This window comes from Balaenoptera acutorostrata, chromosome 9, assembly GCF_949987535.1.
Source record: "Balaenoptera acutorostrata chromosome 9, mBalAcu1.1, whole genome shotgun sequence".
Lineage (NCBI taxonomy): Eukaryota > Metazoa > Chordata > Mammalia > Artiodactyla > Balaenopteridae > Balaenoptera > Balaenoptera acutorostrata.
Window position 1 is genome coordinate 68,528,224 of NC_080072.1, and position 71,873 is coordinate 68,600,096.

Below are 71,873 nucleotides of genomic sequence, written 5' to 3' on the forward strand. Positions count from 1 at the left end.
GCAGGGCAGGCCAGCTCAGGCCAGACCAGCACTCCGATCCCACCTGGGCAGCGCTCTGTTGCCTCCCTGTACATGTGCAGGTGGGGGCTTTATGTAGGGCGGGTCTGCCTCAAGCAAGGGCAGGCTGATGAGGGGTCAGAAGCCTGGTGGGCCGGTCACGTCCACACCCCAGGTCAAAGCTGGCTGGGTGGGATGTGGAAAGCCAGGGCAGCACCCTTCTGCCCAATGTTTATCCCAAACCCTCTAGATGTACCTCTTTTCTCCTCGATGGATATCTGAGCAGACACAGGTCTGGGCATGATGTGGGAACAGAAGGTCAAGTGGGCAGAAGAAGCAGCGATAAGATAATGGCCGCATGGTGCTCTGATACCTCTGGGCCAGGCCGGCTGCTGGTGACTGTCATTGCAGAGCCCCACCCTGGAGATTGGTGAGGAGCTGATCGATGGGGACACCCAATCCATCTCCCCGAGTGAGTGGCGGGGACACCACACTGCCAACGAGGGCCAACCTGGGCTCCTGGTGAGTGTGGCCACAGGGGGTTCTCCAGAACCAGGGCTCAGCGGTGAATGGGGCAGGCCTCCTGCCCAGACACCACCTGGGTCACTTCTCAGGATCCGATCCTGGGCTCATGTGCAACTCAGCACACCTGGCTCACACCTGGAACACTGTGTCAACATTCCCCTCAGTCAGCTGGAGGACCAGAGCCCACCAAGGCAGAGTCCAAAGGTGAGAAGGCCTGGGTGGGTACAAGTGGTTATGTGTGTGGAGGGGTGAGTGCTGGGCCACACAGGGAGGAGACCCCGGAGGCTGGTGTGGGACCAGGAGCAAAGACTGGCCTCAGACCACCCATCTGGTAGACTGCCGTGTGAGAAGACACTCTGTTGTGAATTCCCGGGCTGGGACTTCTCTGAAAAGCTCTGGGAAGATTTCTCTCCTTGGACACCCACGGAAAGGCAGACACGTGAGTCATTTTGTCTTCTCTCACAGCTCCTGCACTTACACAAGATTTCACGCTGGCTCCATGTCTAACATCTATACATTTGGAGAATTTAGGTGCAGGTGGTATCTAAGTCCACAGGCAGACAGCTTCCAGCAGGGCTGTACCTGGAGCTCAATGGCATCAGCAGTAATCATCTTGCCCGACCTCTTGGCTCTGCTTACGGTGTCATCTTCACTCAGGTGGCTCTGCCTTTATGACAGCAAGATGGCCACCAACTGCCACAGGCTGACATCACGTCCCCTCCACTCCCAACAGAAATAGAGCTTCTCTTCTCCAGGATTCCAGCATGAGGCCCTTAGCAGCTTTATTTGAAACATCAGTAATGTATAGAAAGACAGCAATAAAAAGAGAAATAACCCAAATATCTACTAAACAGGTGAATGAATACACTAATTGTGGTATAGCCATAAACTGAAACACTGCTTAGCAATACATGAAATGACCTATTAAAATACACTACAACAGGATGAATCTCAAAGTAATCATTCTGAGTAAGAGAAAGCCAGACCAAAAAAAAAGAGTACATAGGGTGTGATTCCGTTTATATAATACTCCAGAAAGTGTGTCTAATCTATAACAACAGAATACAGATCAGTGATTGCCTGGGGATGGAGATGAAGGGGCTGGGGGTGTGTTGTGTGGGAAAAGTTGGGCAAAAAAGATTATGAAAGGGCAGGAGAAACTTTTGGGGTGGTGGATATGTTCATTATCTTAATCATGGTGATGGTTCTATGGCTGTATACATATGTAAAAACTTTTGATAGTATACACTCTAAATATGTGCAGTTTACTGTATGTCAATTATCTCTCAATAAAACTGTTTTCAAAAAATGAAAGGCAAAAACCAACCAAACAAAAAAGACAGGATCTAAAGTCTTGATGAATATGCTCATAATTACATTGTTTATATCAGACATGCCTTGTCTGATATGCCGTGTCTCTCTCTGCCGGGAGGAAGGCCAACATCCTCCTCGCTACCTTGTGTGCAGGGAAACATCCCATTAAATGAACTTGACCACCAATATCGTTTTGAAGACACAGGTATTCCTTGCCAGATGGGCAGGAACCTATGACTTACCAAGCTCTGAAGAACAGATATGTGAGATACACATGAAAACAAAGACCTTCTTTTGTGAGGTCACCAAGGATGTGCTTTGTTTACCCTGCTGTAAGTCTGAGAAGCGTGTGGCTCACAGGCATTGATCCACTTTGTGGATGGCTGAGGAATACCGGGTAAGCCGTGGCTGAGAGAAAAGTCTGAATCAAGGAAACTCTCTACCTGAGAGAGAATGAAAATTAGGTGAAGATAATTATTCTTCATTCATGTCTAATATAACGCAGATACTAACTAGTATTTTGTACCAGGTTCTAGGATAGACAATTGAAGAAAGGATGCTCTCAATCTTAAGCAGTTCAGTTTTTAATATTTTAAAATCTTATAACCTGAGTTGATGGTGATGATGAGGTTGATCATGTTTGGAGCTGTGATAAATCAATGTAAGACCAAGATGAACAACTATACTTCAATAAATTTTTTTAAATAAATAAATAAATATTCCTGTCTAGTATCCTTCCCTGAGTGAAGCACAATGGCCCGTGATTGATTAAATAGGAAAAAATTTTCAGAATAAAATGCAAACACAGTCAAAATAAAGAAAACCTTAAGAGAAAGTTGCTCAAACTTAACAGACAATATCATATTTCTTTTTTTTTTTAACATCTTTATTGGAGTATAATTGCTTTACAATGGTGTGTTAGTTTCTGCTTTATAACAAAGTGAATCAGTTATACATATACATATGTTCCCATATCTCTTCCCTCTTGCATCTCCCTCCCTCCCACCCTCCCTATCCCACCACTCTAGGTGGTCACAAAGCACAGAGCTGATCTCCCTGTGCTATGCGGCTGCTTCCCACTAGCTATCTATTTTATGTTTGGTAGTGTATATATGTCCATGCCACTCTCCCACTTTGTCACATCTTACCCTTCCCCCTCCCCATATCCTCAAGTCCATTCTCTAGTAGGCCTGTGTCTTTATTCCTGTCTTGCCACTAGGTTCTTCACGACCTTTTTTTTTTTTCCTTAGATTCCATATATATGTGTTAACATACTGTATTTGTTTTTCTCTTTCTGACTTACTTCACTCTGTATGACAGACTCTAGGTCCATCCACCTCACTACAAATAACTCAATTTCGTTTCTTTTTATGGCTGAGTAATATTCCATTGTATATATGTGCCACATCTTCTTTATCCATTCATCCGATGATGGACACTTAGGTTGCTTCCATGTCCTGGCTATTGTAAATGGAGCTGCAATGAACATTTTGGTACATGACTCTTTTTTTTTTTTTTTTTTAAACATCTTTATTAAAGTATAATTGCTTCACAATGGTGTGTTAGTTTCTGCTTTATAACAAAGTGAATCAGCTACAGATATACACACGTTCCCATATCTCCTCCCTCCCGCATCTCCCTCCCTCCCACCCTCCCCATCCCACCCCCCCAGGTGGTCACAAAGCACCGTGCTGATCTCCCTGTGCTATGTGGCTGCTTCCCACTAGCTATCTATTTTACATTTGGTAGTGTATATATGTCCATGACACTCTCTCATCCTGTCACATCTCACCCCTCCCCCTCCCCATATCCTCAAGTCCATTCTTTAGTAGGTCTGTGTCTTTATTCCCATCTTGCCACTAGGTTCTTCATGGCCTTTTTTTTTTTTTCCCTTAGATTCCATATATATGTGTTAGCATACTGTACTTGTTTTTCTCTTTCTGACTTACTTCACTCTGTATGACAGACTCTAACTCCATCCACCTCACTACAAATAACTCAATTTCATTTCTTTTTATGGCAGAGTAATATTCCATTGTATATATGTGCCACATCTTCTTTATCCATTCATCCGATGATGGACACTTAGGTTGCTTCCATGACCTGGCTATTGTAAATGGAGCTGCAATGAACATTTTGGTACATGACTCTTTTTGAATTATGGTTTTCTCAGGGTATATGCCCAGTAGTGGGATTGCTATCAAATCTTAGAGGAAAACACAGGCAGAACACTCTATGACATAAATCACAGCAAGATCCTTTTTGACCCACCTCCTAGAGAAATGGAAATAAAAACAAAAATAAACAAATGGGACCTAATGAAACTTAAAAGCTTTTGCACAGCAAAGGAAACCATAAACAAGACCAAAAGACAACCCTCAGAATGGGAGAAAATATTTGCAAATGAAGCAACTGACAAAGGATTAATCTCCAAAATTTACAAGCAGCTCATGCAGCTCAATAACAAAAAAACAAACAACCCAATCCAAAAATGGGCAGAAGACCTAAATAGACATTTCTACAAAGAAGATATACAGATTGCCAACAAACACATGAAAGAATGCTCAACATCATTAATCATTAGAGAAATGCAAATCAAAACTACAGTGAGATATCATCTCACACCGGTCAGAATGGCCATCATCAAAAAATCTGGAAACAATAAATGCTGGAGAGGGTGTGGAGAAAAGGGAACACTCTTGCACTGTTGGTGTGAATGTAAATTGATACAGCCACTATGGAGAACAGTATGGATGTTTCTTAAAAAACTAAAAATAGAACTACCATACGATCCAATATCATATTCCTTAAAGAAAATGTCTAAGATTCCTTTTAGTCAATCGTGTATATACAACTATGAGTTGATCACTAAATACACAACACAGCATAAATATTTCAATTGTGCATATATATTGAATATTAGAATGAGAGGATGTGAAATAATATGCAAGGAATGAGAAAAAGGGACAGAGTCATAGAGAAAAATTACCAACAGCTATTTTGTGTGCAGTTATAGAGGGAAAGAAAAAAAACAACAGTGTGTTACCAAAAAGAAAAACAAAGCAAACAATCAAAAAAACCTTAGAAAGAAGAATTTCATGGAGATATCAATGAAAAGTATAAAATTACAGAGAATTTTAGTTCAGATGAGGTTGACAAGATCCATCAAACAGTAGTGGGCTATCTCTGCCAGAGCAGTAAGTGGTATTACTAGGGAGCTTGACTGCATTGGGATGAAAAATGGAATGTGAAAGACTCATCTTTCTGAAGAAATATCACGTATCACAGAAGTAATGCAGGCAGATTCAGACAGGCAATCAAATATAGTGGGTAGTAATGGGTCACTTCAATTAGGACTAAAATATAGATCATTAAGTGGAGATATTGAAATTCATATTTGGGAAGATCATTTATTTTCCAAACAGCAACTTCTTGGATTACAAGTGTAAACTCAAGGTGTGACTTTGGTTTTTTGTTTTTCACCAGAGATTGGATTGTGGCAATTGGATTAAGTAGGTTTCAAAATGTTTGATGTTAACCATTGGTGTCAGTGTGTTTTCAACTCTGCAAAAATCTAATCATTGCGCCTATACATTTTCTAAGGTTTGATAACCTTATCACTTGGAGGAAATGGGCGTGGTCTTCGGAGAATATATAAAACATCCAGCAAAGAGCTCATTCTTCTCCAGAGCCCAGAGCTGTCCTGTTTGGACTCGGCTGGGCTGTGGAGAATTTTGAAAGTTACTGCCACCAGGAGGGGATCACCAATCACTGAACTGAATTTAACAGAGTTACTTACTGAACAAGAGTGGAACATTTCATTAACTGTACCCAAAGGTGAGTTCTGAACAAGGTACAATGAATTTCTACTATGTTCACTTAAAAATGAAACATTAATGGTAATCATGGACACTAAATCTACATTGTCATTTTTTCTATCAGTAATACCTATGTGTGAGTACTGCATGAAGCATTTATTCAATCTGTTATTCATAGACAAGTGACTTATTTTATCCACACTATGTCAGGTAACCTCATAAAATGGAGGCAAAAATAGAAAATTTGTTAATATTGTTGAAGAGTAAAATAGTTAATCCAAAAAAAAAAAATAGTTAATCCGTGTAAGAGGAGTTAATTGAATGCCTAGAAATAGTAAACACATTAACTTTTACTATTATCATTTTAATATTATCATTATCATTAATGTTATCAGTCTAGAAATGATTATATTCATAATGAATTCTTGGCCAGTTTCTAGCCCAGTCTACACAGGGCTTATCTATACTTTCTCCCCGTTCATCAAACTATCTCCTCATTTGAGGCAGGTTTGAGTCAATGGCTTTATGTTCTATACACTGAAAATTTTGTGGTCATTGATCAGAAGCCTATAACCCCCCTCTCAAGAATTTTTACTTATAAATAGATCTGTTCACCATCGCTTCACTGCTCATCATTTTTCAAAAGGCATCTTAAAGCTGACTTTACAGTTGTTCAGTTAAGCAATTGTTTACTTTATGTCTCTGCCTCTTCACATGACCTTTTTTGCTACATCTAAAATATCCCTCTTCTTTCCTGTATCAGGACATCAGTCAGTAGATTTAGGACCCAATCTACGCAGGATGACCTCATCTTGACGTCTTCAGCTTGATTCCATCTGCAAAGACTCTATTTCTAAAATAGGTCACATTCAGAGGTACTGGGTGTTGGGATTTGGACATAATTTGAGGGAGGTGTAAGTGGGCACATTTAATCCACTACTCCATCCAACAGAATGAAAGATTGTTGCCCTAAAATCTTGAGGTCTCAGATTTTGCTGGGGAAGTAAAAACTTCAAATTTTTTTTTTTGCTGTGTATGTAGATTATATATAGTAGGGAGAGAAATTGTTAAAGAAAGGTTTCAGATTTGCCAGGTTTTGTCCAATGAATTTCTTAGAATTTTTTTCTAGGACTAGAATCACTGGGTCAGAGGCAAACATTTTTTAAGAATTTTAATGCATATTATCAAAACATTCTCTATTAACTTCATACAAACATACCAATATGTGAGGGTATACATTTTTTTACTATCATTAATACTAGATATTATCCTTTTTAAATATTTGCCAACTTAATAGTTTAATAATGTTTAACAGTTCATAATAATAGTTTGTTAATTTATTTGCTTTCTAAAGGAACTGTATAACCTTCATTAATATATTAGAAGTTCTTTATTTTCAGTAATAGTGAATCTGCTAAAATTTAATCTGAATTTGGTATTATAAACATAAAAATGTAACATTTATTGATTCCCTTAATTAATTTTTATGGGTAATAAAATAGCATGCTAAAAGTAATTAGAACTAGAGACCTCTACAAACTATTTATGTGAGTTATGTGAAGGATATGTATGTGATAGTATATTCTAATAAAAATGGTCGTTCTTTTTCAGGAGCAGTTCATTCTCATTACCAAAAGATTATAAAATATATATAGAGAGATGAAACATTTATTTTTTAAAAATCCCAACAAGTTATTACCATGGAAATCTCCAAGAATTATAACATTCCCCCCCATCCTATATATTTCTGTACATGATTTCAGCTTTGTCTGTGTATATCCATAAGTAAAAATATATATCAAAAATTAAGCCATATTGGGCTTCCCTGGTGGCACAGTTGTTGAGAATCTGCCTGCCAATGCAGGGGACACGGGTTCGAGCCCTGGTCTGGGAAGATCCCACATGCCGCGGAGCAACTAGGCCCATGAGCCACAACTACTGAGCCTGCGCGTCTGGAGCCTATGATCCACAACAAGAGAGGCCACGATAATGAGAGACCCGCGCACCGTGATGAAGAGTGGCCCCCACTTGCCGCAACTAGAGGAAGCCCTCCCACAGAAACGAAGACCCAACACAGCCAAAATAAATAAATAATAATTTAAAAATAAAATAAAATAAAATAAAGGGCCATCTCCAACCTAGATAGAAAGACCCTTACCAGGTACACTTGACTAGCTCATACACAGTAAAACTAAAGGAAATTGACTTTAAAAAAAAAAAAAAAATTAAGCCATATTTATTTAGTGTTTTTTTAAAGGTAAATATTTCACTGATTTAGTTTGTCCAATAATATCTTATCTTTAGATATAGTCACTTAATCACTTGTTGGAAAGTATATTTATATATACATTTTGAAATAGAGGAAGCCAATTTCAAAATAATTATGAAGTCTGATATTGTCAAACGTTCTTTGGTCTAATAAGTAATCATTTCAAGCCAGGTATACTTTTGACCACATTGGGTTTAATCAAATTGCTTTTAACAAAAATATCGTGATTTTTAAAAATGTAATGCTCATGTTTAATCATCCTAACATCAGAATTAAATCAGCCATGGCTGCCAGAATTTGGAGCCTCTATGTCTCAAGTTCCCAAAATATCCACAATAATCATTCATATTTCGATTTATTTCATACAGTAGTAAAAACTGATCAGAACTGAAGGAATTTAAGTGGGCATTCTAAACACGACATGTTATTAGATCCTAGATCATAGTGAAAAAAGGGCAGAAATTATCAAGACATGGAATGATGCATATTCAAATACCTTACTGAAGTATAATCAAATATGGAGGGAACTGGAATAGAATTTGGGACCTTCTAAATCAAACATGAATGGGTGTTTATTATAAAACTCAAAGATGAGGATAAGCCAGCCCTAGGAGACTTTGGCAGTGGGTTGTTTATAGAGATTAGGAAGGGTGTTAATCCAGTCAGTGTTGATTGGGTGTATCTAAGGGAACTTCAGTAACCAATCAGGGAGGGACTTCAAGGATCCTGATAGTCAGGCATCTCAAAAGCAATGTTTCTTCTGTTCAGAGTCATTTGGAGTTGGCTGGACTGTGGAAAACTCTGAAAGCTACAGCTGCTGACCCACCCAGAAAACATAGAACCCCTGACCTGATTGGATGGAATTTCCTACCAGCATTGATGAGACCCATTCTACAATCTTCTGGTAAGTACAATGTCCTGAGTAGAGGAATTCATATTTCTTTCCCTTAAAAAAAAAAAATTTAATTTAACAGTCAGCAGACTTAAGAATTTCTCAAGCAGATGAAATACTCCTAGTTAATAAAAACTATGTAATTATGTTCAGTTTACTCTGGAGCCATAGAATTATAATATCTACAAATGTTTGAAATTTATAAATGAATATGAATGTCCCTGCTAATTTATGATTTTTATGGTGTAAAAGTAAAATGTGAGTTTCTGGATGGGAAATCCTAGACAGGTAGTTTTTCCATTTGGCATGATTCCTAAAACCTGGTTGGGAACCTGCGTTGTAGAAGGTGAAGAGCAATGTTTCTTCAGGAAAGGTTGCAGCTTCGGTCTTTAAAGTGCCCCATGACAATCCAGCAACTGGTGATGGCTGTGAAAATGTAACACTGGTGACACACAATACCAGAAAGCTGAGAACTTCTGCACTCACTCTGATATAGAAGTGGGAATTTTGATTAATTTCTGTCATTTATTTGAAAGCACAATATATTAGATGGCACTGGTTTTTATTTTAACTTGGAATTTTCATATTTCCAAATGTGAAAACACTTGTGATACGATAGTCAATCTGATATGATTGGGAATATATTGATCTGCTCGTCTAAGAAATGGATTCTCTTTACATTAATGTCACTTAAATTCAAGGGTGCCAATGTCAAAGTGAAGAGAAAATTCAATTGTTTGAATTCTCAAAACTGAAGCTTGTAGTTGAACAGAGATTAATATATTGCTAATGAATTATTTTTATTAGAGATAGATGGGAGTGAGTTTTTAATAGAATAGAGTATTGAACAATAATTCTGTTTAATGTAGGTATACTGTGTGTGTAATGTCATTTTTTTTCTCAAGTTGCTCTATCAATGGGTGGTAAGAAGACTATTTTTGTGTATGAGTGCAGGAGACAAAATGCAAAGAAGTGTTTCCCCTGCCAGCTCCTAAAGTATCTGCACATTTCTCCATAATGGCAGTTTTCTATTGATATCTTATTTGTTCGTATCCGTGAGCTTCTGATGAGAGATGTTTTCTTCTTCTTTATATCTCTAACAAAATGAAGAGTCCTTGTCTTTATTGTATATTGTAGTTAATATACATTAATATAAATAATGTCTATTGACATTACCACAAATGAAATATTTAGCCCTTCAACCCTTTGACCCTTACATACACATGTTTACACTTCTCTCCCCTTCATCTTCCTATCTTACTTCCATTATATGATTGCTAGATGGATTATATCAATTATTATCTTTTGATTAAAAAAAAGACGTAGCTCAGCCAAGAGCTTTACTGTGAGTACACCTTTTTCTTATAACATCTTCATTCTGCAGTTTACAATATTCTTTTCTCTGGCTTTCTCTAAAACTATCACACACTCAATCTCACACTCTCTGAACCAAATGCCTCTTCTCAAGATATACAAACACATTAATAATCCCTGAATGTCATCCAGAAGTTGTTTGCCCCCTTCAGGTTCAGTTTCCCACTATTGTAAGACTTTGGGAACCTCAACTCCTTGTAGGTTCCATTCACCAGAGTGATAATTCTGTTAGTATTACCTTCATTAAACTCTTGAGCCATCTGTGATAAACTGTTTCCTGCTTTCCCAACAAATGGCATCTATTTTAAAACATATAAAACTGTCATCCTACCTTTCACTTGATTTCCTTCATCTTCCATTGAGTTTTAATTTCTCCTATGTTACACCTAATAAAACATATTAATGTATCTTATAGTATATAATTTCTCTTTTGTTTTCTAAACAGTTCTTCTTAAAACCTTTTAGTATTATTTTAATAATACTAAAATATTAGTATTAAATCTAAATCTCTGTAATTTAAGTAAGTAACATAAACTCTCTTAATGTTTTTAGTTTCTTCATCTAAGTTCTGTGGTAATAAGTGTAAGATATTTGGAAAAATGCCTGGCTCCTTTGTTGCCACACAACAAAAACAACAGCACAACTGTATTTCAACCTTCATTGCTTTAAATATAGCATCTTATCTTTTAGAATAATTGGAAAGAAAGCAATTCTTCCTCTCTAGATTCAGATATCAAATACAGTAAGTCTCCTACATATGAACCTTCAAGTTTCAAACTTTCAAAGATGCGAGCGTGCTTTCTCATTTCCAGTCACGTAAGTTAGTTCACGTGGGCGAACATTGTCATGTGCGTGCATCCTTTACAAGTGGCTGTGCTTCTGTGTACTTTACTGTACAGTACTGTATAGAGTACAGTAGTACAGAACCTTTATTTCAAGCCCAGGATGTCCGGAAGCAGGCATAAAACATCGGTGATGTACCTGGTACTACTGTACTTTTCAAGGTACTGTACTGTAAGATTTTAAATGTTTTCTTTATTTTCTGTTTTTTTTAATGTATTATTTGTGTGAAAAGTATTATAAACCTATTACAGTACAGTACTATATAGACGATTGTGTTAGTTGGGTACCTAGGCTAACTTTGTTGGACTTTCGAACAAATTGGATTTACGAATGTGCTCTTGGAATGGGACTCGTTCGTACATAGGGGACTTACTGTATTCCACTTCTCATTTGTAAAGGCGATTTTATCTAATTTTCCACTTTCTTCTTAGTTAGCATATGTCTGAGTAGAATAGAGGAATATCCTAAGAGGCTGTTCAAAGGGCCATCATGAGTATTTGGGGCATGATCTAGATATTAAGTTAGAAAAGACTGCCTTTTCTATCCAACTTATTGGATAAATAGATATGAGGAAATTGTATGCTGTTATCAGCTCTTACACTTGTTTAAGTTCTAGTAAATACCAGGTGTTTTGTGGGGAGTTTTCTGAAGGAGGTAATACTGTCACTGTGGCTTAAAGACTGGTAAAGTTAACCAAATAAGTATTCTAAATATTCTATAATTCTCATTAAATCCTTGCCATTTAAAGACAGAAAAATTATGGTTCAGTAGAATGCATTTATTCTAATGGACAGAGTCCAGCAAAATCTATAAATCAGTCATTTACTTAAGGTTCAAGTGTTCATGACTAACCCATAAAGCGCTCACAGCTGGATGCAAGCCTAGACAAGCTCCTAGGCTTGTCTCATTTCTATTTCTAGCTCCTCAACTGCACATTCAGTCCATGGTCATCTGGACTCTTCTTAGAAGGCAGCTATGCTCTGGAATACTGTGGAGAGTTACTGTTTTAGAGAAGATTAGATTCACAGTAAAATTTAATAGAACGTACAGAGAGTTCCCATATACCTCCTGCCTCCTCTGAGTAAACACACACACAGTATCCCCCATTATCACATACTGCAACAGAATGGTGTATTTATTACAATTGAAGAACCTACACTGACACTTCATTATGACCCAAAGTCTATGGTTTTACATTAGTGTTCACTTTGGTGCTGTATATTCTGTAAGTTTTGACTGATGTATAGTGACATGTATCCACCTTTATAATGTGCAGAAGAGTTACACTGCCCTAAAAATCTTTTGTGATAACCTATTCATCAGTCCCCTCCACCCTAGACTGCTGGAAACCAAGGATTATTTTTCTGTCTCCATAATTCTCTTTTTCTAGAATGTCTTAGAGTTGGACTCATGAAGTTCGTATCCTTTTCAATTAGCTTCTTTCCTTTAGTGATATGCATTCAAATATACTCCGTGTCTCTTGCTGGCTTGATCACTCATTTCTTTTTAGCACTGAGTACTATTACATTGTCAGGATGTACGAGAGTTTCTTTATCCATTCACCTACCTAAGGACATCTTGGTTGCTATCAAGTTTTGACAATTATGAACAAAGCTGCTATAAATTACCCTTTGTAGGTTTTTTTAATGGATACATGTTTTCAACTGATTTGGGCAAATTCAAAGAAGCATGGTTACTGAATTATATGGTAAGAGGATATTTAGTTTTTTTGTTTTTTTGTTTTTTGTTTTTTTTTAATTTATTTTATTTATGGCTGTGTTGGGTCTTCGTTTCTGTGCGAGGGCTTTCTCTAGTTGTGGCAAGCAGGGGCCACTCTTCATCGCGGTGCGCGGGCCTCTCGCTATCGCGTCCTCTCTTGTTGCGGAACACAGGCTCCAGACGCGCAGGCTCAGCAATTGTGGCTCACGCGCCCAGCCGCTCCGCGGCACGTGGGATCTTCCCAGACCAGGGCTCGAACCCGTGTCCCCTGCACTGGCAGGCGGATTCTCAACCACTGCGCCACCAGGGAAGCCCGGATATTTAGTTTTGTAACAAACTGCCATATTGTCTTTCAGAATGCCTGTATCATTTTGTATTCCCATCAGCAATGAATCAAAGTTCCTGATTCTCCACATCCTCTCAGGGTTTGGTGATGTTCCTGTCTGCGATTTTTGACCATTCTTACACATGTGCTGTAGTATCACATTGCTATTTTAAAGCCCTTTCTTTTTCAGGCATTTCTCTTTCATTTTAATTATTTACTTCCTCATCATTTTCTCATATCCTTTGCTTTTTGAGCTAGTAGCCAGTCAATTATTTTGTTCACTTGTAGATAAAACAAGTGGTGAGATTGATTGGAAGACATGTTGGGATGGGGCCTGAGGATTTTTAACTGTGCAAAAGAAGCTGCTTAATGCTCAACATTAATCTCAACTCAGAAATTGGGCCAGTTTTCATTTACTTTCTTAAGGGGAAATTAAATGATAGAAGGGACATATCCGTAGTGGGGTGTGCTTCTCTCATGTATCTCATAGGAGAGTAACTTTCCTTTTCTTTCTCCTCAGGAACATAGAATCTCACAAACTACAGGATTCCAGAAATAACTCACCTTCTGAATCTTGAGAGTGAAGAAGTTGAAGATTTTGCTGGGATCATATAAGTGCCCCAAAGACCTAGAAATGGTGTTGCCTAAAGGTCAAGATGACTGGTCCAAAGAAGACATTGTGAAGTTATTGGAATGTATGGAGAATAACATTCCATCCAATGACAGGCACACGTTCAAAACAACCCAGTCACTGATGGACTGGGAAAAAGTAGCTTTTAAAGATTTTTCTGGGGAAATGTGCAAACTCAAATGGTTAGAGGTTTCTTATAACTTGAGAAAAGTTCGCACTTTGAAAGAATTAGTCCTGGAAGCAAAGGAAAATGTTAACAATCCTCACAAATGCAGAAAACGCAAGAAGCATCCTGATTTACCCAAGAAGCCCTTGACAGCTTACCTCCGCTTTTTCAAAGAGATGCGACCCCAGTACAGCCAAAAACACCCTAAGATGAGCAACCAGGAGCTGACCAAGGTTCTGTCTGAGGAATACAAGAAGCTTCCAGAGCAGCTGAAGCTGAAATATAGTCAAGATTTCCAGAAGGAGAAACTGGAGTTTGAGGAGAAAATGGCACTATTCAGAAAACAGCACCCTGATCTAGTCCAGAACTCCACGAAATCTGATGTCCCCAAAGGAAGCCAAATCAAAGCACGAAAGAAGTTTCAGGGATATGTGCAAAAAGTGGAGTCTCCCCCAGAAAACAATTTATCCATGAAGAGAAAATTCCATGGAGAGCCCAAGAAGCCACCTATGAATGGATATCACAAGTTCCACCAGGATTTGTGGTCGAGTAGGGAGCTTCAAGTGGTGCCCCTGAGGGAGCGCATGGTGGAGATTAGTAGATGCTGGCAGCGTGTCCCACAGAACCAGAAGGAGCGTTATAAGAAGGAGGCTGAGGAACTGCAGAAACAGTACAAGGTTGACCTTGATCTCTGGCTCAAGAGTTTGTCTCCTGAAGAATATGCTGCTTACAGAGAGGCAACCTATACTAAGCGTAAGAACATGAGCATGACAAGGGGCCCAAACCCCAAGGTTAGAAGGATGGATCTGCAGTTCCCATCATCAGGGAATCTTCAAGGAGGGCCTGGACTGGAGCAGGGGCTTCAGTCTCCAGAGGTAGAATCATCAAACACTCTTGGAGAGCATTCTCCTGCCTCAGGGAGATCAGAAGAAAACGAGAAAGATGAGGAAGAGGAGGAAGGCAGCAACTCCTCAGACCACAGCAGTGGGGATGAAGATGAAAATTGTGAGTCTGAGGACAGTGGTTCCAGCTCATCTACCTCAGGGAACTCCTCCGACTCAGATTCCAACTGAGCTTTGTTCACCATCTGAGCGATGGGACAGAGAACTTCCTAGCAAATGGACATGGCATCTGCATCAAATTAAAGCATTCTTCTCCCTGTGCCCTTTCATTGCCTTCCTTCTTTCCTTCCCTCTTCAATATAAAGTAGGAGGGACCTGTTGGATAGAAGGCATCTTGTACAGTAATTTCTTTCTCCTCCCTGTAGCCCAAGTCCACCCCCAGAGACAGTCCATGCAATGAAGACTCTTGGAATAAACAATGAGCTGGTTGGGCTGCAGTGCACACTGGGCTAGACTGAGTTTCCTGAACAGAGAAATTTTGCTCTCCTCATCTTCTGCTGCCAGAGCTGTGAGAGAGCCCCGAGGAGTCTGTGACGTCTCCCTTCTCTGTGGTCCTGTCTCTCAAGACTCTTGCACGGGAAGTGGGGAGGGGGAGATTTGACAGACTGGAGCTAGGAGAGTTGCCTTTAAGAAAATTGTCAAGCTCCTGATGTCTTTCATCCTGCTCTCTGAAGTGAGGAGTTGGCCCTTCCTTAATTTGTGAGTGGGCAGGGGGATGTGGGCAGCAGCATTTCTACATGTATATTTATCTCTTAGCTGTCACTGAGATTTTTCTTACTGGTTTCAAAAATTAGAAATTAAATTCTTAGAACCACACCATTTCCATCTGAATGAAATGCTTCTCAAAATCAGTGTCCTTTGACTCTTGGCACTAATTTTCCAGGCCATGTCTAAATGTATTCTGGTTTCTGGTCCAGCTCCTTCCAAATGCTTCAGGTTGTAAGTGAACCACGTTTTTACCATACACTTAATTTATAGGTATTATGTTATGACTTTGTACCTGTTGTGTGTATAAGTATTTTAGTCCACAGACTAGTGTTTGGGAATTCATGTACCAGTTTGACACTGCTTTTATTGTGATTTACTGATATATTTGAAAATGTGTTTAAAGACCGTGCCATCTCATTAAACTTTTCTTTTCTAAACATTCCTGGCTATTTTCATTTTTCATTCACATGGACATTAGCACCACACAAGTAGTTATGTTCTTATATATGAAAACTGTTGACTTTTGAGAGTTCATCTTACTCCTTGATGTCTTAGTGAAATATTTTATTCTTTATAAGTGTTTTTATAAGTATAAAATAACAATCTCAGAAAATAATGGCAATATTTACAATATTGCCTCTGGTTGTGAATCATGGTTTTAAATCATACATGTTCCAATTCAGATTCTACTGTTTTCTAAGCCTTGTCCCACTTACAGGGGATACAGTGATGAAAGTACCAAATGTCAATTTTCTCACAGGTAAATTCAAATCCATCTGGGGAGAGAGGTCAATTTTCTATGCCAAAAAAACCAATCTGAAGTATTAACCTTCTCAGTATATATCTTAAAAAATATCATTAACTTTATTCTACAAGACCTAATTAATAATAATAGATTAGTATAGATTAACATCCTTTTTAACTGAATGATAATTTACGTACTCTCTGCAAATGCTCCTGACAGACATCAAAACTCCAGCCACAGTCTGTGCCAACCTCCTAACAGCTTTTCAGTAAACTTCAGGTGCTCTGTCTGTCCTCAGGTTAGGGTGGTGGGACCCTTAGGTAGCAGACAATTAGCAGATGATAATATTGAAAAGTCCAGCCACAAAATAGGTCACAAGAATTTTCTGTGGCTCCTTTGGCCTCAGAAGCCAAGACCCTGAAGGTTCACTTACCACATGGTTCCATGCTTCTGCTGCAACCAGGACAGGAATCTAGAATCACATCCATAAGAGTGCTGTGTGTGTGTGCGTGTGTGTGTTTGGGGGGATCGGACACACTGGGGAGGACTGATTGGAATCACTGCCCTCTCTGCCATGCCCACCACACCCAAGGCTCTAGTTCCTTTGCTAAACCTGCTTCCAGTCTTCCCCACCACACTCAGGTTCCTATACTCCCTAATGTCTGGGTATGCCTCTTCCAGCGGGTTTGATGAACCTCCGGTCCTATAATTACATTCTCCATACCCACCCCCTGCAACCCTCATTCAAGGCATGGGTTAGGACACAGGATCAGAGAAGCCTGCGACCTCTCCAGCCAGAGCGGGACCATCTCACTCTGTAACTACACTGTACTGTGTTTCCTATCAAAATCTTATATTCATAAAAATAAGCCACCAATAACATCTCATAATCTTTCACATAGACTTTCTCAACAAAATGATATACACAGAAAGATATATTTAGTAGCATTGTTTATAATAGCTAAATAAATGAAGAGGATGGTTGAAAATTCTACAACGTAGAGAATAATTGAATAAAAATACTAAATTCAATTCAGCACATTATAGAAATGAAAATATTTTAAAATAATGATTTAGTCTGTGATATCTCCTGTGTGTGTGTTAACTGACTCGTGAATATTTTGAAACCAATGCATCTAAATGACAACAACAATCACCGCAAAACAAATCATGCACTGAAGAATATAAAATTAAAGATTAAAAGGCACTGATTTCGGTCAAGCTCACATAAGGTGATTTCAGATCCCCAAATTTCAGTATTATCATTATAAGCATTACCATATTATTAGCACTGCAGTAAGAAATGTTTACTAAAATGATGCATTTATTGAGAAACAGAGTGTATCTTCAGGTTATCCTCTGGTTAGGCAATTCTGTGTAGTAGGCCTAAAATGAGAGAATTTTAATGTTTTTTAGACTTTTTTATGCTGAATGACATATGGCCTTGTAATGGATTTCTGGTGTGTCAACCTGGCTAGGCTGAACTACAGGGATTTAAGGGAGCACACCATCCACTTTGTAGCACACTCACATCTCTTGCAGCTATTCAAGCAAATGCTAATCTAGGTACTGCTGTGAAGAGGCTTTGAGGATGTAAAGTTCCTGATATTGACTCTAAACTAGGGACATTATCCAGGTGCACCAGATTTAATCAACAGGTAGGCCTTTAAAGGAAAGTTTGAGACTCCCTGAATAAAATCCCAAACAGCAAGTGGATCTACATTACTCCCATTGCCCCTGACTGCCTGTGGAGAACAACTTTGTCCTGAACAAGTTCAGCTCCAGCCTGCTTGTGTTTTCCCTCCCCGAGTAACTCCCTTACTGTTCTCAGACTTGCTTAGCCAGTTTCCATAACCATCACATGAAGCAGTTCCTTACAAATGACAATTCTCTCTCTCTCTCTCTCCTTCTCTCTCCTCTTCTCTCTCTCTTTCCTACTGGTTCTCCTTTTCTAGTTGAACACTGACTGATACAAATCTGATAAATTTACCGTAACTATTAGGATAATTTGACCATAAATCTTATAGTCCATTGGCTGACAACTCCTCTCCTGGAAATATTAAGATAGACACTCCTAAAATTTTCTTCTTCATTTTGAATTTTCTTATAAAAACACAAACCTTTGTTATACAAAGAAAAATGAGGTTAATTTATATAGAAAATATATATATTCAATATGAAATATATATGTATTCATAGATACAAGAGAAATTTGTATGCAAATGACACTCAGGAGATTTGAAATCATGATAGATTCTCTACTTTTTCCTCCAACAATCCCACTATCTCATTCAGTTTCCTGTCTGTCACATTCCTAATCCCAAACTGGGCAAATGGTCCAGGAAGTTATAGCTCTTTAATGGAAAGATTTAAGAGATATTTTTTCTTGATTCCCAAATTTTATTTCACTTAATATCTTTCTATTTTACCACAAACACTTCAGAGTGAGAGCTTTGCAAGTTAATAGGATATATTGAGAATAAAAGCTTATTGCCTTGGAAGAGTTTAGGAAATTTTAGAACGTTTCTTAAAAACTGAGTTTCTAGTTGGAGTAAAGATTGTAATGATAAACAAAAGCCTCAATTACATAGAGTTGGGAGACCAGGACAGGTGGGGTCTCTCATGTCCTGGGAACAGAGCAGAGCCCACTAAGAAGAAGAAAGACTACTTTCCTGGCAACAATTAAGCCAATGAAAAGCCAAAGAATCTTTGTTTACTATAGCCTTCCCACTTTCTTTTGCCCTTTGTAGAAGAGTTCTTCTTAAAAGACAGTAAAGTATTACTTATTTGCTTCAGTTAAAACCACAGCCTCAGATATGGAGTTCCCAGGCAACCAGTCAGGTTCCTGATTTATTTCTCATTATTTGTGTTCTGTATAAAAGAAAGGCCGGACAGGGACAGCTCATGTGAGTATGAGGGAACATTTGACAACATTCAAAAAACTGACAGCACTACTTTCAGCATCAAGGAACACACCAGAAGCTTCTCTGTGTAAGGACAAAACATTGGAAATGTGGTCAAAAGACTGTGAGGAATCTCCTCCTTCACACGTAAGAAATATGTCTTTGAATTCAATCAGTGTGCAATCTTTCTTATCCAGAAATCCTGACACACGCCTGGAGCTCAATGCCAGGAGCCCTCTACATCCTGCACCCAGTAAACTTTCTATACAGGTGAAACTCTTGGTTCCCCCTACATGAAAATAGTTAGATCTTTCAGAATTCAAAGATGCATTTTGATGATCATGTCAACATCTCCAACTTCTCACATTGTCTAACAGCCTGTGATTGTAGTTGGTTATTTTGTTATTTTAGGAACTTTACATTGTGGAAACAAAAGAAGAGTCCAGTAAAAATCAATTTTAAATTTCAAATTGTCTTTGACATAAGAGGGTCGAGCTAGAATCTTCCTGGGGAAAAAACAAACAAACAAAAAAACAGGCTAAGACTTCCTGGGCAGTTCTGGTTGGAAAAAAATTAGACTCAAGCACTACCAGCAAACCTGCAGAAGAAACAACATCTAACCACAATGGAAAAACTTCCTGAAAACTCTGAGATCATACAGGGGAGGGAGATAATGGCTACTTCTCTCTGGTTACTTTTCATGTCACGTGAAAATTTGTGACCTGTGCATTGCTGCAAGTCCATAGCAATATAACTTACCTCCACTGCTTCTTCTTGGGTCAAGGGAGAAGGGGACCAGTTTTAGACCTAAATAATTGGTGATCACATTGCCAGGGTTATCATGTGATGCTAGTTGAGAAAATTTACACTTAAGAAGAAAATCTAAATGTACGTTATTGGAGGAAATTTCCTACTAGTAATTTTCTGCCTTTTAATCCTGGTCACATAGGAGGTCTAGTTTTCCTCTGCCTGTTTGTTGCCCTTCAGGTTTGGGTCTATATACTGCTTCACCAACGACCAACTTGCATTATTTTATTGTTCATAAAAATTGATTTGCACACTTATTTTATTTTTATTCATGTATTTTTATGATTGTATCAAGTATAGTGTTCATTGTAAAAAATTTAATTACTAAGAAGTTTTTAAGGAAAAATTTTAAAAAGTTAAGCACTCAATCATAATTACTAATTGCACTTAATCTGAAATTCGAATGTCCTGAATTAATTTGTAGTTTTCTGTGACTCATTGAGCAACCGACATTGTATCTACGAATGATTCTAGGTTTTGAGCAATATTTTTTCAAAAAATTTATTTTTTCTCATTATAGAAAAATTGTACTATAGTTTTGAATCACATTATCATTTCACTAGCTTTTATGGAGATTTGTCCGTATTACCATAGTAGAAATATGACTGTAAATGCCTAGTCACAGGCTGCTCTCCTCTCCTAAACTGAAGATCAGTGAAGAGGGAAAGATAGTCAATGCAGAACCATTATTGAAGGACCTGCAAGTGTGGTTCCACCAAAGGGCTCTACTCATCTCAGAAGTGGTTGAGCCTGGCCATCAGTCCAGTGATGGCTCCTGGACTCAGTTCTGGGTTCACAGGCTGGCATATGGACAGCAGCACTGGCTCATTCCTGCAACGAGATTCCTACAAGAGTTCCTCTTTTGGGTGCCACAGGCTCCAACACAGTGTTTGCAGTGACATACACTTTCACCTGAAAAGGTTTCATCAAAACCTTTTTTTCGTATTGTAGTGTATGTGCACAAATATCAATAGATTTGTATAATTCTTAGAAAATCTTCCTAACTTTTCTCTTTGATTGTCTGCTTCCACCCTCCTGATCCCTATGGTTCTTACCCACCTACCCACCCACCCCAATGTCCTCAGCCTGCCTTTTGTCTGTAGAAATATTTTAGTCAAAGAATAAATTTAATCAGAGAAGTGAGAAAATGCAGTAACAAAGGAAAAGCCATCAAACAGGACAAAATAATAATAGCTTAGTCATTAAACAAAATCAAGGATCTTGGGGCTTCCCTGGTGGCGCAGTGGTTGAGAGTCTACCTGCCAATGCAGGGGACACGGGTTCGAGCCCTGGTCTGGGAAGATCCCACATGCCGCGGAGCAACTAAGCCCGTGAGCCACAACTACTGAGCCTGCGCGTCTGGAGCCTGTGCTCCTCAACAAGAGAGGCCACGATGGTGAGAGGCCCACGCACCGCGATGAAGAGTGGCCCCTGCTTGCCGCAACTAGAGAAAGCCCTCGCACAGAAACGAAGACCCAACACAGCCAAAAATAAAAATTAATTAATTAAAATTATTAAAAAAAATCAAGGATCTTTAGCTCCTCTTCAAGGGCTATAGGTGATATTCTGAGCCATATCTGTTGAGCTGGTTTGTAGATACTGAAACCCCCACCAGGTGGAAGAGTTTAACTACATGATGACCAGACTGTAGCCATGACATAAGCTGCCACAATTCCAAAAACTGGCCTCAAAGAAACGGGAACAAACCGACCTTGGAACTGAAGATTAACTGTACTTAATTAAGATGACGCTGATCAGACCACTGCATGACCAATTTCAACATGACTGTCAGAGCTGACTGTGTTGTTTCTACATGGATTCCCCTCCTTCCCCCTATACACACCTGAAACTCCCCATCTGAAAGTTCTTGCCCCCAGATTGTCAGGGGAGAATGGGCCTTTGGACATGTGGGCCCTCTCCCACAGTTGCTGGCCTCCAAAATAAAGCAAACTTTCCTTTCCACCAACCTTCCCTCTGGAGTGTTGGTGTTCAAACAGTGAGTGGCCAGACCTGCCTTTCGGTTAATGCTACCTGGTAGCTGTCATCTAGCAATTTACCCAGTGAATCCTTCAAAACTTACCTCTGCAACATAAGAGGAGGGAAAATAAGCTGGACAAACTTCTGATAAAGGGACCCAGAAAATCATATTCATTACAATGAACATTGGGGTACATGTATCTTTTCCAGTTAGTCTTTTTGTTTTCTTCAAATAAATACCCAGAAGTGGAATTGCTGGATCATGTGGTTGTTATGGATCATATGGTAGTAATGTACCACTACCTTGAGACTTTGAAGATTTGATTAACTTTAAAAACATCTTAAATGCATTTTTTTCTTGAGTATTTCATTTTACAGTCTATTAAGGTAAGTGTAATGTCAAGATTTCTGTGACTTTGGGTCTCTACATTAAAATTTCTAAAATTTCTGAGGTATGCAGTCTTATTTTCTCTATCAGTTTCATTCTGTTAAGATATGTATGCATTTATATTTAGTATGTTGTAATAGAGAATTTGTTGAGCCTATGAATTTTACAGGTAGCCTATTTCGCATTCTTGTTAAATAATAATAATCTCCATTTTCCATCTGATTTTGGTTACATTTAATAAGCTTTTAAACTGTGGTAGATCATGTTTTTATTTATGACCTTATACCTCTATTGTACTTACACAAACAGGTATATTTCAAGCAGGTAGGTTTGTTCTACTTGTTTGGAATTTATCTGTACATATGGCAGACATAAAGCTTCTTCTAATAGGTGAACTAGATGGGAAGGCCTATATATTAGGCTGTGAGTTTTACAAAGAAAATTATAAGATGTGCAGAGTCTATCCAACAAGATTCTCTCATTTAGTAAGGAAGCTTTAAAAATAAAACCATGAAAAAAGGTTTTAAAAGTGAGACTTGATGAAGGAACATGATTAAACAGATGCATATCAGAGAGAAGAGAATCCCAAGTCTGCCAGTGAGAAAAACCCTGTGCTCTTGCTTTAACTCATTAAGCTGGGTAAACGTGCCAGGTGTTCTTTGACTTCCAACTACCTTAGAAATCAAGTGAATAGACAAGACATAGAATAACGATTGCACAGCATTCCAAGAGAGATTAGTTTTATTAAAAGAAAACAAAAACAAATTTATACAATTAAGATATCAAACCTTTTAAAAAATCAATCAATACATTTCATAAAGGAAGGTGAAGTTACAGAAAATAAAGTTGGCACTAAATGAACGATCTCAGTTATTGACATTCCTGACACCTGGGGTCAGATTTTTTGACCTGTCCCTGATCAGGGGTGTCCAGAGCAAAGAAAAGGTTTGAGAGGAGAGGAGAAGGAGCAGGAGAGGAAACTACAAATGAGGGAACTACTGGCCACGTTGACAAAGCTCAGGACACCACCATCGTAATCCAGGAACACCCACACGTGGCCCAGAGGCCTTCTGACATATTGAGGTGATAGTGGGGAGGAGGTAAAGAGACTGCACTGGTTGTTCCCTTTGATGCAAAGAAGTAGAAAAATTCCCTCCAAGACAAGTACCATGTCACTCTTCCTTGTCCAAGAATCATTACAAAATCCAATCGCCCAGCTGCAACAGCCCGCCACGTCCACCTCCCACTGATGCTGACCGAAGTGAATGACTCAGCTCCCCAGGCAAGAAAATATTCAGATCTCAGAACCTAGAAAATGGTACAGATGAACCGGTTTGCAGAGCAGAAATTGAGACACAGATGTAGAGAACAAACGTATGGACACCAAGGGGGGAAAGCGGCGGGGGGTGGGGGTTGTAGTGTGATGAACTGGGCGATTGGGTTTGACATGTATAGACTGATGTGTATAAAATGGATGACTAACAAGAAAATAAATAAATAAATAAATGAACATAAAAAAGAAAATTCTCTTCACAAGAAAAAGTATTTGTAACTATGCAGTGTGACGAATGTTAACTAGACTTATGGTGGTGATTATTTCATAATATATATGAATAACAAATCATTCAGCTTGTATATCTGAATCTTATATAATGTTATATGTCAATTATACTTCCCGAAAAACCAATTTTCTTTATTCATTTTATTAAAGATAATATTCACATAAATATTGTATAAGTAGTTACTACATTATATTTATATTTTAATATGAATATATCCATTGATGTATATGTTATATACATAATATATATAAAGTATTCTGATTAAAAGTATTTACAAATGTATGAGTCCAAACAATAGGTTTTATTTTGACATAAACCATTTATTACACAGTACTCATAAAATATTAAAGGTAAGAAAAAGCTTAGCACAGTTAATTTCACCAATTATTATATATACAATTATTTAAACCGCATTTGAATGCCTAGTTGCCCTTTTTTATGAGAAATGTATATAGTGTAGGTGTGTCAAGTATTCCAATTAATGTTTTATTTTCAAGCATAATCAGATAAACAATGGCTAGAAACATCATTAGCTATTACAAATTTTAAAAGTAGAGTAAGAATATACATTTTAAAAATTATGAAGTCATTGCTTGAAGAATAAAAAATCATTTCATGAACTCATTTCTTCAGTTCAAATGTATTTTGAAACAACTTGTGTGGGGTCAACCTTCTTCCATTTACCCTAAAGGAAGTCTGTATTCTTTTAGGGTCTTACCCCTCAGGTGTTGTTTTCTATATGCTGCAAACCCAATCAGCTGTTTTCACACCTTCCTGTCTGAAGGTTGTATCCAATCTCAGGAAGTAGGCGTGGCCTCAGGTGAGTCTGATCCTTTAAAAAGCACCTTTGTCCAGAGGTAACTGATTCTCCAAGGTAGACTGAGGGAATGTGCAGCTGCCAAGCTTTGGAGAGTTCTTGTTGACCCTGACCTCCACAGGCTACCAGGGCATCCAGACTTCCTGAGGTGAGACCACTCACAGTAGACTCTGGTAAGCAAGGAATTGATTGCAAATATCTTCATGCCTACTTTCCCTTATGCAAATACTTTTCATTTACCTCTTGGCCTGCTTGGGTCTTGTCGAAGCAAACAAGTAGTTTTCTTCATTTTATTTCAATGACATCAATATTTAAAGTATCTGTAACTAGAGCAATTGCAATAAATTGATATTTGTAATATTGTTATTTAATAATTTTTATTTCATTACCTTATGTGGCATTAGATGTTTTTAGGTCTTAAATTTTCCCATTTATATGTATCTATGGAACACATAAAACACCTAAAATGCTGAGTGTAATGTAGACATTACATGGTCTTTGTACAGATCAACATGAGTTAAATGTATTGAACTAATTATGATACATTTTTGTAAGGTCTCATTTGCTATCTGTTGAAAGCCTTCGGTTTGCAGTCTAGATTTGAAAAGTATTCAGACTAGATCCAGTCACCTGGTAGGGACTCCCAAGAAGTGGCATTGATCATATGAGAAATTATCAGTAACACAGGTCTATGGTCATGCTTCCATCAATTGCATCTCTGCATATTCTAGTGTAGAGAGGAAATTGCTGTGTAAATTATAATGTTTTTGGGGGGTGGTTGGTTTTAAAAATTGAGTTTTACTGATTATCATTGTAGCTTGAACATTCACCAGTTTGAAATGTGAAGGTGCTCTGATGGTCTGAAAAGACTGGGAAAAAATGTTTTCCTGAGCTAGAAATAGCATACTTTTTCCTTGAGAGGAAGAGTTTTGCTATTTAAGTTGGAAGCAAATACTCAACTCTTTATAGTTTTAGGACTCCAAAATTTCTGTCAACATTGATTAAATTGAACAAGCTTAAATTATATGTAAACAATTTTGTCTTTGGAAAAGGGTATCTGTCACTTGGGAGACAGGATGCATAGAGACCATTAGCATAGAGATGAAGTGTGTGCAGGTATGGGTACCAGTCATGGAGAGAGAGAGAGAAAGAGATTGAGATTCTCTATGTGCTTCTGCACCAATCAGCTATTAAAAAGAACCCTGGCATCATCCTGTCTCTTAGCCTTTGCTCTAATATTTAAGCTTTTCCATGTAATTTAGGTATGACTGAGACCATGGCTTATTTTAAACAATAAAGTTGCTAGGTAGTCTCTTCTCTAATTTCATCATTTGTGTTATAGCATGAACCCAATCTGTCTCTATTCACCACTTCTAGGTTTGTACTGTGGGTAAGCAAATAGGTAAATCAGATAGAGTTCAAGCAGACAAGCTTTGTCCAAAGGCTGTTTTTTGTTTTGTTTTGTTTTTCTAATCAGGGTAAAATAATGATTACTCTTGCTTTTTCTCTTTAATTTCTAGAAACATGGATTCCGAAGGATTCATGCAAGCTTTCCAGAATGAACTAACCTGCTCCATCTGTATGAACTACTTCATAGACCCCGTCACCATAGACTGTGGGCACAGCTTTTGCCGTCCCTGCCTGTACCTCTGCTGGGAGGAAGACCAGACTCCAAAGAGCTGCCCTGAGTGCAGGGGACTATCAGAGAAGCCAGATTTCAAAACCAATATTGTACTCAAGAGGCTGGCTTCCCTCGCCAGACAGGATGCAGCTAAACAAACCAACAGCTCGGAGGCGCAGATCTGCGTGACACACAAAGAAGCCAAAGGACTCTTCTGTGAGGTTGACAAGACCCTGCTCTGTGGCCCCTGCTCTGCGTCCCCAGAGCATGCAGCTCACAACCACCGTCCAGTACAATGGGCTGCTGAGGAATACCGGGTAGGTGATGTTTCTAAAGCAATTAGGAACCTATAGGCTCCTAAATCAGAGAGAAAGATGAAGATGATAATGAAGTTGATGGGGATGGAGATGGTGGAGGTGGGGATTTCTCAGCGTGGGTCCCAAGATAGAAATGTATCATTTCAATGTTGTTGCCCAATTGTCCAAACATGTGGAAATGCTGCATCCTGGGGCATGTGGCAGCACCAGGCATATTGGCTTCTGATGTGAGCTTGAGGCTTTCTCAGTCAGGTTATATAAACATGAGTCTCAATTTCTTAGGAAATTGATTCCATCATCTGTAAAGTTCCTCCACTTTTCTAGGATACATCTCTGTCATTTCTGATATTCAAAATATTAGAATCAGACTAGATTAATGTGGAAAAATCTGATCACTTCATTTTAAATCACGATTACTGGTTTTTCAATGACTCCCTTTGCTCATAATTAAGGGGATGAAATTTACGGTATCATCATCTGTGGCACTAAAGCTTATGGGTATTTTGCAGGAGAAACTTCTAAAGAGAATGGGCTCTTTATGGAAAATGACACAAGAAATGCAAAACAATCTGAATCTAGAAACTCACAAAACTCAGTCATTAGAGGTAAGGATGAAAATGTTCCTTTTCATTTGTATGAATATTGACATAATTCTAGCTTAGACTTTTAGCTCAATTTAAGTTCCCAGTTAAAGGACAGTGGTCTCTTCCCTGGAGAAGTAGTGGTTTCAAATGACGTAGCAGTGATCACAAATATACAGGCCAATACAAGGTATTTCAAATATTGCTAGTATATGGGAAAACCAGGGCATGAAAATTATTCATAGTCCAAATTTTGAAGATTTGGATAAACTTTCTCAGATACGGATGATAAGGTAACATTGCACTCAGTGTGGCTCTAAAGGAGAGGAGAGGAATAGAGTAGTACCTAGAGGAAAAACAAAGAATATTTTTTAAACTGTATACTATGGGGTTTACATAATTAAAAAAAAATATTTAGGAAAGTCAGGCAAAGGAACAAAAAACAAAGAAGATTCAGGTAAGAGACAAAATAAAAAATGGACAAAGAACCCTGAAGAAACCTCCTAGGGAGAGAGCCTGGGACCCCTCGGATGGCTTGATTTAAACAGGGAAAGAAACTAGGAATATAGAGAAAGGATGGGCCAGAAGGACCAGCAAATATTCCAGGCCTTTTGAAATGTGAGGCAGAAAGTCTGTCAAGAACTTTCCCGATGACAGTAAGGAAATAATATTTGACGTTTTCTGTTGAGAATGAGGATGAGTGATTCTTTGAATCTATTATCTCTGCAGAACTATGTGGCCGTAAGGAAGGTGATGATCAAAGTTCAGTATCAGAGGATCCACCTGTTCCTCCGGGAGGAGGAGCAACTCCATCTGGAGGCACTGGAGAAAGAAGCGAAGGAGACTCTCCAGCAACTCAGGGAGAGTGAATTCAGAATGACTCAACAGAAAGAGAGTCTGAAAGAAATGTACAGAGAGCTGACTGAGGTGTGCCACAAGCCTGACGTGGAGCTGCTCCAGGTGAGAAGGGAGGTCCCATCCTCAGAGACAGAAGTACTGTTCTGGGCACCGTTGCCATGACATTGAAATGTTACCTGCATATAGTCTTATCTCAGCTAAGGGATGATGTTCCTTGACTCCCATTATCTTATTTGTCCAGTCCCTTATTTCTCACAGCCTGGTAATCTTTGGGAGGTTTTTTTTAAAATCCTTTTATTAGCTAACATAGGACAAAATTATTTCAGTGTGATCAGGGGAACTCTCCACACAGATTATCCAAAGCCAGCAAAATTCTGTAGCCAGGAAAAGTTAACTTTGTTGGAATAATTTTGAATATATGTTCCCCTAATCCCTTGTCACTCTGTTATCCCATACTTACTGAAGACATTGAGGTTTTGCCCATTGTCTAGAAAAATTTAGAACTGCTAATCAATTTCAATGTATTCTGTAATTCATTTTGTATGGTCCCCTGCTTTAATTGTTACCATAAATGTTGAGATCTCTCCTTGGGAATAGGACAGGGCAATGAGTGATATTGGAGACCTAGATGTTGTTGCATCATAACACAGACTCTTTCTGGCCTTCTTCCTTCCGTAATGCACCCTGACTAAGTCCATCATGTTTTAGTTTAGGTTCTGTTATTAAGATAACCTCTAATTGTTCCTTAGAGAAGAATCAGAGAATAAATACCTTAATGAAAGGAACAAACAAGAATACTAAAGAAGATGCAAAAGGACAGAACTCTGATGATTAACATCATCTTTTTTTTTTTCCCTCACAGGACTTGGGCAATGTATTGGAAAGGTGAGTTTACACTAAAGATTTCTGATTTCTGAGAATGTTTCTGTCTTTTTGATGAAGTAAATGTACAGTCATCCCTTAGTACCATGAGGATTTGGTTCCAGGCCCTCCCCCATGCCTAAATCTGAGGATGTACAATCTCTTATACAAAATGACATAGTATGTACACATAACTTACAAACATTTTCTGGTATCCTTTAAATCATCTCTAGACTACTTCTAACACCTATGATGATGTAAATTAAATGCTATGTAAATAGTTGCCTGGTGTGTGGCACTTTCAAGTTTTACTTTTTGAAATATCCTGATTTTTTTTCTGAATATTTTCCATTCAGATTTCACAGTTTCAAATAATGATTGAATCCACAGGTGTGGAATCCTAGGAAATGGCAGATGGACTGTACATTTTTTGAGCTATTAACATTGTTTTTGTGGCTGTTTTCTATTTTATTTCAAAAGAGTTCTGAAGGCCTTCTACTCCTTGGTCTCAGAAGTTTCCTGCTCATTTGGTTGATTTCAAATATACGTAAAAGGCTTCTGACATTCTGGACTTTGTTCCACCTCTCTAGCCTTAACACAATAAAACGTACTGAACGAAATTTTCTAAGTTTCAATACAGGAAGAACCTACCTGAGTGAGTTGGAAGGTGAATAATACTGGAAAGAGGTAGATTCCCTAAGAATGGGAAGAGGGGCTGTGATTTTGTTCCTAGAAGTAGCAGTGACTCAACCTGTTCCATCACTGAAAGCCCCCTTGTAGGCTGGACCTCAGAGGGAATGGCTTCCTGGTGCCCACTGGGAAGTTAGACTTTCGGGACAAGGGCAGCCAGGCTGGAATTGGATTCCCTTGCTGGGCTGACAAGAGCAAAGCTGTCTGGCTCAGTGTACCCTTCCTTTTGGTGACTACTTGCTGACTGAAGTACAAAAGCTTTGCCTGAATTTGTGCTCTCTGTAAAATGCCCAGGATCTTTGCATCACCTGAGATGGAATAGAGCAAGTAAACAAACCTCAAAATTTCTAGAAATAGAATAATGACTAAAATGAATGGGGCATTTGAAATTTGATATAATTTGTATTTTGCAAAAAAGTAAGGTAACATATTTTTTTATCCCCAAGAGTGTAGAATATAATGAATGCCCAATTAACCAAAAGTGGGAGAATTCTGATGAAATATCTTGGATTAAAAACAGCTTCTTTTGAAGATTAGGATTGACATGTATATGCTACTATGTATAAAATAGATAGCTAATGAGAACTGACTGTATAGCACAGGGAACTCTACTCAGTGCTGTGTGGTGACCTAAATGGGAAGGAAATCCAAAAAAGAGGGGATATATATATACATATAGCTGATTCACTTTGCTGTACAGCAGAAACTAACACAATATTGTAAAGCAACTCTACTCCAATAAAAAAATATAATAAACTAAATTTAAAAATGGCTTCTTTTGTAACGGTTGTGTGATTAACCTTCGGCCCTGAAGTGTAACTGATATCATTTTTTTACAGGACTGATTTGGTACAGATGCGAAAGCCTCAGCCAGTGAACCCAGAGCTCACTTCCTGGCCTGTCACTGGAATCCTAGACATGCTGAACAACTTCAGAGGTAAGAGTTAGCGCTTTGGTGATCAGGCCTCCATTTCTTTGGTGGTTCTTGGGAAGGAGCCTTCTTTGATTTTATTTTTTCTGACATGAAGTTAGTACATGACTTTCCAAAGTTGTTATATCTTTTCTGCCAATACAGTCATGCTACAAAGAACAAGGCTAAACTTTGCAACCTATATTTTACTGCAAATGCAAAGCAAGATACTTATTTTTAGTTACGTCTGAAATAGGCAGAGCAAGAAGAGAGCAACTGGATTGATCAGCTAGTTATAAAGAAATAGAATATTTAGTTCTCAGAGTAGCAGTTAATGTTGTATGTTTATTCAGTTTATTTCACTCTTGAAAGGTTATATATGGCATTGCTGGTTTTAATTTGTTCTATATTACAATTGTGTTTATCATGCATTATACAAAGAATATTTCTTATTTCTATAATTACTAACTTTTGACAAAATAGACTACAATTGGCTTAGGCAGAATCATTGTAATACTGTTAGATCAATCTCAAAATAATTGAAAGGTGAGGGATATGTGAACATGGTTAGTCATAACATGCTTTTAGAAGCTTCCAAACTATTCATTGATGGATTTCTATTAACATTTTTGCTTTGAAAACTTGCTAGGTAGAGACTCTAGCCCAACAAATACCCACATAATATCAAAGTGCTCTCTATATATTAAACAGTGTTAAAGACAAAAGACACAAGAAAAGTTTTCTAAAGTAAAGAAAAAAATAAAATTTTATGTGTCCTGAAATAAACTATCAAGAATTTGGCATTAAATAAGACTTCACAGAGTTCATGATATGTCTGTATGTTTTTTTCTTTTTCCATATGATTTGAGGTGTTTCTATGTGCTGTAGAGATAGTTATAACTCTTGTTCTTCATAGAAGAGCCAGTCTGAGCTCCCTTTTGTCTTCGTTTTGTATTTCCTTGGAGGAGGGAAAATGAAAAGACTCATTGGGTAGAGAGCCTCTGCCTCTCAGGCCATGGAAATCTCATTTATTGACCACATTTTTGCTCTTTCTGCAGAGGATAACGTTCTGAGTCAGAAAACGACCATTCACAATGTGAGCCTTTCCGAGGATGATACAACTGTGATATATGGAGATGACCATCATGGCGTGTCCAGAGAGCTCCAGGGTGCAGAGAGTTTTGTGGCCTGGGGAGCTGTGGCCTTCACCTCCGGGAGGCATTACTGGGAGGTGGATGTGACACACTCCTCGAACTGGATTCTGGGAGTCTGTAAAGATATCTTGACAAGCAATACTGTTATCAGTATTGATTCTGAAGAAGCATTTTTGCTATTTTCTATGGAAGTGAACAATCATTATATTCTCTCCACGAACTCCCCACCCTTAATTCAGTATGTGCAAAGGCCTCTGGGTGGGATTGGAGTGTTTCTGGATTATGACAATGGAACTGTGAGCTTCTATGATGTTTGCAGAGGTTCCCTCATATATAGTTTCTTTCCTTCCTTCTTTTCCTCCCCTCTGAAGCCTTTCCTTTGCCTTAGGTCTCCATGAATAGTCAAGTTCCATGACCATTTATTAGATGAACTTCTCGTCGGAGGAAGTTACTGTCCTGAAACCTCATGTGAGGCTACAGGATGATACTTGACTGTCTCTGAACCTATTGTAATTTAATGGAATATAATGATGGTATGTTTATAAAATGGCATAACCATGTTGAATGTATAAATTTGTTAATTACATGATCTATTAATAAAAACTATTTACTATGGAGCATTTCTAGAATATAATCAATAGATATTCTTTTTTTAAAATAATATTTGTATTAAAATAAAAATTATATATATAAGGTCCATTTACATTATAAGCAATGTGTTTTTCTTCCATAGTTGAACCATATTGGGGTAGAAGAATGAAGTGGTATATATCTCAGCCTAGTAAACAAAAGGAATAGCTCAGTTTTTTTCTCAAGTGTGACCTAGTTGGTTGGATCCATGTCTTTGACAGATTTGGTCAAACCCTTTCCCTTTGTCAAACATTTAGACTTTTTCTCTAAACCCTAGTCATTCAGCACATCACAGCTCATCCACAGCTCTTCCAGAAAGTTTTCCCTGACTCCACAGACCAGTATAGTTCCTCTTATAACACACTCTCTGAGCATATGTCATCTCATCCTAATATTTAACAAGCTTTCCCCAAATTACTAGATACTTTTTACTACCAGACTGAAAATTCTGAGAGAGTAAGGATGGCCTTTGACTTATTTACTACTATATTCCCACTATCCAATGAAGCACTTAGAACATAACAAAAATAAATATAAGGCAAATGAATGAACAAATACATGAGTGAAAGAGCTAATACGCAGAAACAGTGTTCTATCATCATTAAAATTTCCTAAAATGTAGCTAACATAATACACATAAAATACTAATGAATAATGTCAACCAAAGACAGGAAATTGATTTGTGGATTCACAGCCTGTGAAAATTACATCCTAAAGTTTGAGATATCAAGAGCTATAGAATAATATTGTTTTATACAATCGATTTTGAGATTTCCCTACGATGACCAATATAATCTAAAGGAGATTATTACTTGCTGAGGGGACCTTCAAGATTGCAGAGGAGTAAGACGTGGAGATCACCTTCCTCCTCACAAATACATCAAAAATACAACTAAATGTGGAACAACTCCTACAGAACACCTACTGAATTCTGGCAGAAGACTTCAGACTTCCCAAAAGGCAAGAAACTCCCCATGTACCTGGGTAGGGCAAAAGAAAAAAGAAAAAACAGAGACAAAAGAATAGGGCTGGGACCTGCACTTCTGGGAGGGAGCTGTGAAGGAGGAAAAGTTTCCACACACTAGGAAGCCCCTTTACTGGCGGAGACGGGGGATGGCGGGGGGAAGCTTCGGAGTCACAGAGGAGAGCGCAGCAACAGGGGTGCGGAGGGCAAAGTGGAGAGATTCCCGCACAGAAGATCAGTGCCGACCAGAACTCACCAACCTGAGAGGCTTGTCTGCTCACCCACCGGGGCGGGTGGGGGCTGGGAGCTGAGGCTCTGGCTTCGGAGGTCAGATCCCAGGGAGAGGACTGGGGTTGGCTGTGTGAACACAGCCTGAAGGGGGCTAGTGTGCCACAGCTAACTGGGAGGGAGTCCAGGAAAAAGTCTGGACCTGCCTAAGAGGCAAGAGACCATTGTTTCGGGGTGGGTGAGGAGAGGGGATTCAGAGTACCACCAAAACGAGCTCCAGAGACTGGCACAAGCCGTGCCTATCAGAGCGGACACCAGAGATGGGCATGAAACACTAAAGCTACTTCTGCAGCCACCAAGAAGCCTGTGTGCAAGCACAGGTCACTATCCACCCACCACCCGCCCCAGGAGACTGTGCAGCCCGCCACTGCAGGGTCCCATGATCCAGGGGCAAATTCTCCGGGACAACACATGGCAACCCTCAGCCTCTTGCAACATCACGCTGGCCTCTGCCACCGCAAGCTCGCCCCGCATTCCATACCCCTCCCTCCTCCCGGCTTGAGTGAGCCAGAGCCCCCTAATCAGCTGCTATTTTAACCCCGTCCTGTCTGGGTGGGAACAGATGCCCTCAGGCGACCTACACACAGAGGCCAAAATTTAAATTTAGGGTCAAAGGCAAAGCTGAACCCCAGGAGCTGTGCGAACAAAGAAGAGAAAGGGAAATTTCTCCTAACAGCCTCAGGAGCAGCAGATTAAATCTCCACAGTCAATCTCATGTACCCTGCATCTCTGGAATACCTGAATAGATAATGAATCATCCCAAAATTGAGGTGATGGACTTTGGGAGCAACTGTAGACCTGGGGTATGCTTTCTACATCTAATTTGTTTCTGGTTTTATGTTTATCATAGTTTAGTATTTAGAGCTTATTAACATTGGTAAATTTGTTTATTGATTTGGTTGCTCTATTCTTTTTTTTTTTTTTTTTTAATATGATATTGAGGAATTATTAATTTTATTATTTTTTTTCACACACACACACTGTATTTTATTTTTACAAGAGATAAATAGACTGACACCAAGCATTGTACATGGATGACCACAACAAAAGCAACAATGATTGCAATTACCAAACATGAAACACAGTTATACTATGTCATAATATTGACATTCAGTCCAGTAATCCTCCACTGTAACAGCTCCTTTACTTTGCAGTGAAAATTGATTTGTATATTCTTTTCCTCTGAGTCCTTGTGGGATTTTTTTTTTTTTAAATTCAGACAGAAAGTCACAAAAATTATACTCATCCTCATCAGTTCACTCAGTCCCATGTAATTAATTTCTTTTTTTTTTTCATCTTGATCTTTTGTTAGCACTTTTATGAGTTCATCAGTTTTTCATTAGAGTTCTGAAAATGCTTATTCATTCAGTTCAGCAGTACAGTCAGTTACCAGAAACCTGTACTTGTCAGAGTCTTTTCCATGAATTTCTTGAAGATGAAACCCTTTTATAGGAACATATTTGCAAAATCATCAGAGTACACCCAGAACTGTCTGTAAATGACAAAAGACTTAAAAATGACCATGGTTAAAGATTTGATGAAAGTTCATAATAATGCAGTTGACAAGAAAATTAGTTATTTCTGAGATATACATTTTAAAGTAATAACTAGGATTATTACTTATAACATTATACCAGAACATATAAGATTTTTAGACGTTTCCTGTAATGTCTGAAACATTTATATTAACATATTTCCATACATATTTCCATACAAATACAAATATAAGATTTTTAGAAATTTCATGTAATGTCTGAAACATTTATATTAACATATTTCCATACATATTTCCATACAAATACAAATATAAGATTTTTAGAAATTTCATGTAATGTCTGAAACATTTATATTAACATATTTCCATACATATTTCCATACAAATACAAATATAAGATTTTTAGAAATTTCATGTAATGTCTGAAACATTTATATTAACATATTTCCATACATATTTCCATACAAATACAAATATAAGATTTTTAGAAATTTCATGTAATGTCTGAAACATTTATATTAACATATTTCCATACATATTTCCATACAAATACAAATATAAGATTTTTAGAAATTTCATGTAATGTCTGAAACATTTATATTAACATATTTCCATACATATTTCCATACAAATACAAATATAAGATTTTTAGAAATTTCATGTAATGTCTGAAACATTTATATTAACATATTTCCATACAAATAACCCAATGAAAGTTTAGTATTAGTTGTTTTGTTTGTTTTTTTATACTGCAGGTTCTTATTAGGCATCAGTTTTATACACATCAGTGTATACATGTCAATCCCAATCGCCCAAATCAGCACACCACCATCCCCACCTCACCGCAGTTTTCCCCCCTTGGTGTCCATATGTCCATTCTCTACATCTGTGTCTCAACTTCTGCCCTGCAAAGCGGCTCATCTGTACCATTTTTCTAGGTTCCACATACATGCATTAATATACGATATTTGTTTTTCTCTTTCTGACTTACTTCACTCTGTATGACAGTCTCTAGATCCATCCACGTCTCAACAAATGACTCAATTTCGTTCCTTTTTAAGGCTGAGTAATATTCCATTGTATATATGTACCACATCTTCTTTATCCATTCGTCTGTAGATGGGCATTTAGGTTGCTTTCATGTCCTGGCTATTGTAAATAGTGCTGCAATGAACATTGGGGTTGCATGTGTCTTTTTCAGTTATGGTTTTCTCTGGGTATATGCCCACTAGTGGGATTGCTGGATCATATGGTAATTCTATTTTTAGTTTTTTTAAGGAACCTCCATATTGCTCTCCATAGTGGCTGTATCAATTTACATTCCCACCAACAGTGCAAGAGGGTTCCCTTTTCTCCACACCCTCTCCAGCATTTGTTGTTTGTAGATTTTCTGATGATGCCCATTCTAACAGGAGTGAGGTGATACCTCATTGTAGTTTTGATTTGCATTTCTCTAATAATTAGTGATGTTGAGCATCTTTTCATGTGCTTCGTGGCCGTCTGTATGTCTTCTTTGGAGAAATGTCTATTTAGGTCTTCTGCCCATTTTTGGATTGGGGTGTTTGTTTCTTTGATATTGAGCTGAATGAGCTGTTTATATATTTTGGAGATTAATCCTTTGTCCGTTGATTCATTTGCAAATATTTTCTCCCATTCTGAGGGTTGTCTTTTCGTCTTGTTTATGGTTTCCTTTGCTGTGCAAAAGCTTTGAAGTTTCATTAGGTCCCACTTGTTTATTTCTGTTTTTATTTCCATTACTCTAGGAGGTGGATCGAAAAAGATCTTGCTGTGATTTATGTCAAAGAGTGTTCTTCCTATGTTTTCCTCTAAGAGTTTTATAGTGTCCAGTCTTACATTTAGGTCTCTAATCCATTTTGAGTTTATTTTTGTGTATGGTGTTAGGGAGTATTCTAATTTCATTCTTTTACATGTGGCTGTCCAGTTTTCCCAGCACCACTTATTGAAGAGACTGTCTTTTCTCCATTGTATATCTTTGCCTCCTTTGTCATAGATTAGTTGACCATAGGTGCGTGGGTTAATCTCTGGGCTTTCTATCTTGTTCCATTGATCTATGTTTCTGTTTTTGTGCCAGTACCATATTGTCTTGATTACTGTAGCTTTGTAGTATAGTCTGAAGTCAGGGAGTCTGATTCCTCCAGCTCCATTTTTTTGCCTCAAGACTGCTTTGGCTATTCGGGGTCTTTTGTGTCTCCATACAAATTTTAAGATGATTTGTTCTAGCTCCGTAAAAAATGCCATTGGTAATTTGATAGGGATTGCATTGAATCTGTAGATTGCTTTGGGTAGTATACTCATTTTCACAATGTTGATTCTTCCAATCCAAGAACATGGTATATCTCTCCATCTGTTGGTATCATCTTTAATTTCTTTCATCAGTGTCTTATAGTTTTCTGCATACAGGTCTTTTGTCTCCCTAGGTAGGTTTATTCCTAGATATTTTATTCTTTTTGTTGCAATGGTAAATGGGAGTGTTTCCATAATTTCTCTTTCAGATTTTTCATCATTAGTGTATAGGAATGCAAGAGATTTCTGTGCATTAATTTTGTAACCTGCAACTTTACCATATTCATTAATTAGCTCTAGCAGTTTTCTGGTGGCAGTTTTAGGATTCTCTATGTATAGTATCATGTCATCCGCAAACAGTGACAGTTTTACTTCTTCTTTTCCAATTTGTATTCCTTTTATTTCTTTTTCTTCTCTGATTGCCGTGGCTAGGACTTCCAGAACTATGTTGAATAATAGTGGTGAGAGTGGACATCCTTGTCTCGTTCCTGATCTTAGAGGAAATGCTTTCAGTTTTTCACCATTGAGAATGATGTTTGCTGTGGGTTTGTCATATATGGCCTTTATTATGTTGAGGTAGGTTCCCTCTATGCCCACTTTCTGGAGAGTTTTTATCAGAAATGGGTGTTGAATTTTGTCAAAAGCTTTTTCTGCATCTATTGAGATGATCATATGGTTTTTATTCTTCAATTTATTAATATGGTGTATCACATTGATTGACTTGCGTATATTGAAGAATCCTTGCATCCCTGGGATAAATCCCACTTGATCGTGGTGTATGATCCTTTTAATGTGTTGTTGGATTCTGTTTGCTAGTATTTTGTTGAGGATTTTTGCATCTATATTCATCAGTGATATTGGTCTGTAATTTTCTTTTTTTGTAGTGTCTTTGTCTGGTTTTGGTATCAGGGTGATGGTGGCCTCATAGAATGAGTTTGGGAGAGTTCCTTCCTCTGCAATTTTTTGGAAGAGTTTGAGAAGGATGGGTGTTAGCTCTTCTCTAAATGTTTGATAGAATTCACCTGTGAAGCCATCTGGTCCTGGACTTTTGTTTGTTGGAAGATTTTTAATCACAGTTTCAATTTCATTACTTGTGATTGGTCTGTTGATATTTTCTGTTTCTTCCTGATTCAGTCTTGGAAGGTTATACCTTTCTAAGAATTTGTCCATTTCTTCCAGGTTGTCCATTTTATTGGCATAAAGTTGCTTGTAGTAGTCTCTTAGGATGTTTTGTATTTCTGCGGTGTCTGTTGTAACTTCTCCTTTTTCATTTCTGATTTTATTGATTTGAGTCCTCTCCCTCTTTTTCTTGATGAGTCTGGCTAATGGCTTATCAATTTTGTTTATCTTCTCAAAGAACCAACTTTTAGTTTTATTGATCTTTGCTATTGTTTTCTTTGTTTCTATTTCATTTATTTCTGCTCTGATCTTTATGATTTCTTTCCTTCTGCTAACTTTGGGTTTTGTTTGTTCTTCTTTCTCTAGTTTCTTTAAGTGTAAGGTTAGATTGTTTACTTGAGATTTTTCTTGTTTCTTTAGGTAGGCTTGTATAGCTATAAACTTCCCTCTTAGAACCGCTTTTGCTGCATCCCATAGGTTTTGGGTCGTCGTGTTTTCATTGTCATTTGTCTCTAGGTATTTTTTTATTTCCTGTTTGATTTCTTCAGTGATCTCTTGGTTATTTAGTAACGTATTGTTTAGCCTCCATGTGTTTGTCTTTTTTACGTTTTTTTCCCTGTAATTCATTTCTAATCTCATAGCGTTGTGGTCAGAAAAGATGCTTGATATGATTTCAATTTTCTTAAATTTACTGAGGCTTGATTTGTGACCCAAGATGTGATCTATCCTGGAGAATGTTCCGTGTGCACTTGAGAAGAACGTGTAGTCTGCCGTTTTTGGATGGAATGTCCTATATATATCAATTAAATCTATCTGGTCTATTGTGTCATTTAAAGCTTCTGTTTCCTTATTTATTTTCATTTTGGATGATCTGTCCATTGGCGTAAGTGAGGTGTTAAAGTCCCCCACTATTATTGTGTTACTGTCGATTTCCTCTTTTATAGCTGTTAGCAGTTGCCTTATGTATTGAGGTGCTCCTATGTTGGGTGCATATATATTTATAATTGTTATATCTTCTTCTTGGATTGATCCCTGGATCATTATGTAGTGTCCTTCCTTGTCTCTTGTAACATTCTTTATTTTAAAGTCTATTTTATCTGATATGAGTATAGCTACTCCAGCTTTCTTTTGATTTCCATTTGCATGGAATATCTTTTTCCATCCCCTCACTTTCAGTCTGTATGTGTCCCTAGGTCTGAAGTGGGTCTCTTGTAGACAGCATATATATGGGTCTTGTTTTTGTATCCATTCAGCCAGTCTATGTCTTTTGGTTGGGGCATTTAATCCATTCACGTTTAAGGTAATTATCGATATGTATGTTCCTATGACCATTTTCTTAATTGTTTTGGGTTTGTTTTTGTAGGTCCTTTTCTTCTCTTGTGTTTCCCACTTAGAGAAGTTCCTTTAGCATTTGTTGTAGAGCTGGTTTGGTGGTGCTGAATTCTCTTAGCTTTTGCTTGTCTGTAAAGCTTTTGATTTCTCCATCAAATCTAAATGAGATCCTTGCTGGGTAGAGTAATCTTGGTTGTAGGTTCTTCCCTTTCATCACTTTAAGTATATCATGCCACTCCCTTCTGGCTTGCAGAGTTTCTGCTGAGAAATCAGCTGTTAACCTTATGGGGGTTCCCTTGTATGTTATTTGTCGTTTTTCCCTTGCTGCTTTCAGTAATTTTTCTTTGTCTTTAATTTTTGCCACTTTGATTACTATGTGTCTCGGCGTGTTTCTCCTTGGGTTTATTCTGTATGGGACTCTCTGTGCTTCCTGGACTTGGGTGGCTATTTCCTTTCCCATGTTAGGGAAGTTTTCGACTATAATCTCTTCAAATATTTTCTCTGGTCCTTTCTCTCTCTCTTCTCCTTCTGGGACCCCTATAATGCGAATGTTGTTGCGTTTAATGTTGTCCCAGAGGTCTCTTAGGCTGTCTTCATTTCTTTTCATTCTTTTTTCTTTAGTCTGTTCCGCAGCAGTGAATTCCACCATTCTGTCTTCCAGGTCACTTATCCGTTCTTCTGCCTCAGTTATTCTGCTATTGATTCCTTCTAGTGTAGTTTTCATTTCAGTTATTGTATTGGTCATCTCTGTTTGTTTGTTCTTTAATTCTTCTAGGTCTTTGTTAATCATTTCTTGCATCTTCTCAATCTTTGCCTCCATTCTTATTCCGAGGTCCTGGATCATCTTCTCTATCATTATTCTGAATTCTTTTTCTGGAAGGTTGCCTATCTCCACTTCATTTAGTTGTTTTTCTGGGGTTTTTTCTTGTTCCTTCATCTGGTACATAGCCCTCTGCCTTTTCATCTTCTCTGTCTTTCTGTAACTGTGGTTTTTGGTCCACAGGCTGCAGGATTGTAGTTTTTCTTGCTTCTGTTGTCTGCCCTCTGGTGGTTGAGGCTAAGAGGGTTGATGGGAGGCTCTGGTGGTGGGTAGAGCTGACTGTTGCTGTGGCGGTCAGAGCTCAGTAAAACCTTAATCCACTTGACTGTTGATGGGTGGGGCTGGGTTCCCTCCCTGTTGGTTGTTTTGCCTGAGGCAACCCAACACTGGAGCCTACCCGTGCTCTTTGGTGGGATTAATGGCAGACTCTGGGAGGGCTCACGCCAAGGAGAACTTCCCAGGACCTCTGCTGCCAGTGTCCTTATCCCCACGGTGAAACAGAGCCACCACTTGTCTCTGCAGGCGACCCCCCAACACCAGCAGGTACGTCTGGTTCAGTCTCCCCCAGGGTCACTGCTCCTTCCCCTGGGTCCCGATGCACACATTACTTTGTGTGTGCCCTCCAAGAGTGGGGTCTCTGTTTCCCCCAGTCCTGTCACAGTCCTGCAATCAATTCCCACTAGACTTCAAAGTCTGATTCTCTAGGAATTCCTCCTCCCGTTGCCGGACCCCCAGGTTGGGAAGCCTGACGTGGGGCTCAGAACCTTCACTCCAGTGGGTGGACTTCTGTGGTATAAGTGTTCGCCAGTCTGTGAGTCACCCACCCAGCAGTTATGGGATTTGATTTTACTCTGATTGCGCCCCTCCTACCGTCTCACTGTGGCTTCTCCTCTGTCCTTGGACGTGGGGTATCCTCCTTGGTGAAGTCCAGGGTCTTCCTGTCAATGATTGTCCAGCAGCCAGTTGTGATTCTGGTGCTCTCGCAAGAGGGAGTGAGAGCACGTCCTTCTACTCCGCCATCTTGGTTAATCATCGGTTGCTCTATTCTTTTATTTTATATATAAATATATTTTCGCTCCTTTTTCCCTTTTTGTGAGTGTGTATGTGTATGCTTCTTTGTGTGATATTGTCAGTATACCTTTGCTTTTACCATTTGTCCTGGTTTCTGTCTGCCTATTTTTTTTTTTTTTTTGTATAGTATTTAGTGCTTGTTATCACTGGTGGATTGGTTTTTTGGTTTGATTGCTCTCTTCTTTCTTTCTCTCTTTTTTTTTCTTTTTTTATCACTTTCTTCTTTTTTTATTTTTAATAATAATTTTTTAATTTTTTTATTGTAATAACTTTATTTTATTTTTTCCCTCTTTCTTTTTTTTTTTTTTTTTTTCTCCCTTTTCTTCTGAGCCATGTGGCTGACAGGGTCTTGGTGCTCCAGCCAGGTGTCAGGCCTGAGACTCTGAGGTGGGAGAGCTGAGCTCAGGACATGGGTCCACCAGAGACCTCTCAGCCCCACATAATATCAGACAGTGAAAGCTCTCCTAGAGATCTCCATCTCAATGCTAAGACCCAGCTCCACTCAACAACCAGCAAGCTACAGTGCTGGACACCCTATGCCAAACAACTAGCAAGACAGGAACACAGCCCCACCCATTAGCAGAAAGGCTGCCTAAAATCATAATAAGTTCACAGACACCCCAAAACACACCACTGGAATTGGGCCTGCCCACCAAAAAGACAAGATCCTCACCCACCAGAACACAGTCACCAGTCCCCTTCACCAGGAAGCCTACACAACCCACTGAACATACCTTACCCACTGGGGGCAGACACCAAAAACAAGGGAACTATGAACCTGCAGCATGCAAAAAAGGAGACCCCAAACACAGTAAGTTAAGCAAAATGAGAAGACAGAGAAATACACAGCAGATGAAGGAGCAAGGTAAAAATGCACCAGACCAAACAAATGAAGAGGAAATAGGCAGTCTACCTGAAAAAGAATTCAGAGTAATGATAGTAAAGATGATCCAAAATCATGGAAATAGAATGGAGAAAATACAAGAAACGTTTAACAAGGACCCAGAAGAACTAAAGAGAAATCAAACAATGATGAACAACAAAATTAATGAAATTAAAAATTCTCTAGAAGAAATGAATAGCAGAATAACTGAGACATAAAAATAGATAAGTGACCTGGAAGATAAAATAGTAGAAATAACTACTGCAGAGCAGAAAAAAGAAAAAAGAATGAAAAGAATTGAGGACAGTCTCAGAGAACTCTGGGACAATATTAAACACACCAACATTTGAATTATAGGGGTCCCAGAAGAAGAAGGGGAAAAAAAAGGGACTGAGAAAATATTTGAAGAGATTATAGTAGAAAACTTCCCTAATATGGGAAAGGAAATAGTCAATCAAGTCCAGGAAGCTCAGAGAGTCTCATACAGGATAAATCCAAGGAGAAACATGCCAAGGCACATATTAATCACACTATCAAAAATTAAATACAAAGAAAAAATATCAAAAGCAGGAAGGGAAAAGCAACAAATAAGATACAAGGGAATCCCCATAAGGTTAACAGCTGATCTTTCAGCAGAAGCTCTACAAGCCAGAAGGGAGTGGCAGGAAATATTTAAAGTTATGAAAGGGAAAAACCTACAACCAAGATTACTCTAACCATCAAGGATCTCATTCAGGTTTGATGGAAAAATTTAAACCTTTACAGACTAGCAAAAGTTAAGAGAATTCAGCAGCACCAAACCAGCTTTACAACAAATGCTAAAGGAACTTCTCTAGGCAGGAAACACAAGAGAAGGAAAAGACCTACAATAACAAACCCAAAACAATTAAGAAAATGGGAATAGGAACATACATAATGATAATTACCTTAAATGTAAATGGATAAAATGTTCCAACCAAAAGACATAGAGTGGCTGAATGGATACAAAAACAAGACCCATATATATGCTGTCTACAAGAGACACACTTCAGACCTAGGGACACATACAGACTGAAAGTGAGAGGATGGAAAAAGATATCCTATGCAAATGGAAATCAAAAGAAAGCTGGGGTAGCAATTCTCATGTAACACAAAATAGACTTTAAAATAAAGACTACTACAGGAGACAAAGAAGGACACTACATAATGATCAAGGGATCAATCCAAGAAGAAGATATAACAATTGTATATATTTATGCACCCAACATAAGAGCACCTGAATACATAAGGCAAATGGTAACAGCCATAAAAGGGGAAATCGACAGTAACACAGTCATAGTAGGGAACTTTAACACCCCACTTTCACCAATGGAGCGATCAACCAAAATGAAAATAAATAAGGAAACACAAGCTTTAAATGATACATTAAACAAGACAACAGAATACACTTTCTTCTCAAGTGCTCATGGAACATTCTCCATGATTGATCATATCTTGGGTCACAAATGAAGCCTTGGTGAATTTAAGAAAACTGATATTGTATCAAGTATCTTTTCCAACCACAATGTTATGAGAGTAGATATCAATTACAGGAAAAAATCTGTAAAAAGTACGAACACAGGGAGGCTACACAACAAACTACTAAATAACCAAGAGATCACTGAAGAAATAAAAGAGGAAATCAAAAAATACCTAGAAACAAATGACAATGAAAACACGATGACCCAAAACCTATGGGATGCAGCAAAAGCAGTTCTATGAGGGAAGTTTATAGTAATACAATCCTACATCAAGAAACAAGAAACACCTCAAATAAACAACCTAACCTGAAACCAAAAGCAATCAGAGAAAGAAGAACAAAAAAACCTCAAAGTTATCAGAAGGAAAGAAATCATAAAGATCAGGTCAGATATAAATGGAAAAAATATGAAGGAAACGATAGCAAAGATCAATAAAACTGAAAGCTGGTTCCTTGAGAAGATAAACAAAATTGATAAAACATTAGCCAGACTCATCAAGAAGAAAAGGGAGAAGACTCAAATCAATAGAATTGGAAATGAAAAAGGAGAAGTAAGAACTGACACTGCAGAAATACAAACGATCATGAGAGAATACTACAAGCAACTATATGCCAATAAAATGGACAACCTGGAAGAAATAGACAAATCCTTAGAAAAGCACAACCTTCTGAGACTGAACCAGGAAGAAATAGAAAATATAAACAGACCAATCACAAGCATTGCAATTGAAACTGTGATTAAAAATCTTCCAACAAACAAAAGCCCAGGACCAGATGGCTTCACAGGCGAATTCTAGCAAACATTTAGAGAAGAGCTAACACCTATCCTTGTCAAACTCTTCCAAAATGTAGCAGAGGGATGAACACTCCCAAACTCATTCTGCGAGGCCACCATCACCCTGATACCAAAACCAGACAAAGATGTCACAAAGAAAGAAAACTACAGGCCAATATCACTGATGAACATAGATGTAAAAATCCTCAACAAAATACTAGCAAACAGAATCCAACAGCACATTAAAGGGAACATACACCATGATCAAGTGGGGTTTATTCCAGGAATGCAAGGATTCTTCAATATATACAAATCAATCAATGTGATACACCATATTAACAAACTGAAGGATAAAAACCATATGATCATCTCAGTAGATGCAGAAAAAGCTTTCAACAAAATTCAACACACATTTATGATAAAAACACTCCAGAAAGTACGCATAGAGGGAACTTACCTCAACATAATAAAGGCCATATATGACAAACCCACAGTGAGCATCCTTCTCAATGGTGAAAAACTGAAACCTTTTCCACTAAGATCAGGAACAAGACTAGGTTCCCCACTCTCACCACTATTATTCAACGTAGTTTTGGAAGTTTTAGCCACAGCAATCAGAGAAGAAAAAGAAATAAAAGGAATCCAAATTGGAAAAGAAGAAGTAAAACTGTCACTGTTTGCAGATGGCATGATACTATACTTAGAGAATCCTAAATATGCTACCAGAAAACTACTAGAGCTAATCAATGAATCTGGTAAAGTAGCAGGATACAAAATTAATGCATAGAAGTCTCTTGCATTCCTATACACTAATGATGTAATATCTGAAAGAGAAATCAAGGAAACACTCCCATTTACCATTGCAACAAAAAGAATAAAATACCTAGGAATAAACCTACCTAAGGAGACAAAAGACCTGTATGCAGAAAACTATAAGACACTGATGAAAGAAATTAAAGATGACACAAACAGATGGAGAGATATACCATGTTCTTGGACTGATAGAATCAACATTGTGAAAATGACTATACTACCCAAAGCAATCTCCAGATTCAGTGCAATGCCTATCAAACTACCAACGGCATTTTTCACAGAACTAGAACCAAAAACTTCACAATTTTTATGGAAACAAAAAGACCCCGAATAGCCAAAGCAATCTTGAGAAAGAAAAACGGAGATGGAGGAATCAGGCTCCCTGAGTTCACACTATACTACAAAGCTACAGGAATCAAGACAGTATGGTACTGGCCCAAAAACAGAATTATACATCAGTGGAACAGGATAGAAAGCCCAGAGATAAACCCAAGCACATATGGTCACGTTATCTTTGATAAAGGAGGCAAGAATATACAATGGAGAAAAGACAGTCTCTTCAATAAGTGGTGCTGGGAAAACTGGACAGCTATATGTAAAAGAATGAAATTAGAACACTCACTAATACCATACACAAAAATAAAATCAAAATGGATTAAAGACCTAAATATAAGGCCAGACACTATAAACTCTTAGAGGAAAACATAGGCAGAACACTCTCTGACATAATTCGCAGCAAGATCCTTTTTGACCCACCTCCTAGAGAAATGGAAATAAAAACAAAAATAAACAAAGGGGACCTGATGAAACTTAAAAGCCTTTGCACAGCAAAGGAAACCATAAACAAGAGGAAAAGAGAGCCCTCAGAATGGGAGAAAATATTTGCAAATGAAGCAACTGACAAAGGATTAATCTCCAAAATATACAAGCAGCTCATGCAGCTCAATATCAAAAAACAAACAACCCAATCCAAAAATGGGCAGAAGACCTAAATAGACATTTCTCCAAAGAAGATATACAGATTGCCAACAAACGCATGAAAGGATGCTCCACATCACTAATCATTAGAGAAATGCAAATCAAAATTACAATGAGGTGTCACCTCACAACTGTCAGAATGGCCATCATCAAAAAATCTACAAACAATAAATGCTGGAGAAGGTGTGGAGAAAAGGGAACCCTCTTGCACTGTTGGTGGGAATGTAAATTGATACAGCCACTATGGAAAACAGTATGGAGGTTCCTTAAAACATTAAAAATAGAACTACCATATGACCCAGCAATTCCACTACTGCGCATGTACCCTGAGAAAACCATAGTGCAAAAAGAGACATGTACCACAATGTTCACTGCAGCTCTATTTACAATAGCCAGGACATGGAAGCAACATAAATGTCCATGAACAGAGGAATAGCACATATATACAATGGAATATTACTCAGCCATAAAGAGAAACGGAATTGAGTTATTCGTAGTGAGGTGGATGGACCTAGATACTGTCATACAGAGTGAAGTAAGTCAGAAAGAGAAAAATAAATACCATATGCTAACACATATATATGGAATCTAAAAAAAAAAAAAGGTTCTGATGAACATAGGGGCAGGACAGGAATAAAGACACAGATGTAGAGAATGGACTTGAGGACATGGGGAGGGGGAAGGGTCAGGTGGGATGAAGTGAGAGAGTGGCATGGACATATATACACTACCAAATGTAAGATAGATAGCTAGTGGGAAGCAGGCGCATAGCACAGGGAGATCAGCTCGGTGCTCTGTGACCACCTAGAAGGGTGGGAGAGGGAGGGTGGGAGGGAGGGAGGGAGATGCAAGAGGGAAGAGATATGGGAACATATGTGTATGTATAGCTGATTCACTTGGTTGTAAAGCAGAAACTAACACACCATTGTAAAGTAATTATACTGCAATAAGGATGTTAAATATATATATATATAAATATATATATATATATCAGTAAACCAAAATAATAAAAGCCGTGTCATATTTGTACATTAATTCCAAAAAGCAACCTATAAATGACATTGTCCCAAAGGGGTCTGTGTGCTGGGGCCTTTCTCTACTGTCCCCCCTGAGCTGGGTGGGGGAGCACCAGGCAGAGAATCTCCTGTCCTGCTGTTGCTGGGAGACACTGGGGGCTTGATCTGGAGTGTGACGGTGAGGGGCAAGAGAAATTTCCATTCTGAAGCTGTCGCCACAGATGTTCTTACACTAAAGTCCTACTTTAAATTTTTAAAACCAATCAATCAACAAAATTAAGCACTTCCTCCATGACAGAACATATTTAAACAAACCTCAAGAAACAGATTTCCAAGTTTTCCAAGACATTTGCTAAACTCTCTGAGTGATGAAATAATCTTTCCAACTTCTTTGGTAAGTTAAAAATAAAAATCCTTGATATCTAGAAACACATATGAAGGCCCATTTGAGGGTGGATTTGTGGTACAATCAGTGGTTCTTGGTGAGATGTTTGCAGAGATGGGTTTATGAAGATTATCCAAGGTGTTAAAGCAATCTTGTCCTAGGTTTCAGGAAATCTCATCATCCATATTAACCCTATCAGAAGACTGGTGAAATGGCAATCACTTGGAAAAAGCGGGTGTGGTTCAGAGCTCAATGTAAGGACACTAAAGGAGCCAAACTCATTCTTCTCCAGAACTGAGAGCCAGTGTTTGGAGCTCACCTGGCTCTGGAGACTTCTGAGAGCTACCACTACCACCCTTGGAAGCCTTGATCCCCGAGCGGACATTGTCTTATTACTTTTCCAGCGAGGATTGTTTCTACAGCACTTTCAGTGAGTACATAATTTACCATAGAGCAGCTCATGGGACTCTCCTGAGGGGAAAAAAACACAATTTCCTAATTTTAACAGAAAATTGAGGTTGTTTCATTGAAATAATCTTGTGTGCCAACTTAGTGAAATGACTGTATTTCTGTGTTGTCATCTTGTCTTGTCATACATGTTGGAATTAATATGGTGATTAATTTTAGTTATCTGATTTTGTTCATCTCTTAGTTATTCCTATGCATTACAAGGACTGAGAAAGTGGTTGTCTGATATCTTACACGTTTGTGTTTGATGTAGAGCCTAAAAATAATTTTTAGGACTATTTGACTCCATGTGCAATACTTATTACAGTCGACTTTAAAATTGTAGTGTGCCTGTATACACAGGAGACATAATATTCTACACAACAGAAGTAGGTAATGCATGCAATAATTTGGGAGAAAATATTGTTTTAGGGTGAAGTAAACGTTGTCTCTTCAGAAATGTGAGTTATTCTGACTGAAATTTTAAAGAAACTAAGAAATGATTGGGCAAGAGAAAAGTGACACTTGTGTACATACAGAAATATAAGAAAGTTGAGGAACCTCTGTACTTAACTAGTACAAACACAAGGACCCAATTTTTTAGCAAAGTCAGTTTTAAAAAGCATAATTTGTTTTTCGGCGCTGATTATTACCATTACATGCAAACTGCATCTTACCACAGGATGAAAGGGGTGCTTGATAACAGTTTTAAAGACTGAGAAGATATAACCATTCTCTTTCATTTTTGGTTTGATTGATGAGTGTGGTACAGATAAGACAGGAAGGCAAACTCAACCGATTAGTACATCCATGTAAGTTGCTTCTGGTTAGAATAGGATCCAATTTGACAATGTTTAGGTTCCTCTTCATTATCTCTGAATTATTCAGAAAGTGTTTTGCAAAGAAAAAAAGTGTTTGTGGATGTAGATTCAGATTGAGATATAAAAGGACATCCAAAGAAAAATGCCTGACAATTATAGGAAATAATAAAAATACAAGCTTAGTCAAGTATGCTGCACTAAATCAATGACTGGCATTGAACATCATGATTGATTGTTTAGGGCAATCAGGACCCACCACATAGAGCTATAAATTAGGTCAAACTCCTGAAGCTCATGCTATCTAGAGGAAAATAAGATCTCAACAAACCTGAGGTTCTCCTTTAGGTAGGGGAAAAGAGGGCAAGAAATAGTGTTGGTTTGGCAGCTGAGAAAACTTTCTGCAGCTCTTGAGAGTTCTCTTTGTGTCTCAGTTTTCCATTTCTGTCAAATGAAAAATCTTTTGTAAAGCAGTGTATTATTCAGTGACAATCTGTGTCTGATATTCCTTGGGCCCTTTTTATCTTTGGGGTAGAGGAATAAACTCCTGATTTCCTTCCCTCAGAAAAATGGATTCAGACATCCCAGAAGCCTTCCAGAAAGAGCTCACCTGCCTCGTGTGCCTGAATTACCTTCTAGACCCAGTCACCATGGGCTGCGGACACAGCTTCTGTAGGTCCTGTCTCTGTCTTTTCTGGGAGCAAGCCGAAGACCCTGCCAGTTGCCCAGTGTGCAGGCAACGATCAGAGCAGACAAACCTCAAAACCAATTATCTTCTGAAGAATCTGGTGTCCATTGCCAGAAAAGCAAATCTCGGGCAATTCCTGAACTCTGAGGAATGTATGTGTGGGACCCATAAGGAGACAAAGAAGATCTTCTGTGAAGCCCACAAGAGCTTGCTCTGTTTGGTCTGCTCTCAAAGTCAGGAGCACAGGGCTCACAGGCACCGTTCCACTGAAGAGGCTGCCGAGGAATACTGGGTGAGTGACGTCTGTGAGAGCGCTTGGAGAGCTGGAGGACGGTGCAGCTAAGAGAGTAAAAGGATATTACAGTCAGGACTCCCCTGGTGGCACAGTGGTTAAGACTCCATGCTCCCAATGAAGGGGTCCCAGGTTCGATCCCTGGTCAGGGAACTAGATCCCACATGCATGCCCCAACTAAGAGTGCGCATGCCACAACTAAGGAGCCAGCGAACCACAACTAAGACCTGTCACAACGAAATAAGTAAAGTAAACAAATATTTTTTTTTAAAAAGGATATTATGATCATAATGATGATTAAACCCTCTCTACTGGGTGCCAGGTACAGAACTAGTCAGCAATGACAAAGCTATGAAGAAAATGCTGCAGCATACCTGCCTTTATGGAACTTGTATCCGATGGCTGGGTGATAAAGTTAATTGAAATTATTTGGGTGATAACGTTATTATGCTCAAGGCTCTATACAGCCTTCATTTTGAGAAAGAGTCTTTGGCTCTAAAATCTACAAGTGCAAAATGTCTTTTCCATTGGATACAGGTTTCCTAACTCTGGACAAAGAAGGAAGATACAGTACAATGGAATTAGTAGGCAGCAAGCAGCACTACATCCAAATTCTGATGCAAGATGCCCAACTACCTGAAAATTAGCCATGCTCAATAAAATCCTGTTCCTTTCCCTAGATATATGATTCCCTGATGGTGTGTGGTTCTGCAGTTTGGAATCTTCTAAAACTGATCAATAGTGAGGAAGAATAGGGAAATGTGGTGATTTGTTACGGTCCTTCTAGTCTTCCTCTAGGTCCTGTAGCTGACATCCCTGGGTACACTCCATCATTTGGGGTCTGAAACCTCAATCTATTTGCTTTTCTGGTGTTAAAATTCAATTATTTTACAGGAGAAGCTGGCAAACCAAATGAGATCTTTATGGGAAAAGATCCAAGAAATTGAAAGAAATCTCAAGAAAGATGGCAGAGGAACTGACCCTTGGATGGTAAGTATGAGAATGTATTTCTCTTTGAAACAAGTTGAGGCAGACATGCTAGAAACTTATCCCTTAATAATTTGAGGTGAAATCATCATGTGCCATGAAATTCTGAGAATGGGTTGAACACCATTTAAAATTTTTTCTATTTACCATTTGAACCTACAAAACCCGCCTCTTGGGTTTTTTACAATCTAATGGATCAGTAACTACAACAAAATATCCACTAGAAGAATGTGTCACAAGTGCTAAGGTGGAGGCACATGGCGTGATGTGGACGATTCCATGCCCATGATTCAGGATCCCAGGAAAAATTTCTCATGTTTAAGATCAATCCCAGGTCTGAAGATCAAGTGGGTGTTTAAAAATCCGTGGGTTATTTCAGGCACAGATTTCTGTAAGTCATACATTCCAGAAAGTAAAGGGTGTATCATTGGGAACCACAAGTACTTCAGTCTGATTAGTACATGAGCCCAGGTGATACAAAGGAGACATGAACAGGAATTTAAGGGGTGTGCCTGTCATCGTGAAAAGCGACAGCTCACTAGCTAGAGAGTGATATTGGTTCAAGTAGGAGAAAATGTGACATGTTAAAGAAAAACCTCAGGGAGAGAAGGAACAAGGAGAAAGACAGAGACGGAGAGTGAGAGAGTGAATCCATCAATACTGGGAGGGAATATGCAATGGAATGAGGATGAATGACCTTCCAAACAATATGGGAAGGAGGCTGTGGCCTTAGAGGGAGGACAGAGCCTGTTCATAGAAAAAAGGAGGGCAGAAAGAAAGGGCTATGAGGATTGGCACCTGTTTGAGGGCAGTAGGTGAGATTCTTAGGAAGATCTTTCCTGAGGATACCAACCCTGAGAGTAAAATGGAACATGGCTGCTCAGAGAGAAACTCAGGCTGTGGAGTTTGGAGGATTGAGATGAGAAATGAATTTACTTATTAACATTGAGATGAGGATATTGCATATGATGTATGAATCACCCATACATTTCAATTGCTCGCGTGGGGTCTTTCAGATTTGAAAGCAGGCATATGAAAGAAATGATCCGTGAAAAGATTTTCTCCAGATGTTTCAGGAACTCATGAATTTGATGAAAGTGGTTTGAGGAAAGGGTGGGTTTGGCTCTTGATGTAGTTAAAAAACAATGAAAAATAAGTGAAGGAAAGAGGAATAAATTTGATTTCTTAGAAGATACAAATTTGGGATGGATGTAGCTTCCTGGGAGAGAACATGAATCAGAGCAAACTAAATGCTGTTGAAATCCATCTCCCAACAGTTTTATGTGTATCGATATGGAGACATGATTAGGAAAACTTATCAGATGGTAACTCCGTTTCTTCAGGAGGAAGAAAATTACTACTTAGGGAGTATTATAAAAGAAAGCCAAAAGATTTGCAAGCAAATCAGAAAAAGACAAGAGGAAATGAGTGGAAAGAAGACAGAACTCAAAGTAATATACAAAGAGCTCATGAAAATGTCCTATAAACCAGATGTGGAGCTGCTCCAGGTAAGAACTGAGGACTGAAAATATTTTATCTGAAGCTCACACGTTCAATGACCATTAAATGTTACCAGGGGTATATTTATTCATCTCTTGCATCCTAAGGTGGGAGTCTCTTCTAGTTGGAAATATTATAGAAGAAATGCAACTCATCCAAACCATGATTGAGCAAGCTTTACAGAATTGTTATTACGGAGACTCCCCAGGAATATTCCCTTCTCAAAATCTCCTTTTGTAGCTTGCTTCTGTCAAACCCAGAAAGGAACAACTTATGTATTGTCATTCAGTTTTTTGATCTCCAGCTGGGCAATGGGAGAAACTTGGCAAAAGCTCATATATTTCCACCTCCTGTTGGGATATCCTAGTTTGAGTTGCCTTTTTGGAGGGGCATATTACCCTTTTGGACAAGTCCTATTAAAAACGAATTTACAGAGAGCTGAGGGTTGCAGCAATGAACAATCACTACATTTGTCCTTTCTCTCTCTCTCTCTCTCTCTCTCTCTCTCTCTCTCGCTCTTTCTCTTTCACCCTCAGGTTTGTTAATTTATGAAGAATTTAGATTCTTTCAACACATTGTGCCAGAGTTTTCTTTAGGGAGAAAAAGGAAAATGGATTTTCCAGACTGTTTTCTCGTGGTGGTGATTAGATCTCTTCTGAAATTTTCCCCTTACCAAATCCTGGTTGGCTATTTATGAAGAAGTCTAATCTTATGTTTTTTTATTTATTTTTGACAGGAATTGGGAGACAAACTGAAATGGTAAGTCTGATCTGCTGACGCTGACCAGGGCGCTGTGAAAGAGATCAAGCTGCATTTAACAAAGGGAACACATAACTTACTCGATAATACTACATTGCTTGTGTGTGCGTGTGTCTGTGCCTGTTTTGCTGAGTATGATTTCCTGTTCCGCTTGAATCAGAAGTTAGCATCAGAAGTTTGCTCCTGTGGCTTAGAGAGGTATGCGCTGTAGAGCTCAATGCAGGTTTCTAAAAGGCCAGTTTTTCTCTGATTTAAATTATAAAATCATAAACACATTGAAGTGCAAGGACTAGTACTTCCCAGGCATTAGGTGAGAGAGGCAAGTATCTCTGAGAAATGGGGGTGAAATCAGGTCGTGAATTAAAGTGAGAAAAAATTTCCTAAGAATGGCACGATCCCATCCCATGATTGTGGAGAAAAGGATTTTGATAAGAGAGTTGAGCTGAAGGATGTTGACTTTTTCTTAAAGGCTGTGGTTGAGAAGTCCTGGGCAGCAGAAAGTTTAACCTCATCTTCCTCCTTATAGGAGCGAGTCAGCACAGCTGCACATGCCTCAGCCTCTGCTGCCAGAACTCCGTGCACGACCTATCACTGGGCTGATGGACTGGCTTAACCGCTTCCGAGGTGAGTGTCACCCCATCGTTGTGTCCACCCTGCAAGGTCCTTCAATAATGGTCTCTATAGACAATCTTTCCCTCTTCATCTCTCACCTTGTACAGAACAGCCTGCAAATAGGCATGTATAGACATGTGTAGTCACAGAGTCATTAAAATCCTTACAAAATACATGCAGGCTGGTGCAGGGATAGATGTGATTCAGGCCTTATCAATTACTTATAAATTTGATAAATAATTTCTATAATGGAAAAAAAGACATGCTCCAAAAATGGCTCCTTGAGCCCTAGAAATATCATCACATACAATGTCAGTTGTTCACTGAATTCTAGAAAACGGGTTATTAATCCAGGATATTCCAATTTCAGAGTCTAAGTGCAGTTACTCAGAGTTCAAAAACATTTTTGCTTGAAAGTTTCTTGGCAATTGAATGTATGATGTGTTTTTTTCCATTGATATAATCAGAAAAATATATATAAGCCACAAAAATTAAATGCAGAAGCCAGGATTTGTGAACAACAACAAGAAAGCAAATTGGTGGTTGATGAACCACATAGAGCTTCATGATAAACCTAACCCTGGAGGGTAACTTAGCAGGAAGTGGAAGATTAGGCCTCACGTTGGAACCATATATCAAAGGCGGAAATTCCTACAAGGAAACCACTTTTAAGAAGCCATCCTTAAGTTTTGTTTCTGCAGTGTCCATTTGCTAACTTAACTGAGATGTTAGAATGATCACCAATTCTCTATTCTACAATGTATTTTTTTTTTCCCTGAGCAGTGGTGGTGGAGGTGGAGGTGAGTTATACTGTCACAGTCTTGGAGGTGATCAGTGCCCGGCGTCCAGTCTTTTAGATGTCAGGAAAAGTACCCAGCCAGAAGTAGCCATGACCTCCCTATCCTGTATAATCTCTGAATTTTTAGGAAGTTTTTTCCATGGTAGCTAGTTATCTGTTTCCTCAGCAGATATCCCGGCAACCTTTGAATCCAATGTTTCCGGTTAGAACTACACTTCTAATAACCTTAAGGTTTTTTTTTTTTTTTTCTCCCAGTGAGACCCTAGGTGGACCCTCTTCTCTCATAGATAATTTGATTTTTAACATTGATTTTGACTGGAGTATTCTCTCATCTCTCCACAGTAAATATTGCATTCAATAATGAAGTAAGCAGCCAGCACTTCAGGCTGTTTGATGACGCGAGAAGTTTGAAGTATGAGCATGACAGCCTCTGTGTGTCTTTGGATGGCAGAACATCGAAGTATTTTGCTGCATGGGGATCCCAGGGCTTCACCTCTGGCAAACAATACTGGGAGGTGGATGTGGACGGCTCTTGGGACTGGGCTGTAGGCGTCTGTAAGGATTCCTGGACAAGGAAGGATGATGGCATACTGAAGGAATCCAACAGGGACAGCTTTCTCCTTGTGTGTGTGAAGGAGGATCATCATTACCGTCTCTGGACCACCACCCCAACCACTCCTCTGTACATAGAGAAACCTCTGGGCAGGGTTGGCGTGTTCCTTGATTTTGACAGCGGGAGTATGAGTTTTGTGGATGTTGTCAAGCGCTCCCTCCTTTGGAGGTACGAGGATGGCCTGTTCACTTCCCCTGTCAGGCCTTTCATTTGCACTGGCCACACGTGAGGCGGGCTAAGTCAGGACCCTGACTGGATGCTCAGGACTCCTTCGCCGAGGCAACCCTTCTCAGGTGCAGCAAGTCAAGGATACTTCATTGTCTTTAGTTTCTTTCTACTGTAATGGAACCTCCTTTTATTGCCACTTGTTATAAAGATAGTGTCAAATGCAAACTTTTGTTGGTGTCTTCCATCTTCTTGACAATAAAAGCTTGCCTTATAGACATTTGTCTGGAATACATGATGTGGTTATTCACCTGTGTTGTGAGCTTGCTGAACTCACCGAAGTGGGCGTGTGCTTCCCACTTCCTGAGACCCAGTACAGGACCCCAGGGCTTACACAGCATGGACAGACCTGGTCACCAACCAGACCCAGGTCAGCCCCCAACTTTCTCCTCCTTCCTCATGATCTACTCTGTCCTACACATCAATTCACCCTCAGGGTGAAAACCGATTTGACAGAGAAATCTCCACTGACCCTGGAGACGGGGATAAGTCTTCTTTTCTTAGAGAACCCAGAATTTGCAGGTCCTTTTCTTTTACAATAATATAAGGGAAAAGACCTAAAGAAAGGAAGTGCCTCATGAGGGGCACTGAACAAATCTTTGCCTGAATAAATTAATAAATAGACAAAACAATTATCTTATTGGAAAGGAGCTTTGCAATAAAAGTTAGGGACTAGAATCTAAAAGTTTAAATTTTCAGAATTTGAAGGTGGATGTCAAAAACTGATTAGATTACACACATTGAGCTTGAGCCCAATTGATTTTTAATTATCTTTGGAAAAGTGCATCTGTGTGTTGGAGGCTCTGTTAGTGTAGATACTAGAAGTGTGAGGGTGACTGTGTGTATTGCAATCGTGGTGGTCTTAAGTTATTGTTTTATATTATTTTAATTTAACTTAGGATCATCACCTAGGCCATGAAGGATGAGATGGTAGGGCAGGGAACATTGTCTGTTCCCATTTTACCATCATACAATAGAGCATTGGTTTTTGATTTAAATGTTGTTGTCCCACACTGAATTGTATATTCACCATTGTAATTCCACCACTAAATATACTTCCTGAATATATTATGATAAGTTTTTCAATACTGTTAATTAAATTTACTATCTAGCTTATGTTATAAAACTTACTGCATCCTGGTTGCAAGAGCCTCCTGTATTATCTGCTATTTGAAATAAAAAGAATCATGTCTTTGGCACTCATTTTACAGATTTCATGTTGAGCAAGGAAGCAAATGGTATAATTTGCAACATGGTTTTCCAAATACGTTCAACATTTCAGCCAAGGATCGAACCTGCGTCCCCTGCATTGGAAAGAGGATTCTTAACCACTGGACCACCAGGGAGTTCCCTATTATATTTTTTGATGGTTCCTGAAAGTTATTTTACTTTGAATTATACAGGAAAAGAAATCCACAAGCGAGAAGCTATGTTCTATGGCTATGTCTTTTAAACAATGTTTTGCATTTACAAAAAAATTTTTTTCCTGAGTAAAAGCACCAGCTGAAGATACAGACTGCTAAAAATATAAGACATCACAAACCCATTAAAAGACAGTATGCCAAACATACTTATTAAAAACCCTTTAAGGAAACAAAGACAACGCAACCAACAAATTTACCCACTGTGCCCAGCGGCCCTTTCTGATTTCCCTGCCTGTGTTCCCAATAACTGGAACTGGGAGTGCTTACCCCAGTGGGAGGACCCTGGCCTCACCCATGGGCAACTGTGAGGATCCAACAGCGGAAGGCAGCTATGCGTCTGTGAGGGACCCTGGCACCTCCTGGACCAGCGCCCCCAGAACCGTAGACCCTGAGGGCCCCACTGCTGATAGGATGAAGTGGGAGGTGCACACGAGGGGTCTGACCAGCTTTCAACAATTTACCTGCCAACAGGAATCTTTCTGCTACTCCCTCGCACCCCTGTGTGCTTAAAGTTTGGACTTCTTATTTATCTGTTTTTTCTAAACACTTAGCTGTATGACACTAGCTGTAATGTCTCCCTGGGGCCTTCCTTGCTGGCTGTCTTAAATTCTTATGATTGAGAAACTGTGAGGCTCTGAATTTGGACTCACAGGAAGGTATTTACAACAGCTTTATGTAATCGAAATGCCCAAAGCCCGCACACACACATGCGTGCACGTACACATGGGTTGGCTTTCATAAAGCTAGAGTGGAATATTAAATATCAAGTACTGAATGTTTAACTGTAAACTTAAGAACTTGTGCTTAATTTTACATATACAGAGATAACAGAGTGGTCATTAAAAGCACCTTAACATCAGGACAGATGTTAAGTTTTGAGGTTCTTATTTCAACTGCTCTAGGTACAAAATGCCCTAGAAGCGAAGAAAGGCTTCAATAAATACACAGAGACAAACATGATGTAAAGTGCGACTGGCGTCCTCATAGCGTCCCTGGAAGACGAAGAGCCTGAGCTGCCGCTAGCAGGCAGTGCGAGCTGACAGGGAAGCTGTGGTCTGGACTGATCCTCTCCGACACTCTGTACAGTACCTCTTGGTGTCTACCTCCTTCCCTTATATACACGCTCACCAGGTTGGTCACCATGAAGGCCCACAGCTCCTGGTGACTGGTGAGCCGCAAAGCTGTGGTGAGCTGGGCTTCAGCGTTGTCCACGCAGTTGACAGAGACACAATACAAGCCCGGCCGTGTATGCTGAGTGGTTGGAGCAGAGCCGGGGGGTTGCTGGCCCAGCTGACAGACCTGGGAGATCTCCTGCAGTGCAGTGGCCTTATGTCCCGCCACGAGCCTACATGTGATGATGTCCTCAAGCAGGATTACTTGGAAGGAGGACAGAATGGGGCTGCAGTAGAGCACCTGGAGCTTCTCCAGCTACATGAGGGCCTTGTCTGTGGACTTCTGCACTTTCTCTAAGTGGCCAGCTTGCATGGAGTGCATCATGGTCACAAGCAAGCACATGTGGTCCTTGGGCAGCCAGTGGAAGAGGTTGGCATGGTTGCTGGGCAGGATCTTGTCGTGTGCAGCGTGGAGATGGTCTGGATGCACTGCTGCAGCTGCTTCGGGCACAGCTTCACGCTCTTTACCTGCCCGGCACCCAGGTAGTGGGTCACCTGGAGCACCAGGAAGAAGACACACAGAGACTCTTTCTGGATGGGGTTCCCTTGACAGTTCTCAACTATCTGTCCACAGGGAGTCAGCAATGGGTGGACTTCCTGCAACTTACGCTCCGTCAGCTGCAGCATCCCTTTGCTGAGCAGGACCAGTGGCCGTGTGTACTCAGATCCCACCACCCAGGTGGTTCTCGACCACCACACCCAGGAGGTCGCAGGCTGACACCAAGTCCTCTTGGTCCTTGGGCCTTTTTTGTCTTTGGGGTAGAGGAATAAACTCCTGATTTCCTTCCCTCAGAAAAATGGATTCAGACATCCCAGAAGCCTTCCAGAAAGAGCTCACCTGCCTCGTGTGCCTGAATTACCTTCTAGACCCAGTCACCATGGGCTGCGGACACAGCTTCTGTAGGTCCTGTCTCTGTCTTTTCTGGGAGCAAGCCGAAGACCCTGCCAGTTGCCCAGTGTGCAGGCAACGATCAGAGCAGACAAACCTCAAAACCAATTTTCTTCTGAAAAATCTGGTGTCCATGGCCAGAAAAGCAAATCTCGGGCAGTTCCTGAACTCTGAGGAACATATGTGTGGGACCCATAAGGAGACAAAGAAGATCTTCTGTGAAGCCCACAAGAGCTTGCTCTGTTTGGTCTGCTCTCAAAGTCAGGAGCACAGGGCTCACAGGCACCGTTCCACTGAAGAGGCTGCCGAGGAATACTGGGTGAGTGACGTCTGTGAGAGCGCTTGGAGAGCTGGAGGACGGTGCAGCTAAGAGAGTAAAAGGATACTACAGTCAGGACTCCCCTGGTGGCCCAGTGGTTAAGACTCCATGCTCCCAATGAAGGGGTCCCAGGTTCGATCCCTGGTCAGGGAACTAGATCCCACATGCATGCCCCAACTAAGAGTGCGCATGCCACAACTAAGGAGCCAGAGAGCCTCAACTAAGACCTGTCACAACGAAATAAGTAAAGTAAACAAATATTTGTTTTAAAAAAGGATATTATAGTCAGGACTTCCCTGGTGGCACAGTGGTTAAGACTCCATGCTCCCAATGAAGGGGGCCCAGGTTCGATCCCTGGTCAGGGAACTAGATCCCACATTCATGCTAAGAGTCCACATGCCAGAACTAAGGAGCCAGCAAGCCGCAACTAAGACCTGTCTCAATGAAATAAGTAAATTAAAAAAATATTTTTTAAAAAAGGATATTATGATCATAATGATGATTAAACCCTCTCTTTACTGAGTGCCAGGTACAGACTTAGTTAGCAGTGACAAAGCTGTGAAGAAAATGCTGCAGCATACCTGCCTTTATGGAACTTGTATCCAATGGCTGGGTGATAAAGTTAATTGAAATTATTTGGGTGATACGTTATTATGCTCAAGGCTCTATAAAGCCTTCATTTTGAGAAAGAGTCTTTGGCTCTAAAATCTACAAGTGCAAAAAGTCTTTTCCATTGGATACAGGTTTCCTGACTCTGGACAAAGAAGGAAGATACAGTACATTGGAATTAGCAGGCAGCAAGCAGCACTACATCCAAATTCTGACGCAAGATGCCAAACTACCTGAAAATTAGCCATGCTCAATAAAATCCTGTTCCTTTCCCTAGATATATGATTCCCTGATGGTGTGTGGTTCTGCAGTGTGGAATCTTCTAAAACTGATCGATAGTGAGGAAGAATAGGGAAATGTGGTGATCTGTTATAGTCCTCCTAGTCTTCCTCTAGGTCCTGTACCTGACCTCTTTCCCACCTCAGGATCTCCACCCACCCCACCCTATTTACCCTTCAAGTCTGTCTTCACATGCCACTCCCTTACACTAGCTTAAGTTTATACTTCATTTTATATTCCTTTAATATACTCCCTTTTTTCCCCTTTCATACACTGACCCAAATTTTAACTACAATTCCTGTAGCATTTATTCAGTTCCTTGCTCCCTGACTATAGCCTTCATAAGGGTAGGAATGATGTCTGTCTTGTTCATAGCTCCTCCTCAGTACCTAAAACAAATGTTAATAAATAAGCAACAAGATAATCAAGGAATGTATTCAGATGTATTATTCTCAGTATTGAAAATATGTTTACAGATTAAAAGGCAGAAAGTCTCAAATCACAGTGACAAAATTCCAAGTCAAAATATTGTTTGCTAGTAGATATGAATTTAATCATCTAGAGTGATTTCAGGGAATCCCTTATAAATCTTAGACCGACGACATTTTATTTTCATTCTTAGCTTTCCATTTATTCCTGCCTGTTCTCTCCTGTTACTGGCTAATTAAAAGTCTTACTTTTAATCTATATTAAGATTTTCTAGTTCAGGGCTTTTTCAACATCAGAACAATTGACAGTTGGAACTGGTTTTTTCTTTCTTGTAGGGCTGCCTTGTAGGATGTTTAGCAGAATCCATGGTCTCTACCCATGAAATATCAATGGTAACTTCCAATTGTGAAGTTAAATGTGAACCAAAAATTTTTCCACATATCAACAATTGCCCTCTGGAAGAAAAAATCACCCCCATTTGAAACCACTGCACTAGTTGATGGAAAAAAGTAGATGAGACATTGATAATGATGAAATAATATTTGTATTTTTAGATATGACAAGAAAATTTAAACATAAAATTCTCTTCCTGTGTTTGTTTGGGCCTCCTCTCTCCCTCCCTAATGTGCAGTGTGCATCTGCATTCCACACTAACTAGACCTCCTCAAAGATGGGGGTGCCCACTCGAGCATAAAGATCTCTTTTTTCCCTTTCTTCTGATGTTAGCAATGTAACTTCTTGAAGAAGAGCATTCTTTCTCAACTCTGTAAGGGATCATAACGACTTGCTGCTAACTTTGTATGTGTTTACCTGGACTGTATATCTTTGGTGAACTTTATATAAAATATCAATATGTCATTTTGATGTATGATCCCTTTGTCCTGAAAATGTATGTGACTGTTCCTTCCATTTCTTTGTTTTTTTCTTTTCCATAGGTTCTCTTTATTTTTATTTATTTATTTGTTAACATCTTATTAGAGTATAATTGCTTTACAATGGTGTGTTAGTTTCCTTCTATTTCTAACAGGTGGAATAGTTCTCAGAGCTTCTGAGGGTCTGTCTCCTGGGTTATACTCCTCAGTTTGGCTTGAGTGAAATGCTCTTTTTTTTTCCTTATCTTGATTGTTAATTGAATTTTCATTGACAATAGGATCCATAAAATAGTTTATATAGATATGCTCACTGATTCCTAAAGTTGTATATAAAATCTAGAGCATGTAAGGCAGTAACACAGAAGATAGTGGAAAACTTGCTTATAAGAATATAAACATATAAACAAATAAATAATAATATGGAAGAGAGATACAAAAAATATATAGTTATACAGTCCAGCCACACATTTCCTAAAAAAAGACACACTTTTTGATATATACAGAATTACAGATTTGTGTTCAAGGATAGGATGTTGAGGGGAATAATAGACCCTATGGTATGTTTTTACCTGGTTGATGAAGAACAATGTTACTACAGAATTGTTGAGAAATGATGTCAGATTAGTCTGAACATTTACTGAGGCAATGGTTCCTTCACTCCATATAAGAAGCTTCCCTGTACTCGAACTCTCTAGAAACTGTGTTGATCTTGCAAGCACAAGGCTCTACAAATCAGAAAAATTTTTCTTCATCATCCTTTTTTGATTTTTACAGGCTGCTTCCTTTCAGTAAATGTGATTTTTCTACTTAAAAGGATTATGTTAATGCAGGTTAGTTGTGGATGTTTCCCAGGTATCTTGGAAATGAACCATCGGTGAGGGGAGAAACTCACATAGGAAGAATTCCTCGTTGCTGGAGATAAAGTAACACAGAGTGAATGATGCCTTTCCTAAAATGGGATTGAAGGAAACAATTGCTACTAATCTCCTTTCCACATAGCAACAAGTCTCTCTTCTTCCAGTTTTTTGTAGATTTTCTTCCTATCTTTTCAAAAAAAGGTATTTCCTTATGATTTTCTCTAGTAAGAAAACAATAAACTTAAGCCCTTCCCTTTAAAACAGTGGCATGCTTGTACAATTCAGAGTCCCCCCAAGTTTGAAAGTTTTCATGGTCTAAAAGACAAATGTTTTAGGTGAACAGAAATTAAATCCTATAAAAAGGATAGAAAATTAAGGGATAAAATGTTTAAAAAATATTCTATTAAAAATGTAATAAAATATCAAAGACATATGAGGAAATTCGACCAAAATCACACATCAGGAGTTGAGCTGGGGACAAAAATCATATTTTCTACATTTTTCATTATCGAATAACAGTAACTATATTTAACATAATCTTGAATCCTTAGTCACTAGCTAGGAATCAAAGGAAAGCTGACAGGAGGAGAACCTGGGCAGTCATCTCCACTAATTCTTAGTATCTTTAGCTACAGTGATAAAGGCCAACTATATGGTGCTGGTAAAATCAAGCTCACATGGTAAGCACTCAGTTTATGCTTTCAAAGTACCATTTATTTCCTTTATTTTGCCATTTTTATTTGCCATAATTCCTCTCATTTTCCTTAATGTTTCTTTAAAATTATAGCTTTCCCAGGAATTTATCATGGGCCATGTTCTCTTCTCATGTTATACAGTCTCTGTTTTACATGCTTATCTCCTTTTTTGAACTACACATATGCTGAATTTTCTGTATCAGTTTTTTTATTTCCATCGATAATCTTTTCTGAAGAATCTTTTTTTTTTTTTTGAAGAATCTTCTTTTGAAAAATCTCTGACACAAAAAAAGAAAAAAAAAGTGACCAGCTAAATAAATAAATAACCTCTTCTGGGGATGAGAAGACTCACATGATGGGTTTAACTGGCAGTGTTCCCAGTGGCCTCACCTTGATTTCATTACTCAATTGTAAATATGACCCAGATGACATTAATTCTAATAAAGGTCATCAAAACTGAAAGATGTAGAAACGTCTTTAGAATAAGAAATTCTTGATATTATAGCTAAGAAAATGTATCCAGTACACGTTTTCCTCACTTTCCAATCAAAGACAAGTCCAAAGGCCCATAGTAGCTAATTCTGCCAGTATGTACAACTAAATGCAAACTAAATAAGAAGAATATTAGCTATAAAACTTTCTTTGAAAAGGGGCAAAATTAAGCTTATGAAATTCAAGGTGTAATAACTGTTGCTCACTGAAATTTTAGTGTCAACAGAAAGCACTCAGGAATTTTAGGTGGAAATGGAAAGAAGTGATGAGTTGAAGGCAAATAAAGTAAAATTATACAATCTGAGATCACCTGGAGAGATGCAGTTTGTCAAAAGAAGCTGATAAAGAAATTTGTTAGTTAATGAAGGGCTACGTGAAACAGGGGAGAAGAGTAGGGAGAACATGTTCTATGAAAGCTAGGTAATATAGATGGACAGAATAAGGGGACATTTCTGATAAGTATTTCCAAATTTGGAGAATCAATTCTGACTTAGTCTTCCATTTAAGAGATTCAAAGATAAGTAGATATTCCTTGTCCATGACCCTTAGGAGCCAGATGCTGAAAAGGTAAACACTCGACATCTTGACAATGGTGAAAAGCAGAGTTTACTCTTCTTGAGTACTCATTCCTGGTTCTAACCCAGAACACTATGACATCGTTCTTGTTGAAGATCAGTTTATTTTCAATGAACATAACCTCATGTATATTTCTTCTGCTGTTCCTGTCATTGAATTTTTTTCTTCTAAACCAAACCAAACCAAACAAACAAAAGCTTTTAATGTGCATCCAGCACTTCCAGATAAGTCTTGAAGCTTGGTGTGTCATATGCCTAATCTTGACCCAATAGGGTGGAAACACAACTGCTTTGGAACACAGTACATTATTTCCTTACACTTAGATCCCCTTGCTCAGGTTATTTTCTCAGGATGGATAAGAGATGGCATCAATAAGCTCTTTTTTGCACACTTAGAAAAAAGCCAGCTATTGAAGATATCAATCTTCCTCTTGATTATCTGCTCTATATGAACAGACACATGAAAGAAAAACATCCTCTGGGGACTTCCCTGGAGGTCCTCTTCCACTTCAGTGTTCCATCCTTGGTCAGGGAACTAAGATCCCGCATGCCACTCAGGGCAGCCCCCCCAAAAAAAAGAAAGAAAAAAGAAAAACAGTCTCTGAGTCACAGTCTTTGTTAGAGCAAATCAGCCTGTCCCCTAACTCATTTGAGAGATTTTCACTTGCCCTGAGTATCTGAAAGAAGTGAACTCCCAGTTACATGGAATTTAGCACATTACAGTTTATGCAATTTTTTCACATTTCAGTCATCATTTATCCCATGACCATACACCAAGGTATTTTCTTTGTTTTTCTTTCTTGGTTTCTTGGTTTCTTTCTTTTCTTTGTTTCCTTCTTTTTTCAGTTTCTTTTTCTTCTTTCTTACAGGGTATATGTATCATTCTATTTCTAAAAATGTGAATTCTCAATCATGTGTATTACTCTTTCAAATGCAAATCTGTTTTGTTTTTGTCAGTGCATGATGTTTATATCACCTAATGCTAAGTGATTTTATATATATGCCTATTTAAATCCTGTCTCATGAAAGACAAATATCATATGATACCGCTTATATGTGGAATCTGAAAAAAGGGTACAAATGAACTTATCTACAAAACAGAAATAGAGTTACAGATGTAGAAAACAAACTTATGGTTACCAGGGGGTAAGTGTGGGGGAGGGATAAATTGGGAGATTGGAATTGACATATACACACTACTATATATAACATAGATAACTAATAAGGGCCTACTGTGTAGCACGGGGAACTCTACTCAATACTCTGTAATGGCGTATATGGGAAAAGAATCTAAAAAAGAGTGGATATACGTATATGCATAACTGATTTACTTTGCTGCACACCTGAAACTAATACAACATTGTAAATCAACTATACTCCAATAAAAATTTTAAAAATAAAAATAAATCCTGACTGTCTCATTCTAAGTCTTGTTTTCTGTTTCCCATCACTAGGAATATTTACCTTCCACTAATATATATTTGCCATCCTGAGGAAGTCTCAAAATCCAACCTATAGAATAAAATTACAGTATAGTCATTTCAAATCTCAAAATAATAGAATTTCCTTGGCTTATGAATCTGGAAATCAGTTTATTTCTTACATTTTGTTGACATTATGATTTATTATTTTCAGTCCTATTATGTTACCTGTATTTTGGAAAACTTTGTTAATGCCAGAAAAATATTGTTTATATTCACTCTTTCATTTATTTATCCATTCATTCACCACATTTTTATAGTATTCTATGTTTTAAGCATGTGTAAGATAGTGGGAATATAGTAATTAAAAAAATATTGTCCTTACCTTCTTAGTCTTTTCAGTCTAGTAGTATCCAAGCATCTAAGCATCCACCAATTTGATGAGAGAAATGGAGAGAAGCATATGGTATCCTTGGCACATACTTGGCCTTCAATAGACAGTGGAGGTCAACTAAATTACTTAATTCAGTAAAGGGACGTAGCAGGAATGGGATGAAACCTAGAAGCAGTGGCCTTATATTCTGATAGAATTCTCATTCTTATTCAGCACATTTCCACATAAATACACTTTAAAAATTAAGGTTAAATTGGATATTTAGCATAGTTTACAGTGACCTGTATCCTACTTTCAGACAGCAAAATCTACTTCTCAGGTGGTAGGACAAAGATTGAAGTACCAATGCTACCTAGCCCTCTCTCTGAGAGTCCTGAAAATGATTGATTTTAATGAGTCAGGATCCCAGTACATGAAAGTTAGAGAGCTTTAATAGACACACTACTGTCAATGCCAATCTGGCAACACAGTCAGGACGGGGCCACATTTTCAACTCAAGAAAGAATAATGCATATGTGTGCCAGGTGAAATTAGATGTATAATCAAAGAAAATATTGTGCCAGATCATGCCATATATATGTATATATGGAACTCTGTTTAATCAATAACATATTATCTATCAATATATCAAGTTCTGAGTAATCTAATTTTAAAAACTGTGGAATGGTGAATGTACATATAGAAACGGAGGAACATTTTAGGTTTAAATCTGGACAACGGTTCTCAAACTTGACTGCACGTTAGAATCACCTGGGGAGTTTCTAAAACTCCCCAGTTTTAGGCTATGCCCCGGAACATTACATCAGAACTTCTCTGATGGGACACAGGCATCGCCGTTTTCCAAAACTCCTTAGATGATTCCAACGCTCCGGCAAGTTTGAGAATCAGTGGTTTAAAATTCTTCACACATCCCCTATTCACCTCAAGGTGGAAGATTTGAATGATCAGACATCAGCACTTACCATTTGTGTTTTTCTTCCCTTTGCTCTACCTCAGTGATGATCAGCCTTTATATGCCCCGGGAATTACTTCATAGCATAGCAGACGCAAGTCATGGTTAATTCATCACATATCTTGTTAATGGGTGTGGGGGGAGGAAACATTTTTCTTTCTTCTCTTCTAGGTTCTTTGGCTGCTGTAATAATTAAGTTGACATATGGCAGATCAACTGGAGAAAAACAAATTTAATTCGTATGTATGGGAGCTCATAGAAAAATGAGACTCAGAGAAGTGACCCAAGTAGGCAGCTTTTATACCTTTTAGACAAAGAAACAATACATTTGTGAAAAATTGACAAAACAAAGAAGTTTGATCTTAGGGTATTAAATTAGTAAAATAACAAAGTTTGTTTATGCAGCCTTCTTAGCTTTCAGTTTCCTATCTTTGGTGATTAGAATATCTCTCTACATTCTGTTAACAGGAGGATACCTTTCGTATGGGAGATTTATTTCCTGCTTTCAGGGAGACAATGAAGGTTCAGAGTGTCCTTCTTGGTTGTCTCTTAAGTATAACCAATATGTCAAAGTGGCACATTTTGGGGTGGCCTGCACTGAACCACATCAAGTGATAAGTTCAGATGTACTAGGAACACATCCTATTACCACCATATGCAAAATTTTAGATCTTCACTTCCTGAAAATTATGAATTCACTACACTCTAATCTTAAATGATCACACTTAAAATTATGACGAGGTGAGTAAGAAGCATCAGAAGCTCTGGTTAATGTGTAATGCAGATGCACACTGCACATTATGGAAAGAGGATGCCTAAACAGACACTGAAAGGGAAATTTATGTTTAATTTCTCTTGTCCTGCCTTAAAGTATAAATTTTATTTCATCAGTAGTTACAGAGGACAAAAGCAATTTTCAAAGAAGCTGGATGCGGAGCGGGCACTAGAATGGGAAGAGGTGGGTGTCAAAGGAAAGCTTCACTTGACGACTTGTACAGGGCACCCCCAGCTGGTTACTCTGACTGTCATACTTTACCAAGATTTTTTAAAATACAAAATATTTAAAAAATAAAAATAAAAATATTTATGAGGTCAGAGCAAGAGTACAAATTGAGGTCCACATACCACATGTCAAATATTTAAAATGTCTAACTATAGCTAGCAAACTGCTAATAAATATTTTTATCCTCCCACTTTGGCAAATATTTAACTTCATAGAGACATGGAAAGCTGGTTGATATTTATAGTTGTTGGACCTTGTCATGGTGCTGACATAGTTCACCTAGTGGAAAAGCAATCCAGAGAGAAAAAGCTCAGCAGCCCCTGGTTCAGGTGGGGAATTTGGGAGCTCTTGATAGGAGAAATTCCAGGAGGTAAAAGAATGTGCTGACTCCTCTACCTGTAGGATTGGATTGGATATATCTGGAGAAGACCAGAGAAATGCTCTACTGCCCAGGACACAGGCAACTCTTCCACCCATCACTGCTTTTTTTTTCTGAATTTAAGAGGGGAGGACTTCCTTAGTGGTCCAGTGGCTAAGACTCCACGCTCCCAATGCAGGGGTCCCAGGTTCGATCCCTGGTCAGGGAACTAGATTCCACATGCTGCAACTAAGACCCGGCGCAGCCAAATAAATAAATAAATAAATAAATAAATAAACGTATTTAAAAAAAAAAAAAGAGGAGAAAATGTTCTGTTCAGCGACCTTGACAGAAAAAGTGCTCTGCCCGCAACCTCACAACTACTAGGCTCTCACTTCCCTTCCTTCACACCTTCCCCATTTTACTGACTGCATGCAGTGATGTTGGAGGGTCAGGAGAATGGGGGGACTTGCAGCTTCCAAAAGGTTACAACCCATTTTGCCCACACTCTGCCCCATGAATAGTTACCTACTCAGCTGGGTCTCCTCCTGCTGAGGCCCTGCCCTATGGCCCCAGAACCAAAAGGCACCTCCTGCCCTATCCCTTAATAGCTAAACCCAGGGAAACTCCCAGACCTCAGAGGAAGCAGAGGAATGGTGACCTCACAGGGGAAGCATGCCTATGCACAAAGTGGGACATCCTGGAAGATGGGGCTCCCTCCCTCCATCTCTCCTCCCAGCACTTCTTTCAGCTCCTCGGAGCCTTGCTCTGTCTCTCATCCAGCTCAGACTGTTGCTGGACCCAAGGGTTTCTGCATAGCCAAGGCAGTGCTCTAAGAACGCTGTGCCAAGCTCTGAGCTGATTCTTCAGAATCCACAGTTTGGTTTTCCGTGACTGCACGAAGAATATGTGGAACCAGTGGTAACTAGGATGGAGGTTTGCTCAAGGTGGCAAATAACTGCCCCCATAGACAGAGAACTAAATGGACTGAGACATAAGTAGATATAAATTCCATACATGAGGACAACTCCTCTTCCCTTCCCTTGGCCCAGAGGGTCGCTGAACTGAGGCATGTCATCCTTTCTCCACTGTTCCCCCTTAGCCGGCATAAGGAGCGCCAGGCAGAGAATCTCCAGTTCTGCTCTCGCTGGGAGGCCTTGGAGGGCTTGATATGGAGTGTGAGGAGTGGGAGAAATCTCTATTCTGGTGGCCAAAAATGCTGTTACATTAAAGTCTTACACTAAAACACAAGAATAAATCAATCAATAGAGCGCATCCTCCAATACAGAATATAAACAAACCTCAGGTAAAACATTTCTGAGGGCTTCCCTGGTGGCGCAGTGGTTGAGAATCCGCCTGCCAATGCAGGGGACGCGGGTTCGAGCCCTGGTCTGGGAAGATCCCACATGCCGCGGAGCAACTAAGCACGTGCGCCAAAGCTACTGAGCCTGCGCTCTAGAGCCCACAAGCCACAACTGTTGAAGTCCGCACGCCTAGAGCCCAGGCTCCACAAGAGAAGCCACTGCAATGAGAAGCCCACACACCGCTATGAAGAGTAGTCCCCGCTCGCCACAACTAGAGAAAAGCCCGCACGCAGCAACGAAGACCCAACGCAGCCAAAGATAAATAAATAAATAAATAAATTTATTTAAAAAAAAAAAAAAAACATTTCTGAGTTTTCAAACAGGTTTTCTAAAGTCACTAACTGATGAAATAATGTTTTCTAGCTTTTTAAAAAATTTATTTATTTATTTATTTATAACTGTGTTGGGTCTTCGTTTCTGTGCGAGGGCTTTCTCTAGTTGCAGCGAGCGGGGGCCACTCTTCATCGCGGTGCGCGGGCCTCTCACTATCGCGGCCTCTCTTGTTGCGGAGACGCGCAGGCTCAGTAGTTGTGGCTCACAGGCCCAGTTGCTCCGCGGCATGTGGGATCTTCCCGGACCAGGGCTCGAACCCGTGTCCCCCGCATTGGCAGGCAGATTCTCAACCACTGCGCCACCAGGGAAGCCCTCTAGCTTTTTTGTAAGTTGTAAAAGTCCTTGATGTCCAGAAATTTAGATATACAGGTGGCATTCGTGGGTGGGTTTGTTGTAAAATCTGTGTCTCTTGATGAGATGTTTGTGGAGATGCGTTTATGAAGATTAGCCAGGGTGTTAAATAGATCTTTCCCTCTGATTTTAAGAGATCTAATTACCCATATTGGCACCCGTCCAAAGACCTCTGAAATGCACTCACTTGAAAGAAGTGGGTGTGGTCTTCAAGGACTTAATATAAGGAGATTCAAGGAGCCAAATTCATTCTTCTTCAGAACAGAGATTGTGTTTGGAGCTCACCGACTATTGTGACTTCTGAAAGCTTCCATTACCAAACTTGGAAGCCTTGATCTTGAGCTGACTTCGCATTATTACTTCCACGGCAGGCACTGATAAGACTACATATATATATTCCTTAGGTAAATACACAGTTTACATAAGAGGAGTCCATGCTACTTTCCCAAAACAAACAATAATATAATAATGTTAATTTATCAGCAAACTGGGGTAGTTTCTATGTAATGCTCTCATTTGTCGAATTTTAAAAATTACCACATTCTTTCAACCATTTTTATGAATTAAATTATTTTACCATCTTGTCTTGCTATATATTTTTGGAATAATTTGATGATTAATTTTAGGTCTATTATCTATGAATTCCTTGGTTGTTTATATAGATTATAAGGACTCAGAAAGTAGTTTCCAGGTATCGTGTAATTTTTTACTTAGTGTAGATCCTAAAAATGGGTTAGGAGCATCTTGTTCTACTCATATTAATGTATTACAAGTGGTAACATGTGTGTATGTTAGAGAATATTTGCCAAAAGATAAGTAGATAATGCAGTAAATTATCTGAGAAAAAAACTGTTTTTGAGTGTTGGTAAATTACTCTTCAGAAACCTCTGACTTAGAGCAAGCAATAATGAATGTGTCTATAGAAAAGTGACATTTGTAACTGTGCATAAGTAGAAGAAATTAGAGTGACCATTCGTGTGGTATAGAAATTCAGATCAAATAAATGTTTTTTACAAAATAAAAGTTTAAAAGCATGATTTGTTTTCTGGTGTTGATTGTCATTACATGAGAGTTACATCATTTCACAATGGGAAGGACTTCTTGATAATAGTTCCAAAGAACTTAGAATAATCCCTTCTCCTTAACTTTTTGTTTTTAAATACAAGGATGTCAATAATAAAGATAGGAGGGTAAAATTTAAAAACTTACTATACTCATATAAGAAGACTGAAATCTGACCCACTTTTACAAAGATTAATCCTATTAACTCATATATTCAGAAATTGATTTTTAATGGTGA

General features: G+C 38.8%; 2 protein-coding genes across 2 annotated transcripts; both read left to right on the plus strand.

The window, feature by feature from the left end:
• The first annotated feature begins 5,538 nt into the window (after window positions 1-5,538).
• Window positions 5,539-15,818, plus strand: UBTFL1 (upstream binding transcription factor like 1). Its single transcript, XM_007188931.2, has 5 exons — window positions 5,539-5,673; window positions 6,418-6,529; window positions 7,266-7,815; window positions 8,692-8,827; window positions 13,597-15,818. Exon 5 carries the CDS (start codon window positions 13,711-13,713, stop codon window positions 14,944-14,946), a length of 1,236 nt encoding a protein of 411 aa, XP_007188993.1. The 5' UTR covers window positions 5,539-5,673; window positions 6,418-6,529; window positions 7,266-7,815; window positions 8,692-8,827; window positions 13,597-13,710; the 3' UTR covers window positions 14,947-15,818.
• Window positions 15,819-24,744: 8,926 nt separating this feature from the next.
• On the plus strand, window positions 24,745-56,003 carry LOC103014138 (uncharacterized). The gene is made up of 13 exons (XM_007188932.2): window positions 24,745-24,855; window positions 26,203-26,620; window positions 27,130-27,225; window positions 27,931-28,161; window positions 28,922-28,944; window positions 30,450-30,547; window positions 31,579-32,062; window positions 49,876-50,290; window positions 51,185-51,280; window positions 52,555-52,785; window positions 53,514-53,536; window positions 54,063-54,160; window positions 55,290-56,003. The coding sequence occupies exons 2-13, from the start codon at window positions 26,207-26,209 to the stop codon at window positions 55,787-55,789; spliced, it is 2,709 nt and encodes a 902-aa protein (XP_007188994.2). The 5' UTR covers window positions 24,745-24,855; window positions 26,203-26,206; the 3' UTR covers window positions 55,790-56,003.
• Window positions 56,004-71,873: the final 15,870 nt, after the last annotated feature.

Coding starts and splice junctions, on each gene's coding strand:
- UBTFL1 (XM_007188931.2), top strand. CDS start 13,711: ATGGTGTTGCCTAAAGGTCAAGATGACTGGTCCAAAGAAGACATTGTG.
- LOC103014138 (XM_007188932.2), top strand. CDS start 26,207: ATGGATTCCGAAGGATTCATGCAAGCTTTCCAGAATGAACTAACCTGC. Junction 27,226..27,930: donor ACAAAACTCAGTCATTAGAG/GTAAGGATGAAA, acceptor TTATCTCTGCAG/AACTATGTGGCCGTAAGGAA. Junction 50,291..51,184: donor AGGCTGCCGAGGAATACTGG/GTGAGTGACGTC, acceptor ATTATTTTACAG/GAGAAGCTGGCAAACCAAAT.